This window comes from Myotis daubentonii, chromosome 18, assembly GCF_963259705.1.
Source record: "Myotis daubentonii chromosome 18, mMyoDau2.1, whole genome shotgun sequence".
In the NCBI taxonomy this organism is placed as follows: Eukaryota; Metazoa; Chordata; class Mammalia; order Chiroptera; family Vespertilionidae; genus Myotis; species Myotis daubentonii.
In genome coordinates this window covers 4,400,923-4,461,870 of record NC_081857.1, presented here as the reverse complement: position 1 = coordinate 4,461,870, position 60,948 = coordinate 4,400,923, and the positions used below count along the sequence as shown (strand labels likewise).

At 52.5% G+C, this 60,948-nt stretch overlaps 1 protein-coding gene across 1 annotated transcript; it reads right to left on the bottom strand.

Annotated features, from left to right (window-relative positions):
• Positions 1 to 22,284: 22,284 nt before the first annotated feature.
• XCL1 (X-C motif chemokine ligand 1) lies at positions 22,285 to 25,923 on the bottom strand. Its single transcript, XM_059673349.1, has 3 exons — positions 25,824 to 25,923; positions 23,439 to 23,553; positions 22,285 to 22,625 (listed from the first exon to the last, which is right to left on the bottom strand). Exons 1-3 carry the CDS (start codon positions 25,882 to 25,884, stop codon positions 22,463 to 22,465), a joined length of 339 nt encoding a protein of 112 aa, XP_059529332.1. The 5' UTR covers positions 25,885 to 25,923; the 3' UTR covers positions 22,285 to 22,462.
• Positions 25,924 to 60,948: the final 35,025 nt, after the last annotated feature.

Sequence of the window (60,948 nt, the reverse complement as noted above, 5' to 3'; positions counted from 1 at the left end):
CTGGGCAGCACAGCTGATGGGTTTCAAGCCTATGGGAAAGTTAACCAAATATTATACTCTATGGCACCATAGACTACCAATCAGGTTCAGATTTATTTATTTTTAAAAAATATTTTTATTTACTTCAGAGAGGAAGGGAGAGGGAGAGAGAGATAGAAACATCAATGATGAGAGAGAATCATTGATTGGCTGCCTCCTGCACGCCCCCTGCTGGGGATCAAGCCCACAACCCAGGCATGTGCCTTGACCTGGTCCATAGGTCTACACTTAACCACCGAGCTATGCTTGCCAGGCTGTTTTTATCTTCTTTATATATAAAAAGCTAATAAGCAAAGTGTCCCTTAGAGAGTTCGACCAGGAGAACGAGAGTTTGATCACCTGCTGTAACATGCACTGACTGACCATCAGGGAGCGGTGCAGAACATGGCGGGCGATCAGAGGCAGCGGTGGGGCACTGAGGGAGCCAGGGAAGGAGGAGGTGGAGAAGCGGGGGAGGTGGGGAGGCGGGGAGGCAGGGAACCTGATCGCCCTAATCACCAGCCAGGCCTAGGGACCCTACCCATGCACGAATTTCGTGCACCAGGCCTCTGGCATTTATTATGAATTTATGTCAGCTTTCCTGATTTTGTCTATGTGTGTGTTCTTCAAATTACCCTTTAAACAGATTTTGGCATCTTACTCATTCCCTAATTAATTCATGGGTTAAATAAAATGTTTGAAATTTATTCACGCTGCGTTTGTATGTGAGTCATGAGTTTTACCTTTTCAAAAATTGCACTTTAGCATAACTATTTTGTTTAATGTTGAGAGCTATTATATCATATTAATATTCATTCTCTGTATCAACTTTGGTTTCCATCTTCTTAAAAGGAAAGTAGCTAAAGAAGAATAATTAACTAGCACAGTAGACTTACAGGGTGTTAATACGGAAGGGCTGTCTGATGTTTCCTAACTCATTTTAGGTAAAGGAAGGGGATAGTCACGTGTATCCACACTTACTTTCCGGGTGCTTTCGCTAGGCTGTACAGTTTATAGCTCTCAGCACACGTGATGACATTGTTGTGGTGATGACACTTACTCTATGCTGGCCCCTGCTTTATGCTCTGCGCTCACCTTAGCACATTTAGGCCTCACAGCGAGCCGGGAGGTAAGTGCTGTTAATATGCCCATTTTCCAGATGAGGAAACGTAGGCACCAGAAGGTTCAGCACTCACCTGAGATCACACCGATAATCATGGTGGTTCTGTGTTCCGTCTAACTTCAGAGTTCCTAACTATTTGTTATTTAAGCCCATTTCACAGATGAGAAAACTGACGGCGAGTGACGTCATTCGCCTAGTAGCACAAAGCACGCAAAGGGCAGTGCCAGCGTCTGTGCCCAGGCTGCCTGGTGCCGAGGCCAGTTTTCTCCACCAGAGCGAGCAGGGAGGAGCTAGTGGCTTTGGGCCAGCGTTGGACAGAAGCGGGTATCACACCTGCGGAGGCCAACAACCCCACCCGGGCCTCTGCGGCAGAAAAGCAGCGGGACCGGCCCTCTGCGCTCCCTCCCTCCGCGGGTTCCGCGCCAGGTTCCCGCGTTTTGCGCATCTGGGCCCTTGTCCCCTTTCTCACCTTCATCCCGCTGGACCCAGAGGCTGCAGGATGCCCGAGGGCCCAGCCCCTCCCCGTGCAGAACAGGCACAGACAAATGTGAGGGGGCAGCCAGCTGACTGCCGCCTGGGGGCGCTGCTCAGGGAGCCCGGGGAGGGAGCAGAGCACAGGAAGGGAGACGCTGGCGGAGAGGCCACGGAGGACGCTGCCTCCCCGGCGGGCGGGGCTGAGGCTTTAGCTCCTCCGCGGCCAGGCGGCCCCCTGGCCTTTGCCTCTCCCAGGGTCTCCTCCCTCCCTCCAGGCTGCACACGCCCACCCATCGCCACAAACAGTCCCAACGGGGCCGCTTCCCCACCCCCTGACACCCCCAAATCGGGGCTCTGCGCCCTGCACACCGCACCGCAAAGCCCTTGTTCAGTCCCCGCGCACCGCCGCTCTGCCCCCCACAGGGCTCCACGCAGGGACCGCACTGCGGTGCTGCCACCGCTCTCCCCGCCCCGCCCCCCCCATGCCGCCTGCACAGCTGCGGCGCTTACATAAGCTGCGGCATGCGGTTTGGTCATCCTCTTAGCTATCGGAGCTCCTGGGGAGACAGCAAACCCCGAAATGCTACCAGACCGCCCCCCCAACCCCACCTCTCACCCCCCACCCCCGGAGCTGTCAGATAGTCACGCCTGAAACAACCACCAGCAGCAGTGCCTGGGGCGCGGCTAAGAGGCGCCCATCTAAGGGGGGGGGGCGGTGGAGGAAGAGCTCCCCTCCCTCAGGAAACAGAACTCCTCCTGGGAGAGTGGCTTTCCCAGCACCTGTACCCCTCAGCCCAGGGCCCCAGGAAATAGGCCAAAGTCACAGACCTTTTTCCCAGGACGAACCGGTTTGTGCTGAATGTTCTTGGTTACCCCCAGAGGCGGGAGGAATTGCCCTGGGCAAGGGGACAGTGCAGATTTCCTGCTGGGAGAGTGAGTGCCACCTCCCAGTCCCCCCTCAGCTCCCAAGGCCTCTGCCCTGCTCTCCTGTCCCCAGCCCCCAGTCCCACAGGGAGCCCAGCCCGGCTCACCCACCCATCTGCCTGGTTAGACTAGACAGCGGGGTCGGATTCACCCCCCAAGGAGGAAGAGGGGACCCCTTTGGAAACCACCGCTCCTGAGCCACCAAGCCCCCTCCCCTCTCCTCAGGCTACCTCATGGGGCTGCTACCTTCTTTTTTTTTTTAACTTTATTTTTTTTATTTATTTTTTATTTTATTTATTTTTTTGTTGCTTAAAGTATTACAAAGAGTATTACATATGTCTCCTTTTTTTCCCCCCGCCCTTGACAATCCCCTGGCCTCCCCTACCCCCCAGTGTCTTATGTCCATTGGTTATGCTTATATGCATGCATACAAGTCCTTCTAATCAGATGCCGCCTGTGGCAGCCGGTCAGCCTGGCAAAACTGAGTCCGAAACAGAGGGATGGAGGAGCAGGGTTCGAGCTGAAACAGCGTCGGGCCAGGGCCTGTCACCAACCTCCTCTTGTTCTGGATTAAAGGGAGGACACGGGACGCTCAGCTGGCAAAGCCCCGGGCAGGCTGTACGGTTTGGTCACCCAGGGCAGGGGAAGGGAAGGGCAAAGCAATTTTTTCTTGGCCACTTGAGCTGTGGACGGAAAGGAATTTTTTCCTTCCCAACGTGTAGGAGGGCATTCGCTCCTGGCGAGTGGTGAGGAAGAGGGCATCTCGGGAAGAACATTTTAGAAACTTGGCAAGTGGGCCTTGGTCCTGGGGATGGAGGCGGGACAGAATTCTGTGGGCAGGTGTCAAGAAATCGCAGGGGCTAATCCCGTTCTGAACATTTAATCTTCAGCTATGCCTCTTGGATGCCAGTTGGAATGGCATGAGCCTAAAAAAAAAAGATTCCGTATCCGGGGCGGCAGTGGCATCCACGCATCCACCCGGCTGGGACCTGGAATAGTCACTGCCACCTGCTGCGCGGCATTTCCTGGGCCTTGGTCGTGGTTTCTCGGGCAGCAGAGTGGAAAGAGCAGCAGAGTGGAAAGAGCACTGGCCTAGAGTCAGGGCACTGAGCTGTTTCCACCTCTATTTTCAGCTCGATTTACAGTTCCCTCCGACTGTACGACCTTGGGCAAGCCCTTAACCTTCCCTCAACTCTGAAATGGAGAAGACAGTTCCTGCTCTGTCCTCCATTGTGAGGGTTGAATGAGGTGACATGGGCTTCCAGAGATCTAACAGACTATACCCTCAAGACAGTCCCCAAAATGTCTTCAGTCCCCGTGGCCAGGCGAGCCCACTTTTTGCCCCAGCTTTGGGACTCATCAGATCCAGTCCACTTCGTTTTTTATGTGTTTTCTTGCACATCTATACATTCTTGGATGGAGGAGGTATAGGTTAAATCTCTATCCAGGTGTGCTGTGACTGAATTTACACCTTTAAGAATCTCGTAGTCAGATGGTGAGACACCCAACGAGAGGGGTGGGTGGAGACCAGTCATGACCAGAGGCTTAAAGGCTGTGGCAACAACTCAGGTTGGGGGCCCTTCAAGATCAACTGACCTCAGAAGAATTTCCGAGTTTGAATCCCTAAAAGGTCAGCGTTGGAAGCTGGAGCAGGAAGTCTGAGGGCTGGGTACCAGTGCTCTCTCTCTGCCACCTATTACGTCAACGCTCTGAAGTTCAAGTCCATCATCAATTCTCAGTAGAGTACACGCTGCATGTCTGTGAGGTCAGGACAGGGGTGAGAAAGCTGAGATGAGATATAAGGGTGGACACAACTTAAATAGAGCAGTTTGGGCCAACCAATCGGGGAGCGGGAAGACTATTTGCCAAGTGGTTATGGATGATAAGCAAAGACTCAGACTTCCAGGATCCATTGCTCAAGCCAGTGCTTATTCTTTGCTTAAGGACATGGATCCACAAACCTGTATTACAGGCCTTACTTATTTGGTCAGGAATTTATGAAATTATAATATCATAATTTCTGGCCCTGTGCATTTGATGAGTTGTACAAGATATACACAGTCCCACGATGAACTGTATAAGTTGCTCTGGGTCTACCGATGTGTATCTTTCCTTGAGAGCTCTGTGGCCTGTCCAAATGAGGTTTTTTGTTTTTTTGTTTGTTTGTTTGTTAATGCATCTTTATTGTTGAAAGTATGATAGATGTTCCCCTTTTTTCCCCATTGACCCCCTCCACCCCGCACCAACCCCTGCCAGGCCTTCACCACACTATTGTCTGTGTCCATGGGCTATGCATGTATGCATATAAGTTCCCCAGTTAATCTCTCCCTACCCCCCACCCCACCTTCTCTCTGAGATTTGACAGTCTGTTCCATGCTTCTATGTCTCTGGATCTATTTTATTCACAGTTTATTTTGTTCATTAGATTCCACATAGGAGTGAGATCATGTGATATTTGTCTTTCTCTGACTGGCTTATTTCACTTATCATGACACTCTCCAGGTCCCTCCATGCTGTCTCAAAGGGTAAGAAATCCTTCTCTTTTACTGCTGCATAGTGTTCCATGGTGTAGATGTACTCAAGCTTTTTATCCACTCATCTACTGATGGCTACTTGGGCTGTTTCCAGGTGGCTAACTGTGCTGCTATGAACATAGGGGTGCATACATTCTCTCTGATTGGTGTTCTGGGTTTCTTAGGATATATTCCTAGCTGTGGGATCACTGGGTCAAATCGCAGTTCCATTTTTAATTTTCTGAGGAAACTCCATACTGTTTTGATAGTGGCTGCACCAGTCTGCATTCCCACCAGCCCTGTATGACGGTCCCCTTTTCTCCACATCCTTGACAGCAATTGTTTGTCGATTTATTGATGATGGCCATTCTGACACGTGTGAGGTGATAGCTCATTGTAGTTTTAATTTGCATCTCTCTGATGATAGTGACTTTGAGTATTTCTTATATGTCTCTTAACCATCTGTATGTCCACTTTGGAGAAGTGTCTATTTAGGCCCTTTGCCTGTTTTTTTTATTAACTAGTTTGTCTTCCTTTGGTTAAGTTGTGTGAGTTCCTTATATATTTTGGATATTAAACCTTTATCAGATCTATCATTGCCAAACATATTCTCCCATACAGTGGGCTCTCTTGTTGTTTTGTTGATGGTTTCTTTTGCTGTGAGAAGCTTTTTATTGTGATGTAATCCCATTTGTTTATTTCCTCCTTAGTTTCCTTTGTCATAGGAAATGTATCCATAAACATATTGCTTTGTGAGATGTCTGAGGCTTTGCTGCCTATGTTTCTTCTAAGATTTTTATGAATTCATGACTTACATTTATTCTTGTGTATGGTGTAAGTTGGTGTTCTAGTCTTAGTGTTTTGCATGTATCTGTCCAATTTTCCCAACACCATTTATTGAAGAGACTTATTGACTCCATTGCATGCTTTGCCTCCTTTGTCAAATATTAATCGAGTGTAATGGCTTGGGTCGATTTCTGGGCTCTCTGTTCTGTTCCACTGATCTATGTGCCTATTCTTGTGCCAGTATCAGGCTGTTTTTATTACCGTGGTTTTGTAGTGTAACTTGATATTTGGCATTGTGACCCCTCCAATTTTGTTCTTATTGCTCAAGATTGCTGTGGCTATTCGGGGTCTTTTTCTATTCCATGTTAATTTTTGGAGAGTTTGTTCTAGGTCTGTGAAATATGCCATTGGTATTTTAATAAGGATTGCATTGAATTTATAGATTGCTTTGGGTAGTATGGACATTTTAATTATGTTGATTCTACCAATCCATGAATGCAGTATATTCTTCCACTCATTTATATCTTCTCTATCTCTTTTTTCAATGTCCTGTAGTTTTCTGAGTACAGGCTTTTTTAACTCCTTGGTTAAGTTTATTCCTAGGTATCTTCATTTTTTTATTGCAATGGTAAGTGGGATTATTTGTTTAGTTTCTCCTTCTGAGAGTTCATTATTGGTATATGAAATTCCATAAATTTCTGGGTGTTAATTTTGTATCCTGTTGTCAAATTCATTTATTAAATCTAGTAGTTTTTTGGTGGAGTCTTTAGGGTTTTCTATGTACAATATCATGTTGTCTGTGAATAATGAAGGTTTTATTTCCTCCTTTCCAATTTGGATGCCTTTTATTTTTTCTCCTTGTCTAATCACTGTGGCTAGGACTTCCAGTGCTATATTGAATAATAGTGGTGAAAGCAGACATCCCTGTCTTTTCTTGTTCTTAGGGGAAATGGTTTTAGTTTTTGCCCATTGAGTATGATGTTGGCCCTAGATTTGTCATATATGGCCTTTATCATGTTGCGGTATGCTCCCTCTATTCCCACTTTGCTGAGAGTTTTTATCAAAAAGGGGAATTGGGTCCAGCCGGTGTGGCTCAGTAACTGAGTGTCGACCCATGAACCAGGAGGTCATGGTTCAATTCCCAGTCAGAGCACATGCCCAGGTTTCAGGCTCAATCCCCAATAGGGGGCATGCAGGAGGCAGGCAATGAATGATTCTCTCTCATCCTTGATGTTTCTATCTCTCTCTTCCTCTCTCCTTTCTCTCTCTGAAATCCCATAAAGACCTATTTTTTTAAAATATATTTTTATTGATTTCAGAGAGGAAGGGAGAGAGAGAGAGAGAGAGAGAAACATCAATGATGAGAGAGAATCATTGATTGACTGCCTCCTGCACACCCCACACTGGGGATCAAGCCTGACACCGGGTATGTGCCCTGACCGGGAATAGAACCGGTGACCTCTTGGTTCCTGAGTTGAAGCTCAACCGATGAGCCACACCCAGCTGGGCAAGACCTATTTTTTAAAGGGTGTTGGATTTTGTCAAATGCTTTTTCTGCATCAATTGATACGATCATGTGATTTTTGTCTCCCGATCTGTGTATGTGATGGATCACATTTACTAGTTTGTGAATATCACACCAGCCTTGCAGCCAATGAGGCTTTTTAATTTGGGTGATGGAGGCTCTCTTCACTGAGAGACCTGCTGAATTTCTTTCCTCCCTCTTAGTTTCTTTCTTTGCTTCCTGATGTTTTAATACCCTTTCATTTCTCTTTTGTCAAGGGAAGGATATGAAGCAAATTTCCAGGCTCATCACTCGCCTGCTGCAGGTGACTGTTTATTCTCAGAGCAGCTAATGGCCAGCCAGACAGGCTGGACTGAGGAAGGAAGCAAAGCAGGAGAAGTGACAGCCATAAAAAGTCTGAAGTCCGAAATGAATCTGGAGTATCTCTGAAAATTATAATCTATGTCAAAGAGAAAAACAGACTGTAATTAAGAGAAGGGAAAACAATAGGCTTTTACCGAAAGTATTACGGTTTCTATGTAAAGGAGGAACGCGGGCATTCCAGGAAATGAGTAAATTGCAAGTCATTTAAGAACAGACATCACGTCTTACGTGACTGTGACAGGAACTTCTGTTTGTTGCTAAGTATCTGGTCTTTACTTAACGCCTGGTTTTTAGCTGGAAAATGATCACGTGGGAAGAAGACTGCATTGCCCGCCCCTTGCGGCTGAGTTGGGCTATCTGACCACCTTCTGGGCAATGAGCAACAGGAAGTGATGTGGGCAACTTCTGCAAAGTGTCATCTGGAGAAGACATGACTTCTGCCCCACTCCTTCCTGCTGCATGGAATGCTACACTGGGGAGCGGAGACGGAAAGACTGGGTCAGTGGATGCCACACCTGCCTGGCCTGCTCCACGCCCGGTTTGGTTGCAATGAGAAAGAGAAAAGGATCTCTCTACTTTAAACCACCGTATTTTGGTTTAATACTCCTTGGCGATGCACACCTACCACCTGAGGGAGAACCCTGCATTCACTCAACAGTCACAGCTGTCACCGTTACCGCCGGCTCCACTTGTATGCGGGGTGTTACTTTCCTGGCGTCTCCGAAAGGTTTGGTGTTTTGGAATCTCAAGGACATAGATGCAGAGAGAACTGGGCCATGATTTGCTTTAATATGATGAGCAAAGCAGCCCGAGGAAAGGGCAGATGGATGAACGGGTAGATGGATGAGTGGGTGGATGGGTGGATGGATACAGACATGCAGACAACATAGCCAGGCAGACAGACAGACAGACAGACAGACACAATTACCATCCAGCAGAAAGTGTGCTGAGCCGGGACTCAAGTGCAGGCAGCGTCACTGGCTGGTTGAAGCATAAATTGGAATTCCTTAGAAGCAATGTATATCACAAGTGTTCGTTCTCTTTTACACAATCATTCTGTATTTGTTGGAATGAGCTCTAAGGAAAGAGTGTGGACAGAGAGCGCTGTGCAGCATTCCCACCATCGCGCAGGGTGTGGCCGCTGAGTCTAAACCTATGGCTGCACCGGGGACACATACCACGAAGGGTCCGCAGTAACTGGTGTCGTTTGCATGAGTTGAATTTCACTGAGGAAAGAGCTTCTGCCAGAGACATCAGGCTGGGACACCGAGGGACAGAGATGGGGGATAGTGCACAGGTAGCGGGGTGTCTGCTCCAACCCCAGCCCATGGCTCAGTCCCCAGGGAGCGAGGGTCCCCCACGGAGGCTGGAGGAGTGAGCTGTCTCCAGGGATGAGACAGGCCAGGCGGCTCTGCCCAGTTCTCAGAGCCCTGCGCGCTGGGAGAGCCTCAGTTGGGCTCAGCACCGAGGGCCTGGAGGCTCACCCTGTCACCCTGCGGGCCTCGCCTGCCAGGATCAGAAGCCCCAGGTGGAGAGTGGCCCTGAAGGCCGGGGTGGCTGCCCCTGCAGTGGAGGCAGGGACGTGCTGCCCCCTTGTGGCAGTGTGGCTTGTCAGCACAGCAGGGGGCAGGAGCTGGGAGGGCTTTGTGAGCTCCTCTGAGCTCCTGGGAACTGAACGGGGCGGGGTTAAGAGGCACACAGGTGGGGACCAGAGCCACTGTCCCCTTTGTGGCCACAGGTCAGGAGATTAACTGAAATGCACAGCGGTGGGGGAAATTGATAAAGTGTGTTTGTCTCATAAGCCGTGCGCTTCACGATGTATGCAGCTCAGCCCCTTCCCTGTCCTGGAAGGCGCTGGAAGCTGGGGGCCTTCTCCCGCGGATTCTGTTGACAGCAGGTGTCTGCTCGGACATCCCCAGGGGCTGACCCTCTGCGAGGTCTGAGAAGCGAAGGGTGGCAGAAGCTCCGGGTGTGTGGACGGGCATCGCAGTGGCTGCCCTGGGTTTTGCCAGCAGCTCTGGGTGCTGCGGGCAGCGGAGCTCAGCCCAGGGCCACCCCCACACTATTTGTGCTTCTCGCTCTGGGACCTTCCTGCCCATGGCTGCCTTGGGGGGGGGGGGGGGCGTGTTCAGGCTGCATAAGCCACATGGCCCTTGTTAAACCCCTTCATACTGAAAAGAACTCAGAGCAGCTTCAGTTTTCATACCCAAATCCTGGCTGACACCGCCTATTGGTTAGCGCCTGGGTCCTGGGAGCACCCAGATTCCATCCCTGAGATCTGCACTTAATTCTGTGAAAACTTGAGGAAGTTCCCTAACCCTTCGTTCCTCAGTTTCTTCACCTGCAAATGGGATAATAGAATCACCTACCTCATCAGATTGTCACATGGGTAAAGTTATATGACATATATTAGCATCCATAAACATGACCTGTCATCATTATTAAATACTAGAGGCCCGGTGCACAAAAATTTGTGCACTCGGGGGTGAGGGGGGTCCCTCAGCCCGGCCTGTGCCCTCTCACAGTCTGGGACCCCTCGGGAGATAATGACCTGCTGGCTTAGGCCTGCTCCCGGGTGGCAGAGGGCAGGCCCAATCCCTAGGTGCAGCCACTGGTCGGGCTCAGAGCAGGGCCGATTGGGGAGTTGGGGCGCCGCCCCCTGTCATGCACAGAGCAGGGCGATCGGGAGGTGGTGATGCTACCCTCAGTCGCGCTCAGGGTAGGGCCGATTGGGGGGTTGGGGCACCGTACCCTGTCACACTCAAGGCAGGGTCGATGGGGAGGTTGTGGCGCCACCCCCTGTCACGCACAGAGCAGGGACAATCAGGGGGTTGGGGCACTGCCCCCTGTCACGCACAGAGCAGGGCCCATCAGGGGATTGGGGCGCCGCCCTCTATCACCCACAGAGCAGGGCCGATCAGGGGGTTGGGGCGCCGCCACTCTCACACTCAGAGCAGGGCCAATGGGGAGGTTATGGCTCTACCCCGTCATACACAGAGCAGAGCCCATGGGGGGGTGGGGGTTGGGGCGCTGCACCCTGTCACACACAGAGCAGGACCAATCAGGGGGTTGGGGCGCCACACCCTGTCACACACAGAGCCGCAGGGCGATCAGGGGGTTGGGGAGCTCCCCCCTATCAGGCACAGAGCAGGGCTGATCAGGGGGTTGGGGCGCCTTCCCCTGTCACGAACAGAGCAGGGCGGATAGGGAGGTTGGGGCGCCGCACCCTGTCACACACAGAGCCACAGGGTGATCATGGGGTTTGGGCGCTGCTCCCTGTCACGCTGCTCCAGGGGCCAGGAGGCCTCGCGGCTCTGCTGATCCCAGTGCTGGGAGGCATATTACCCTTTTACTATATAGCGTAGAGGCCTGGTGCACAGGTGGGTGCCTGCTGGTTTGCCCTGAAGGGTGTCCTGGATCAGGGTGGGGGTCCCCACTGGGGTGCCTGGCCAGCCTGGGTGAGGGGATGATGGCTGTTTGCAGCTGGTCACACACCCTTCAGGGTGGGGGTCCCCACTGGGGTGCCTGGCCAGTCTGGGTGAGGGGCTGAGGGCTGTTTTCAGGCTGGGGGTGACTGAAGCTCCCAACCGCTCCTTTTTTTCTTTTTCTTTTTTTTATTCTGGGCCAGCTTTAGCTTTGAGGCTTGGCTCCAGCTCTTAGGCCTCCTCTGCTGAAAGTAGGTTTCTGGCCTTTGCTTACAATGTTGCAATCCTGTTGCCTGAAGCCTGGCGGACTAAAGCAGGTTTCTGGGCTTTTGTTTAGCTTCTATATTTGTTACATAGTTGCTTAGAGTTGCAGCTCAGAAGCCTGCAGAGGCAGGCGGGGAATGTTGGAGTCGTCTGTCACTGAAGCAAGCACGCCTCATGTTAGTTTCAAGCTGCCTGGCTGCCGGCCGCCATCTTGGCTGGCAGTTAATTTGCATATCGCCTGATTAGCCAAAGGGAAGGGTAGCGGTAGTACGCCAATTACCATGTTTCTCTTTTATTAGATAGGATGGCAGAACCATTGAAGGGAAAGAAAATTGCTTATCCAGTATAATCTCAACCATCTGAAATACACAAGTAACAATACACAAAACATGTTTTCTCTCCAGTAATGGGTTTCCAGGTGATTGGATTTTCTCTTGTACTAGTATATCCTTCTTATATCTGTTAAGTTATCTACAATAAGTCTGTATGTACTGCTTTATAAAAATAATAACATGCAATAGTATTAAAATAGCCTATAGGGAAGTTACTTAGATATACGTTCAGTCTTCCACGTTGCTCACAAATTCAATGTCCCCTGAAAAGACAGCACCAAAGTGTACCGCCCTGTATTTCCCAAAGGTGAGTAAACATGTCCATCCCTCCAGATGGGAGCAGAGATGCCCGGTCCGGGCTGAGGGGGTGGCCGGAGTCTGTGGAATGTTCTGGCGAGACTGTCCCACTGACTGCGAGGGGAGAGAACTACCGCTGGACGCTGTGGTTTGATATTTTATTCAGAAGAAGTTTCAGGGTCTCAGGTGTCTGCTGATGTTTTAGTTCATCCTTAAGTCCCTCTCATTCACGTTGACCATCCGTTCTGTGAGACTAGGGTAGCCACACTGCCAGACTCATGCCTCCTGCTGCACGGCTTCATTATTAATCATTAGTTATTGATTATTAATTATTAATGATGCCCCCTTGCTTCCAAAAGTGTCTCTGTTCAGACAGTAATGCACGCGTGCCCTCTGTGCATGACCTGCCCAAAGAGCCGCGGCCTGGCTTTCGATGCGCCTCCCGGCTTGAGCGGCGTCTCACCTGAGTCCAGGCCACCGGAGCCCGCCACACCTGAGCGCCCTCCTTTCTCCTGGGAGTGAGCACCTCCCTGGGAAATGAGGAAGCCAGTGGCGACTTGCACATCTGTGCCCACATCTCTCTATAAACACACCCACCTGCTAAGAAACGCCACGCAGTGTCGTCACCTGTAACCCTAGGACCACGTCTTGTTTTCCCTTCTATCACCTGAGCGGATGCAGCAGCCACTTGTAGAAATGAGACAAACCGATTGAACGGAACTGGCCTGGGCTTGCTGTTGTTGCTGAGAGATGATGTGTGGGCTTACCTGTCAGTCACGTCTGCTAGTTCCCAGGCAACATCTTGAGAAGAAAGATTGTTTGGGCGGGAATTTGTATTTACTGTTAAAGTCCTTTTCATTTCTTCACTGCACCTGGGAGAGCGTCAGCATGGAGCAGGCGCGGCCGTCTGTCAGTCCCCGGTGCTGGGAGACAAAACAGCTAAGATAATGCGCACACAGCGTGTTTGCTGGTGCTCAGTCCTGACAACTTACAGCCTGGACCTGCCTCTTCTCCAGTCCCCAGGCCTCCTCTCTGCTTTCTCCGTGAGCGTGTGCACTTTCAGCTGCAAGACGCAGCACAAGTTCCTCCGAGGAAGCCCTACTAACGCAGTCTGAAGGTGAAGGTGATGGAAACACACCTGAAAGGTCTTGCAAACACTCGGGAAAAGCTAACAAGCCGGTCCCCGCGTGTGCAGTGCCAGAGGGGTGCCACGGGCTCCTACAGGGAGGGGTGAAACAGCCTTGCAGTCACAGGAGACGTCTCCTGCCGGCGGGAGGCGGCACCAAGGCCTTGAGGACCCATATGAGCAGGAGGATGGCTGGACTGGGCAGGACCACACCAGGCGGGCGGAGCTGTGGGCCTGGTGGAAACTCTGGGACAGTGGTCTGGTCGGCAAACTCATTAGTCAACAGAGCCAAATATCAACAGTACAACAATTGAAATTTCTTTTGAGAGCCAAATTTTTTAAACTTAAACTATATAAGTAGGTACATTATTATTAACTTAATTAGGGTAGTCCTAAGGCTTAGGAAGAGCCACACTCAAGGGTCCAAAGAGCCGCATGTTGCTCGCGAGCCTCAGTTTGCCGACCACGGCTCTGGGACCCCCAGTGGGGCACCGAGGCAGGAGCATAACCCCATAGCTCAGAAGGCAAGGAGAGAGTCACATGGCGTGACCCAGGGTGTCCCAACGCTGACTGGGACAGTGATGTCTGCGTGAACCACGGACTTCGGGGAGGCCTTAGAGGAGCCTCCAAACGGAGAACACGCTGCCTGGTCCTAGTGATGGAGCTTGAAGTGAAAGCGGAGCCGAGATTAGAAAACAGCCAGGCCTCCTTCACACCCACGTGTGGGCACTGAGAGGCAGTCCTGCTGTTGGGTCGCTGGGACAACCTCAAAATAGCAAACTCTGAGCTTGCTGTTGGCTCGGGAAGGGGCAGGGGTGGAACTTGTCTCCTGGCAGCCATCAGTCCTGTTGGGCACGTGACCCGCAGAGGTGGCCTTGCGAGGTGAGGCCTGCAGTCACCACAGCACTGGCCCAGACGCTTCCCTGTCGCCCAAGTACACCTGATGCAACCTTGCCTGTCGCCCAAGCACACCTGATGCAACCTTGCCAACCCAGTTTGAGCCGCAGAATAGGACTGTGCAGCTCAGCAGAGCAGCCAGCGCTGGGTCTGACGTCTGACTCCGCATCTACTCAACTCCTCTGCCCCAGCGGACAATGGCCCCTGCGGAGCTTAGTGGGACATTTCTGTCCCCAGCATAAGCTTAGAACAGGAGGTGCCACGCAGACCAAATGAAAAGGGGTGCTGGGACCACAGGTGTTCCAGAAACCACCACACGCTGCCTTGCTCCATATGGCCTATTAGCATTGGGCACCTAATCCTATATTTGCCGAAATAAATATATTTTCTTTGTTTTTAAGAGCAGTTTGCATTAATATATTCTCTGCTGCAGTGGATTGTGCGTCTGCCTGCCTTGCCAGAATCTAGCTGGTAGCTAGTTTCCTATACGCAGGGATTCTGCCTGTGGAAGGCGGGTGAGTGACACAGCAGAGCCCGTGGCTCTCAAGCACACGCTGTGAACAGCGACCTGGAGGACAGGTGGGCTGCGCCTCATAAGCCCTCTCTCGGTCCTCCTGCAATTGGAGTGGGCCCCCCTCGTTCAGGCCGCCCATGAATCATTCTGCAGACACCCCCTGGCTGGAGATAAAATTCTCACTAACGTTGGAATTATCGAGTGGCCTCTATGATTTGTCCCTTCTCCCAACATCTCGGGGTCATAATGGAACCTACCAATCGCAGACTGGTCACTTACTTGCTGGACAGGAAGCAAGGGCTCCTGTGACACGGAGGCAGAACAGAAATGGGAAACCCCAGCCAGTGCCCCTTTTGTTTTCTTTCTTGGGGCAGGGGCTATGGCAAGGGTTGTGGGCGGGGCTGGGGCAGGGGCTGGGGCCAGGGCTGTGGGCGGGGCCGGGGCCAGGGCTGTGGAGTAAGTCAGTCTAGGGAGGCCTCCAGGGTTGTCTCCCACAAAAGGTGACTAGCCAGTGGATGCTTTGTATGAGTTGAACCATCATCTCACTTTATTTCATCTGGTTTATTTCTTCAACCAAATTAACCAATAATAAGATGTTAAAGAAATGCCTGGTCATGACATTTACTATTTTTAAAGTATGGCACAAAATTATATATAGTCCAATTTATTTATTTAAATATGTTTCTATTGATTTTAGAGAGATAGGAAGGGAGAAGGAGAGAGAGAGTATTAATACTGCCAAAATGGGTAACCCTGGAGGGAAATGATGCTTCAGTTGCTTTGTGAGTATTCTTGAAGATCTGTGCTTGTGAATGTGTGAGCACCTATGAATGTGTGTGTGTGTTTGAATCCCACTGACCTAACTTTTCTTTATTTTGCTCTTCTTACATCAGAGTTAATGGTGTTCATCAACACTTTATTTTTTTAATATATTTTTGTTGATTTCAGAGAGGAAGGGAGAGGGAGATAGAAACATCAATGATGAGAGAGAATCATTGATCGGCTGCCTCCTGCACATCCCCTACTGGGGATCAAGCCTACAAGCCAGGCTTGTGCCCTGATTGGGAATCAAACCATGACCTCCTGGTTCATGGGTCAACGCTCAACCACTCCAGCTGGGCTCTTCATAACTGCTTTAAATTCCTTGAGTTTCTGCATGTCAGCAAGATCGGTGCAGCATAAAAAGAAGGTGTAGCTGCAACATCTTGGCGCCTACAGTTGCTCCAGCTTTAAAGAATGCAACCCCCTTACTCTATAAGCTGAACTAAACACATTTCAGAGAAGTTAAAAATTCTCAGCACTTACATGGATCCAATTTAACATCAAGATTAGAAGGACAGGGATATGTAAGATTGATGACCCCAATTCATCATAGACTCTTTCTTCCTCTAGAACACAATATATCACATCTTCATAGCAACCCAGGTGATTTATTAGTGTAATCCGAGGAGAGCTGTGCCTTTTTAAATTGTGTTTTTGCTCAAAAGGTGTACGTACACACAACATAATCAAGGGAAGAATAAAATACTTAATCTCAGCTCATCTCAGTGTCAAGAGACTGTTTGTACAATTTCCTTTCTTCTACCTCTTCCTCTCTATCTTAGAAACATTCCCCAAATGCAGGTGTCCTATGGACACGGTGATGAAACCGGGATGCTCTGAGCGTATGAGTCAGGGCCAAGGAGACAGAAAGGACCGAGGGAAAGGTGATGCCGTGGGTGATGAGCGCACGGCCCACCTCTCCTCCTAAAGCCCATTAGGAGACCATCCCCAGCCCCCACCGCATGTCTCTCCCTTTGTAAGTTCTGAACGTGGAGACGGTGCCAGATTGCACATGGCGCTTCTCCGAGAATCACACCCACTGCTCAGAGGGACGAGCAACAACATCCCCATCCTCCCTCCCGAGTCCGAGGTGGAGGAGAGGCTGTAGCCAGGAGGCCCAGGCTGAGAGCCATCGCCATGGTCACCGTGGAGGGGAGCGTAAGTCTCCTGCAGCCAAAGCATCTCCACTGCAGGTGGGGGCCCGACAGAAACCTAAAGGCTACTCTCACGCAACCATGGTCCAGAGGCCGGGAGCTGGTCCGGTGCCCCGCCCACTGCTATGCCTCCCCACGGGGGGTGGCGGGGGCAGCAGAAAGAGGAGCCCTCCTGTCCTAAGCTGCAGCTCTCATGACAAAACAGCTCTAAGTCCCAGGCAGTACATTCCTACAGCGTCTCCAGGATCCCCCTCCAGGACCTGCTGTTCATCCCGTGGGCCACTGTCAACAGGGGGACTGAGCACCAGCCCTGAAATCGCTCATGCATCTTTTCTAGAGGAGGAGAAAACACCTGTACATTTGTGCATACAGCCACATACCACGTTTAGCTGGTAGTCGCTGGAGTTAGGCGCCATGTGTCTTCACATGACCCTTGTGGACTGGCCCAGCTGCTGACAGCCCTTGATTTAGCTGTGCTAACTGAGGATGGTGGGCCATATGCAAGTCACCAGAGCCTCAAACACACAGTGTTGACCAGTGTGTCAACAGAGACGTCAATGCAAGAGTTCCCGCAGCTCTGCTGGTAGGTGAGTAACACCCACCCCTCCAATTCCTGAGAAAGCGAAGGGCCTGGCCTGAGGAGCCGATGTCGATCAAGTAGGAAGGACTTTGTGTCTCGAGGGCCCGGTGCACCACCGCTCTGCCTTCTAGGGGATAAACAGTCAACAAAGGGCTGTGGGTGTGTTTTGTAGAAAAACCCTTATTTACGTCTATTCCCATTACAAAAACAATACTCGGTGCAGAATCCTTGAGTGGGGGCTCTGGCTGAGCTCTCCCTGGAGGAGCTGCTCCCTCTGTCTTCACTGGCAAACACGACTCCAGTTCCCGCCTTCCCGCCCCACTCGCCTGCCTTCCATTCGAAGCTTCAGTGCATTAAGGCAAATAAAAAGGTCCCAGGAAGGACATTTGCTGAGAGAGGTATTTGGTTTCGTTTCTTATTTTCAAGGCCTCAACACAATGTGCTAAGTGTCCACCCGGGGGCACTGGGACCTGTTCACTTTCATGCAACTGGCCTCCGCTTGTTGATCTTGCCTTTGACAAGATCGATGGAGGAACACTTCATTGGTTAACAGGAAAAAGACTTCCAAGCCTTTCATCTTCCCTCTTTAGCTATGAGGCTATTCATTATTGGGATCACACAGGTGATTGTGATTAATAGTATATCAACCCCACGAAATTAATTTTTCAAGGTTGCTGTGAAAAATTATCTTCTTCCATTTCTAGCCACCCTAAATCTTCCACCTTTAAAACAATCTGCTACCTCTAAATTTTGTCAAATTTAACCCTCTTGTGTCTTAATAAAATCCAGCCTTGCCCTGGCTGGTTTTGCTCAGTGGATAGAGCTTCGACCTGTGGACTGAAAGGTCCTGGGTTCGATTCCAGTCAAGGTCACATGCCCCCGTTGCAGGCTCAATCCCCAGTAGGGGCGTGCAGGAGGCAGCTGATCAATGATTCTCTCATCATTGATGTTTCTATCTCTCTCTCCCTCTCCCTTCCTCTCTGAAATCAATAAAAAATATATTTTTTTAAATCCAGCCTTCAATATAAAAAAGAATGAATGAAGCAATGATCTCTTTTAATTGTCTACTGAAATATAATACACATATTTAAAAAAACACAACACAGTAGAGAATTTTCATGAACTGAACACACCAATATGATCAAGATTCAGAAATAACTTAAACTGCACTAAGCCACTCACGCTGGATCTCCAATGCACTCTTTACTAGATCTTATGAGTCTATCGCATGGAATGTGACCTTTTGGGTACAGTCACATTCAATTATGTGAATATACGTTTTCATCCAAACGTACAAAAAATCGTTTAACATATGTAATACCCTTTGTAATACTTTAAGCAATAAAAAAAAAAAAAAACAAATATCAAAGGATTGTTGGTCTCAATGAGGTGCAGCCAATGTAACCACTAGATTCCTCTGCTTGTTGTCAGTCAAAATATTTAAATAATTCTGATCCTTGGGACCCAAGACAACTTCCTTCAAACATGCCACAACATGTAAAAATGTAAGGAAGGCCCTGGCCTGTGTGCTAAATGGTTAGTGTCGGTCCGCTCAGCGAAGGGTTCAGGTTCGATTCCTGGTCTAGGGCGTGCATCTGGGTTGCAGGTTCTATTCCTGGCACCCCAGGGTGTGTGCGGAAGGCAACCAATCGATATGTCTCTCTCACATCGATGTTTCTCTCTCCCGCCCTCCCACTCTCTCTAAAACTCAATGGGAAAGTATCCTTGGGTCAGGATTGGCCAAAACAAACAATAGTCATAATTGGAGAATTCCAACTAGGGGAGAAAAACGGGACTAACGGGATTGAAGCAATCGTGGCAGCACTAACAGCCGCGTTGCCCATTCTGTTTGCAGTGGGAAGCAGGGGTCCGGGTGGAAAGCGATGGGCGTGGCTATGCACACCCCGCTTTTCTCACCCCATCATGATACGGACATGCCCCAGAGCCCCACAGCTCAGCTCTCTCCGGAGCCCGTCCTGCGGAAGGACATGAATCTTCTTCCCACACTGCGCGGCCCCGGAGGCGCCATGAGGACAGAGAAGCGGGTTCGTGCTGCAGGCTCCTGGGCTCCGGCTGGGTCCTGGGTCTGAGCCCCTCACAAATGCTCCGCCTGTCTGTGCGGGGGACACGCCACCCAGGAGACCTGAGGCCCCAGGTGCTCCCCGCTCCCCCCCCCTCTGCCCCCCAAGCAGCCCCAGGGATCTGTGTGGATGTCCGTGACTGTGAGGACCCCATTTCCTGCAGGTGCGGGTGCGGCTGTGCGATGCGTCTCTCACATCGATGTTCCTCTCCGTCTCTCGCCCTCCCTTCCATTCTCCCTAAAAATTAATGGGAAACATATCCCCTGGTGAGGATTTTCTCAAAAGCAACAAACTAACAAAACAAAAAACTCATAGATACAGAAAACAGAACGGCCATTACCAGAGGGGAAGAGGGTGCGCGAAGGGTGACAGGGGGGAGGAGTCAAACACCCGGGATGAAAGGGGACTAGACTCGGGTGGTGAGCGCACACAGCGCGCAGGCGCCATCGGACAGGAATGCGCCCCTGAAGTGTGTGCCTTATTAACCAGGTTACCCAGTGCATCTAGTGAAAAAGTGGGACCAAGAAAAAATAAAGTAACACGCACAGGCAGCTTCTAGCCTGACTGCAGGGGGCAGTGCGAGCACAGATGGGCAAAGGAGCAATTTCAGTACAAATTGTTAAATTTCAGGGTTAAGGTGAGTACAAGATGCCATAGGTGGACAAGAGGGTCACAGACATTTATAAAAAAAAAAAAAATAGGTGATTGATAGATTAGATAGATGGATAGATGACAGATAGATGATAGATGGTAGAGAGAGATAGAGATAGAGATAGAGACGGAGACAGACAAGGTAGAGATAGAGAGAAATATATCTGTTTCTTAAATTATTTCTTTGAATGGAATTGAAATCCACTAGCCCACAGGGGTACAGTGAGTAGACCCAGGTCCTACCTGAACGAATTAAAAACCTCCAGTCAATTCGTCCGGAGCCATGCACACTACCTGGTTGAAACCCCTCGGTGTCCCGTACACCATCCAGAGGATGTGATAGGTTCACCGGCCGTGCACAGCCGTATCCTCCCACGTCGGCTCATTGCCACCTCAAGACATCTCTGGGGTCTGGGGACAATGGGACACACAATGCAGGGTCCAGTCAGGAAACCGTTCTCGCCTCCTGTGACGTTGCTGCTCGCCCTCCGAGGCGCCTGTGTCGTTCTTGGTGTGTGAGGCCAGCTTTGACGGTGGTCATGGGCAAAGACAACGAGAAGGGAGAGACCCACCCTCCGCTAGGAGGCAGCTCCTCCGTGGTCTCCGCTCTGGCCCGCTGGTCGGGTCACGAAAGTGAGCTACCCTCTGCGACCCTCCAGCGGACCCGGAAATTGCCGAGGGCTAGACCACAGTTGGCACTTCTCCCCTTCAGGCCCGCCAGGCCTGTGGTCCTCACTGTGGGGCGACGGGCAGCAGCACACACACCGCCAGCCGCCCGGACAGCAGGGCCACGAGCATGAGCCAACCAGCAACTTAGTAACGACCCAGAGCCGGTCTGGGTCAGGGGCCAGATGGACGTCCGATGAAAACCTCACTGCGAATGGTGATCACATCGAGAAAGGTGCAGGTGGCAGAGCCAGGTGTGCAGAGCAGAACAGCATGACCTGGTGACGGCAGAGCCCTGGGTGATGGCAGAGCCCTGGGTGACAACAGAGCCCTGGGTGACGGCAGAGCCCTGGGTGACAGCAGAGCCCTGGTGATGGCAGAGCCCTGGGTGACAACAGAGCCCTGGGTGACAGCAGAGCCCTGGGTGACGACAGAGCCCTGGTGACGGCAGAGCCCTGGGTGACAGCAGAGCCCTGGTGATGGCAGAGCCCTGGTGACGGCAGAGCAGTGGCGACTGCAGGAAGCACAGAGGCCACCAGCGCATCGCCCACTGGGAAGAGCACTGATGGCTACTTGAATCCCGTATCTTCCCGCCCAGAGTCCAGCCTCTGCTACCCTGACAGAGAAAGGCACTAGCGAGCCGTCTTTATGTTTCCTTCCCGGGGAGAGCAAAGGGAACAGCGAGAAGGGAAACACCTGCGGAGCTCGGCGCGGGAGACGCCGCCCAGGGAGGGACCCTCGGTGGGAACCAGTGCGCGGGGTTTCCCCTGGCTCCATGGAGAGAACTCCGCGAGAAAGACGGGTTGGAAGGGATCTTGAATTGTTGCCACTGCCACAGGGCCAGGTGACCCCTGGGGAGGGAACCGTTTCAAGCTGAAGCCAAGGAGGAGGAATGCAGCTCCCCTCTGACAGGGGCTTAGAACCTGACAGACGAGCATCTGAAGTAACCTGCAAAGTGATCACATCATTCTCAGTCTCAGAACGCAGGTACTCATGTGAACAGGGAGTAAGTCTTTCTTAAGTTTCCTCTTCAAGGCCTGTGCCAAGCGATTAAGGAGGTGACACAGCTGTGAGTCCAGCGAGCAGAACCGACAAGCATGGTCAGGCCGACCCACCAGGAGTCAAAACATCATCCCATCAACATCATCTCCTCAGCATCATCTCATCGCGTGATGACTAAGGACCAATGGCTGACCTCCGTTCCCAGCCTCACCCTAGCCCAGTGGTCGGCAAACTGCGGCTCGAGAGCCACATGCAGCTCTTTGGCCCCTCGAGTGTGGCTCTTCCACAAAATACCGACTTCTGCGCACGGGCCACGAAGTTTCAATCACACTGTTCATGCGCGCACGCACATGGTATTTTGTGGAAGAGCCACACTCAAGGGGCCAAAGAGCCACATGTGGCTCGCGAGCCGCAGTTTGCCAACCACTGCCCTAGCCCTTTCCCCTTTACAGTCTGTCCCCTGCGCCTGCTGTAGGGCAGGATTTGATGCTTGTAAGCGTCCTGTCTTCTTGTTGGCTGGCCTTCTCAATCCACGCCTTATGGGCTTCGACCCCGCCTTCGTTATTGGACACAGCGACAGGCAGCCCGAGCCACCCAGAGGTTTCCCAGCAACCCATCTCCGATAAACACCGCCCAAATCTCCCACCATGATACCATCAAAGGGAGATCCCGTGGGACCGAAATAGATCAGGAGTGACCTGTCACCCGCCCCCTTACGCAATGAATGACGTTGGGACGGTTCCTAGTAATAAATATTTATTCATTAAAGCAGCTGAATGACCAGGAAAACACGAAAAGTAAAAACACAAGAAAACAACTAGATGCAGGCTGTACTTTCAGAAAAGGTGCATATAATTTAATCGGTCCTTGTAAGGAGAGGGCTTGCAAGGAGACATCGGCCGCTGGCTCGGACGGGACGAGGCCACTACCTCGCCTGGGTCGCGCCTGTGCTGGTGGGCTGCTGGGCTCCCGTGGGCTTGGTCTGGTTTGTGTTTATTCTCTTGGACTTGTCCATGGTTTCCACCGCCTTCTTCACCCAGTCGATTTGCGGATCGGCACAGACTTTAAGGCCACGTTTGGTAATGAATCTGCGATGTAAGGAAAAGGCAGACAAAGTGAGCCACGTCCCAAGTCTGAGCCAGGAGTTCAGATCAGACCAACGGTAAGCGCTCTGCAGACATTCCCGGACGGAACGGGCTTTCGGACCCGAGCCCCTTAGTGCAAAGCTCTCTTCTACAACCTGTTTAACACAAAGGAGACTGTCTCCAGGTGACACCCTAACCCCAGGCTCCTTTCTCAGCAGAGCCACCAAATGTTGTGGCTACGCTGGGCCTGCGAGGTCATCTGGTCCAATGACCACATACCAGCACCTTCCTTTTCAAATCTAAATGCACTCATCCCGTTTTCTGAACGAAAGGTGCTTTCCTTATCTTAATTTCTGTGAGCAAAGTTGTAGTTACTATGTGCTGGGAAGAGCTGCTATTCTGAAAACGAGATCCTGGGACAACGTAGGCCAGTTTTTGACTCATTATCTGGAGGTACGGCAACTGGTCAACACGGCACCCACATACCCACACTCCACACGAAGGGGAGGGGCCCGGAGGGTTTCAGCTGAGGGCAGCTATGTGGTCAAACTCCCTAAACTTGACCCTCAGGACTGAGCACAGCCTTGCTCCGGGTCTGCTCAGTCTCCTGCTGACACTAACTCGGAAAGGAGGAGGCTAATCGTCACCTGGTTGCCACCTTTGGGTGACAGTCACGCTGTGGGCTGCGAAGGGCAGGGTGAGCGTGGGGAAACCCAGGGGCTGCTGGCTCAGGGGGGGCTCCGCCAGGGGGACCTGCTTCCCTGAGGCGGATTTCCACGGCCCGGCCCGCCCAGCCCAGCTCAGGGAGACACTCACATGACTGCTTTCATGGGCCCCTCCCTGATGGTGTAGGTCTTGATTCTGCTCACGGGCAGCCGCTTGGTGGTCAGGCTCACACAGATTCGCTGTTCCAGGACCTCACTCCCCACACCTGGTGAAGAAAGACAAGGATACAATGTAACTTCCACACGTTACCGTGTCACCAAGAAAACAACGGAGAGAGGTGTGTGAGGAGACAGTGGAGGAGGGCGCCATTGAATAGCGGCGACAGCTTGGTTTTGTTCTCGTTTCCATGGCGAGATGTGAGCCACAGAAAGGAAGTGGTTCATCAGGTATCGTCCTCAGCAGACATGGCCCCGGGGAGCTGAACGTTTCAGGTTAAGAACCACCTCACCTGGCAGAGGGGAGGGGCCCGGGAGGGTTAATAACACTCAGGTTCGGGGAACTCCCATCAGGGCTTCTAGGTGCTGGTTTTCTCCTCAGCTGAAGAGCCCGGTGCGTGCTGCCCAGAGAGCTATTCAGCTACAAAGCACCTTAAGTAGCAGCGGAGGCTTTTATTTTTAAATATATTTGTGTTGATTTCAGAGAGGAAGGGAGAGGGAAAGAGAGAGAAACATCAATGATGAGAGAAGATCATTGATTGACTGCCTCCTGCATGTTCCCTGCTGAGGATTGAGATCACAACCCAGGCATGTGTCCTTGACCAGAATCAAATCTGGAGCCTTCAGTCCCCAGGCCGACGCTCTATGCACTGAGCCAAACCAGCTGGGGCCAGCCAAACCTTTCCTTTTAATATGAACTACCCGAAAGGTGTTTGCTAACCTTGCCCTCTTCATCTCTCCTCTCCATCACTTCCTATCTGGTCTCGGAACCAGTGGCGGGGAGTCTGCATTTGCTCCCTGTTTCTCTCACAACTGAAGGAACAACATTTCCCTGGGAAATATCCAACATGGGCCCCCCAGGCCCAGCGAGTCCACTGGCCTCTAAGTCCCCAAAGCTCCTCCTCCCTCCCGGCCGTGCCTGCGTGTCTGTGGGGTCGGGTGAGACGGCACCTTCGGCAGAGCTGCGTCAGGATGCAGGCTGCCTCCCCTGGTTGTGCAGCAGCAGCTCAGGCCAGGGCGCAAGGAGGAAACGGGAATCTGGCCAGTGTACGAAGCCCCCTCCGCTCTCCCAGCGTCTTCCCCACCCACACCTGGGTCCCCACAAATGGCACAGCCGTTGTGTAACAAAATGCCAGCATATATGCATATATATACATATATATATATATATATATATATTTCAGAGAGGAAGGGAGAGGGAGAGAGAGATAGAAACATCAATGATGAGAGAGAATCATTGATCGACTGCCTCCTGCCACCCACCAGTGGAGATGAGCCTGCAACCTGGGCATGTGCCCTGACCGGTCATCGAACCTCGACTTCCTGGTTCATAGGTCGAAGCTCAACCACTGAGCCACACCGGCCAGGCCTTAATCTCCTCAATCGTTTTTATTCTGCTTAAAATTTCAGGGAGGTTCAGGCTTTGCCACCTCTGTCCATGGACACCCTTGGGGATCCACCATCGGGCTCCGATATTCTAGTCTAAGTAGTAAGTCTACAGACTAGGGGGTCGAGAGGAGAGTTACACCCTAGGGGTAGTCTCTCTTGCTCCAGAGCCACAGGAAAACTAAACTCCAAGCAGCTGGAAAAAATAACCCTTAAGGAAATATGGCAGGACACCCGGGCCAGGCTCAGCATCTCTGAGCCTCGTCCGCTGTCTCTTGCGGGTTGTTTGATTGTGTAGAAGGCATTGATCTATTTGCTAGCACTTATCAAATGGCCTCTCATAAGCTCAAGAATTTATCATAACTGGGAGCAACATCAGTCATCCTAAATTCTCCCACCTTCTCAAGGACAACACTGATTTCTCATAGGAAGGTGTAAGCTTCCAGTCTAGTTTTTAAGCAGAAAACACTGCCTGGTTTCAGAACACACACCCGCTAGCTCATCCCCACATTGTGACTGTACTCTCAAAACTTTTGAGAATTTATCACGCTCGGTATCACCTGGGCAAAGCTACAAAGGCATATACTGTTGTCACCACCGTCCGACCACTACATCCACCCAAGAGAAAATCCAGGAAGCGGTCCTAAGATTTAGCTCATTGCGATCCCAGGTGAGATCTGTTACTGTCGTCAACCTATAGATGACGGCATGTGGGCCCAGAGAGAGGAAGAGATTTACCCCAAACCCCCCACGAGAAGCCTGGCCCAGAGTCTCACCAGGCTCTGTCTTTGGAATCCACGAGGCCCCCTCCACTCACAATTCTCATTCCCACTTTGCTCCGGGGTAGCGGGGCACTCCAGGCCACACCGAGTCCAAACTAAAACCTGGGCCCCGCCCGCACCTGCCCCTGCTCCGCGGACAGCCCTGGACTCACCTTCCACAACGTGGGCCACGAGGCAGCAGACCCCGAGCAGGGCGAGGAGCAGAAGCTTCATGCTGAGTGCACTGAGCTGAGCGAGCAGAGCCGGAGGATGAGCCGGAGGATGAGCAGGGCTGCTCAGGGGTCTCTTTTATCCCCGATGGTCAGCGCTTCCTGTGGTGGGAGGGGCTTCCAGGTGGGTGTGCAATCACGGAAAGTATTGGCTGTGCTGAGGCTTTTCTGAAAGTTCCCCTGCTCTCACCCCCACCCTGTGGCCTTTCCTTTTCACCTGTGGTTAACGTGTCAATGAAAGCAAATGCGCGCTTAAAACAAAGGCGGCTGCCGCACCTCCCGCCACCAGCCTCGACTCAGACCTTCCGCTGCTCAGCGCGGCCTGCCCGGCGTGTCACTGTCCCCAGCGTGCGGACAGCGTAAAGGAAAGGTGGTCGCCGTGGTCCGGCTTTCCCACCTGCCTCGCGGGACCCGCTGTGACATGGGCTTCCGCCATCCACTGGGACCCCCTCCGCAGGGGGGGACACGGCTGCCCCTTGGAGCTCCTCAGTCCTCTGCCTTCTCTTTCTCCTCACTCCCCCCGGCCCCTGTTCCCGGGGCCCCACTTCTTCACCCCAGCCTCCCAGGCGCTCAGGGACATTTCAGCGATGCACCTCCCTTTATGGCAACTTAGTATCCACCTTTTTAGAAGTTTCTGAAAAGTTGTCCTGACATGAACATTATTTTGGAAAAAGAACGAAGTTGACTTTGCCATCCTGACAGTTTTCATTCTTCATGTTTCCCGCGGAGTCTCTATGGGTGTCCATATGCTTGCATAGTTGCAACAATTATAAATACTAGTTTGTCACCAATGTCACAGACACATTGAAACACTCCCTTTTAGCTTGTTGCTGTCGATCCCATCTCCACGGTAGATTTTCACTCAGGACACGGAGTCATTTCCTGTTAACAACCAGGACTAGGATACTGAGCACACCCACGGGCTCCTCTCCACAGCCACGTAGTCTCCCAGACGGTGCGGCGGTTTCAACACGCAATGCCTCCAGCCGGGCTGGAGAATTGGCACTCGATTCATCCTTGTTTTTGTCTTGTCTTGTTTTACATCGGTGTCTATAAGCTGTACTACTTAATTACGCGTGTAGCTAAAAGAGTGTCCGATTACTATTAGGGATATGAAAATAAATTCCAATATTTCCCTAAAAGGACAGGTGAATGGCTGAGACATTGCTCATTAATGGAATTTCATTCCAGCCAGACTTCCTTCTGCACCCACAGTGGCTTGTCAGTTCTCTCTCCCAGACACAGCTCCCCTTGACATGGGTAATGTCTCTCTTCCCTCCAAGTTCCAAGTACAGAGTCACCTTAGCCGCGCTGCTCATGCACCCGCACGCTGTTCCCAGCCCTGCGCTGAGTATACCTGCTAATCGCTCTTCAATGCGTCTCCTCCTCTCTCTCCACACTGCTCCAGGCAGGCCCTCATCACCCCTTGCTGGGACCAGTGCAGGAGACCAACTGGCTTCCCGTTCCCAGGTCACCTCCCTTTCCGATCTATTCTCCAAACATCGCCAAGGAGTCACTCCACAGCCTTAATTGAGGAATGTGTTTCCCTGCTGGGAGCCTCTTTGTTAGTTCCCCTTGTCCACGGTTTCATTTCCAGTCTCTCACTGTCAGACACCAGGCTGTTCAGGAGCTGACACTGCCTGGCCTTTCAGACTCACTACTTGCCAACACTTGTCTCTTGCCTGCTTGGTAACAGCCTTTCTAACAGCTGTGAGGTGTTACCTCCCTGTGGTTTGATTTTCATTTTGCTCCTGATTAATGATGCTGAATGCCTTTCATTACCGTTGGCCACTGTGGAAATGCCTATTCAGGTCCTCTATTTTTACTCAATTGTTGTTGTTGTTTTGCTATTAATGTTATCTACTAAAATTATATAAATAGCCCTAGCCAGTTTGGCTCAGTGGGTAGAGCATCGGCCCGGGTTCGATTCCAGTCAAGGTCATTTGCCCAGATTGTGGGCTCAATCCCCAGTAGGAGGTGTGCAGGAGGCAGCTGATCAATGATTCGCTCTCATCATTGATGTTTCTCTCTCTCCCTCTCCTTTCCTCTCTGAAATCAATAATAATAAAAATAGTTAAAATAAATAAATATAATCATTTTTAAAATAAAAATATATAAATAAGTACATATATATTTATTTATTTATCCTCACCTGAGGATATGTTTAGAGAGAGGAAGAAAGGGGAGAGAGACAGAGACAGAGAGAGAAACATTGATTGGCTGCCTTCCGTACACACCCTGACCATGGATCAAACCAGCAACACTGTGGGTATACAGGACGATGCTCCAACCAACGGAGCCACCGGCCAGGGCCCTTGTATATTTTTTATGTTAACCCCTCATCAGAGAGATGGCTTATACATATCTCCTCCCAACCTGTGGGTTGTCTGCTCATTCTGTTGATTGCTTCCTTTATTGGGCAGAAGCTTTTGAGTTTGATGAAGTCCCACTTATTTATTTTTTTCCTTTGATGCCTGTGCTTTTGGTGTCATATCTAACATATCCTCTCCAGGACCAATATCAAGGAGCTTTTTCCCTGTTTTCCTCTAGGAGGGTCATGGTACCAGGTCTTACATTTAAGTCTTTAGTCCATTTTGTGCGAATTGTTGTGGGTGGTTTAAGATAGGGGTGAACACAGCGGTGTCCGAACTAGACTGCCTTGGACAAGAGAGGTGGGACATTTTGGTGGGGAATCAAGCAGTGGAGCCAGAGAGCTGGACGCTACATGGAATCCTGTCGGGTTGTACATTTTTCAGTTGAATCCCCAGCCTGGGGCAAATCTGGGCTCTGTGGTACTTTTCTCCACGATTACTACTGTGCGTCTACTTGCCTTCCAATAAGATGTGTAACTTTACATCCTGTCAGTTTCACAGTTTAAAAAAAAAAAAATCTAGTTTGATGCTGTTTAGTTCCAGAAACAGCTCAGAATGAATGGCTTAACTTTTACATGATAGTTGTTTGTTTTCTTCCTTTCACATCAGATACAGGGCAAAGAGAATTATTTTTTTCTCCAAAAAAACAAGAATTATATATGGGGTGGGGTTGCGGGGGAGGGGAAGCTATTTCACTGACATGGACTTTGAGTAATAATGGTCAAACTTACAAAATTATATTTAGTCATTTGAACCACTGGTTTTTTAAATTAGCGAATTCCTATGACCTATGCTAGTAGCTATTATCTATAACTGACAGGTATTATTAATAATAAGTGGATGTTACTGGTGCAGCCTAGGAATCAGCACAACACCCCTGTCGCCTTTTCTAAATAAAGTTTTATTGGAACACATCCATGTCCGTTTGCTTACATGTCAGTGAGGGCTCCTTGCACGTGCAGCAGCAGGGCTGATGGGTTGCACTGTCTTCAAAGCCTAAACTACTTGGCACGTGGCCCCTGACAGGCAGTTTGCCGATCCCGGGGTCCATCCTGGTTAGTGTACAAAATTGAAACCAGTAACGTTCAACAGGATATCAACTATGTGAAACAGGCAGGGAGAGAGGAGGAAGGCTGAAGTGCAGCAAAACGTCTACAGGAATTCCCCCAGGGAGCGATCAAGTTCATGGTCGGACCAGAGGAGCGAGAAGGAAGTCCAGCGAGCACTGGCTTCTGACCTTCTGGGCTCCTGTAGCTGCACTTGGAGCCGTTTTATTCGTTCTTTGCTAGTGAAAGTGCGTGGTATTAGCAGGCCCTTTCTCATGAGGTGGGTTTGTACTCACCTTTGTTCCTTGATAAAGGTACACAGCCACCAAAAAAAGAATTCAAAGAAATGTCTAAAATGGTTTGTGGTTTTCAAAAGGTTAAAACCACTGCTCTGTACTGCATAGCGAGTATCTATCGCTCAGGGCCAGGGAGCCTGGGGCCAGGCACAGAGGAAATGGTGCAGGGCGACCACTCGCAGCTGCTTAAAAATGGCCTTAACCAAAGCTGCCTCGCTCACCCTGCACAGATCCATGGGGACTCAGAGCAGGACCGGAACCGGCCGTAGAGTTGGTGTAACCAGCTCTCCAGGGAAGTTTGGGTGCGAAGAAGAAAGATGCCTGGTCTCTATGGGGCCAAGGTGACCACTTGGCCAAAAAATTACAATCAGTGAGTAGAGGAGCATTTTGGGGGGTTGGTTTTTCAGGAATTGACTTTTGGGGGCGCATCGTCTGCCACAAACGAAATCCTCTGGGTTTCAAAACTCAAGGCACTCCTGGATTTCCTAAACCGGACATGGCTGGTCAGACCCTGGCTGCCTGGGAGGAGGCGGGCGCTGGCCAGGACCCCAGCCTGACCTCAGTGGCCTGCAGCCCCCCGGAGCCCTTTCTGGAGGAGCCACATGCTGTCACGGGAACCCCGCGCTGTGCCGTCACCCACGGATCTTCCTCATCCCTCCTCACCCTGCAGCTGCCACATGAGGGAGGCTGGAGATCGCCCACCTCCCTGACCTCAGGACGAGAACAGGACCTGCACGCATCCAGATCCATGTATGGCGGTGTTGTCATCCAAAGACAGACACCAAAGCGTCACAAAGGCCTGCCACTGGGGCCCCGTCTGCCGGGGACGCTAGTGCGCAGCAGCAACATGTGGTTTCATCCGAAGTTATGGTTTTATTTTTATGAATAATTCGGATGGATCTTTTTGGAGTCAGCCAAACCACGAGTCTCTGCTTTCCCACACCTGGGCTCCTCCCGCACACCCGAAATCCAGGAGGAAGACGCACGCACGTCACGAGACACCTTTGACCTAAAGCTGGAAGACATGACCTTCCCAATGAAAGGTCAATCACAAACACAAGACCTCTTCAGGGGGACAGTCAGTGCAGAGTGTTACAGACTACCTGGGCCCCTGATGGGCCAAAACAATTTTTTTATTTTATTCCCTATTGAAAATTTACCCCAATATGTTTTTTTCCTGAATCTTTGATGACACTCTCAGTCTACGCATTTAGCATGGGTGCCACCGCCATTACGCAGAACCTGGGAGGATTCTGAGTGCGTGCCTCACCCTGAAGGGCGGGCGGTGCTAGACGGAGCCTGAACGGTCCCAAAGGTGCCCGTGGAGATAATCCGATGAAACGCTGTCTCGTCAGAGGCCTGTCCTGGCCACTCCTCCCCCCTGGGCACTGCTTTGTGTGAACTCCCAGCTCTTATCATCATCACCCCGATATACTGTCTGTAATCTGCACACTGTTCTCTCTCCATGAGAACAGAACACCCAGAAGAGCTGAGACCATTTCACGACTGAATCCTCAGCATCACGTATAGTGTAGGGACTCAATAAATATTGATTGATCAAATAAATGAAAATGAACTCATTTTCTTCTTTCTTCTAGGATCTAAAAACAGAAGAGCTGCTCAGTTTAACTTGGAGCTAACTTCTTTACACAGAGATTGTCCTAGTAAAACAAACAATATAAAGGGAGGAAAATTAAAAGATGTGGGAACTAGAATAGACCTTAAAAATGATCTAGCCCAGGGGTGGGCAACCTTTTTGTGAGTGCGTGCCAAAACCAGCAAAATCTCTGACTCAACATTCTTCTGTGTGCCAACCCTCATTTTTTGAGAACATGTTACGCCTACTTGATATCTCTCAAGGTGTACGTATGTGAAGAACCTTGAAGAAATAATAAAATTCATTCGAGCGACAAAAACACAGTATATGATGATGAAAAAGACATTTATTTTTTAATGTATACATGTACACTGATAGTCCGACAGAAAACATTATGACTCCGTTTGATATTATCAGTGGGACTTTTGCTGCTGCATCACTGATGACAGAGATTTTACATCAGGTTTATATTTCGTGACCTTCAGAGATATGCACGAGCTACTACTTCCATCCGTCAGGCTACTCCTATTGTGAGACTTAACAAAATTCATCACTGAGAACAAGGATTCACAAGCGTATGTGGATGAAACCAAAACACTGGTCAGATGTAGGAAGGCAGGGAGAGTTAAGGCAGAGGCATAGAAATTGCTCTTCCCCTCTCTCATCAATCCATGATGTCTATGGTCTTTAAGATAACTTGTTATGTAAAATTATTTCTTTATCTAAGATGCACCTACACTGAATTTATCTGAAAAATAAAAAAGTCGATATTAAGAAAAAAATTGTAAATGGAAGATTATAAGAGAAGGTTTCGTGTGCCAGCAAAAGTTACTGGGGTGCCATGTTTGGCACGCGTGCCAGGAGTTGCCCACCCCTGATCTAGCCAATCCACCATAGTTTCAATAGCACGAGGAGACCTAGGCCTATTCTGTCAGTTGCCTCTGCAGGGCTCTGAGGTCAGAAGAAAGACCACCCCCCACAAAAAGACAGAGCTATGCACATGGGGGAGAGACTAATGCATTTGCTGGTTTGCTCTTCCAATTGCAGGAACCAGAGCTCACGTGAGGAAAGGGGAGGTGACAGGCTCGGTGGTGGTCACCCGTCTGCACCCTAATCCCCACCCGTCGCCTGCAGGGCTCCTTTCCTGCCGATTCTATTAGTAGCTCAGTGCCTCCGGCGAGAGAGGCCTCAAAGTAAAACTAATTACTAACTGCAGTGTGACCTGGGACACCCACAGGACTCTACTCATCTACTTCCTGCCATTCTGTACATGACATTATTGGAGTAACTTTTAAAAAATTCAAAGGGTTCGTCAGCCTCTTCCTTTTAAGACAAGCATTGAATGCCCGCAGTTTCATCTTGCATTTCCTTGCTGCCTCGCTGGGTTTACGACTTACCCTCCCGGTCTTTACTACCACGATTCTTTCCCGTTGGGTCTCAGCCCGTCTACAGTGATGCGAGTCGCCACACCTGCCAACCTCCCTCCCAGAGCCAGCCCTGCTCTCTGTGCTGCTCCCTCTCCGTTTCCTCTTTCACATGATTCCTGCTGCGGGAATCCCTCTCAGTCCTGAATTCTCATTTCCTGTTGGAATAGCCAAGTCCATTCATTTCTGAACTGACCATCCAAACCTCCCCCTGCTCCGGTCCATGAATGATTGTCACATCTGAAAAGATATCTCCGGATATTTCTCAGCACCTGGAGCCTGCCCAGGAAGCCAGAATGAACCTACTCGGCAATGACACTGGCATGACGGACGTGAGAGGCGTGTCACAGACGTGCTCGTGGTGCGTCACAGGTGAGTGCGAGCAAATGCTGGCCTGTTGGTGAACAGTGCGGAGAAGTGAATGTTTTTAAAGCAGTTTGAAGAGACAGAGGCACTTTCGGCATTTCGGGCAGGAACTTCCTCCACAAAGAAAGAAAGAAAGACGTGCACACAGAGAAACTGCAGGAGGCAGCTGCCAACGGAGAGGACACCCTCCTGCCCCTGGGAGGCGAGTGTGGATCCATCAGGCGGGCGTGAAGGAAGGTGGGGGAAGCCATTGAAACCCCGATGCGGGTTTTATCCCAGTCCGATGCGGGTTTTATCTCTGTCCACGTTAGAGCCCACAGCGGTCCTTTGCCACGTGGGCGGCAGCTGGCAGCCCTCTCCCCGGGGCGGGGACACAGCCGTCGCCAACTGGTGGTCCATGAGGTCGGAAAGGCTGGCAATCGCTGCTCTAAAATGTATTGACAAAATGGAGTGAACAGCCTCCTTCCCGTGGCCATTGGGATCCTGTTAATGGGGGAGCAGGGGGTGACCAAGGCCGCAGGGAGCGCCTTTGTGTGGTTTCCCTACAGCCATGTCTTTAGGCACAGCCCCGGGAGCGGGCTGCTGGGCTCATTAAATCAGTGACACCCACTGGTGTCTCAGTGCCACCGTCTGTGGGGAGAGCCAGGCGCCCCCCGGAAGCCACCGTGTGTTGTCCGGATGAGGCAGCACGCACTCAGGGTCAGGGTGCCCACCAGCAGCGCTGGGGGGCGGGTTCCCACGCTGAGGGGGCGTCCATGCAGGCGGTCACGCCAGGCTGCTTCCTGACCAGCCCTGGCCCAGCGCAGGCGCTCTCCCCGCCGCACAGCCTAACCCCTGTGGGTCCCTGTGGTTTATAGAAAGTAACCGAACGGCAGTGAACCTGCGTCACCAGCTGCGATGAGCACTTTCAAAGCCACGAGCCCTGAGACACAGACCCCCCTGGGCCTGCACTTGCCCAGAGGCGCACTTCTCTCTCCACCCGCCCGCCCGCCTGCCCTCTCCAACGTCAGGGCTTCCGACCACTTTTCTCCCATTACCCCCTCCCTCCAGGCATCTGCAGCCCCAACTCCAGACACAGCGGGGCTATGCAAGTGGAGGTTAAGCTACCTGTTCCATGCAAAGATTTGCTTTTGAGAAGGGGATCCTGAAAAGACAAAGGGGGCAGGCTGAGAATGAGCCCTCAGTAGGCATGGGAGTGGGTATGTGTCATGGGAGTGGGTACATGGCATGGGAGGTGTATGTGTCATGGGAGTGGGGACAAGGCATGGGAGGGGGTACATGACATGGGAGTGGTATGTGTCATGGGAGGGGGTACATGACATGGGAGTGGGTTCATGACATGGGAGGGTACGTGTCATGGGAGAGGGAACAGGACATGGGAGTGGTATGCCAGGATCTAACCATTTGCTTTCACTTGAAACTCCTATACTTACATTCTCAGAAATGGAGCCGACCTAGACAGGAAAGGAGCGTTTCCCTCATCCTTACTCTTCACTGCCAAGTAGGGGCAGCCAGGGCACACGGGGTCCCAGGGAAGTCACAAGGGCAAGGCGTCCCTTCCCAACTCCCATGGGAGCACGTTGTCTCGGGGGCACCTGTCAAGACCGTATGTATTTCCATTGGAACATATACTAGAGGCTTATGATGAGAACATCTCTACTGAGGGTTTGTGCCCAAGGAGGTGACACCTTGCCGACCACAGAGCCCGAGTGCGAGTGAATTGTTCCTCGTGCGCCAAAGGCAGGTTCAAATACTGGGTGTGTCTGGACCAGAGCAGAAGAGCCGGGGTGGGGGGGCGAGGGTCTCCCCCAACCGGCCAGGGTCCCCGTTTTTTCTGGCTCTGCCTGACCAGGGCAGGGCGAGGGGAAGGAACGTCAAGGAAATCGACCTGCCCATGTTAGGAGTTCCTCGCCCTAGAGGTGTTGGGGGAGCTGGCAGGGCTTACAGGAGGTGGGGGCATTTAACCCTGTAGCCAGTGAAGATCGGGATGTCTACTCAAGTTGCAGAACCAAATGTATAGCTTCCGACCCCAGAACACCCAGGTTACACTGTTTTAAATGTAATTTGATTTTGTTTATTCGTGGAATATCTACCTCCAAGAAGTAACACAGGGTGTCCCCCCCCAAAAAATGTGTATGTACTTTGAATGATTATAAAGTCCGTGTTTATTAACATACAGTTCATTTTCAAAATCTACACAAATCTAGAGAAATGAATAATTTTGTTGTCAAAGCCTGTTTTCAAACTGATGACCGTTCTGGTCCAGACACTGCTGATAACACGAAGCAATGGAATCGCAAACATCAAGCATCATTTCGTTCAGTATTTGTGGGCCCTCAATTCGTCAACTGTTGCCAGTTTTGTACTGTAAACTTTATCTTTTATGTATCCCCATAAAAAAAAATCTAGTGCAGTTTAGGATAAATTTTCTTTGTTCAAAACTTAGTCTGGCTTCACCCATTAATTCAAAACAGTTAAACCTGAGAAGGAGTGAACATTAAGTGAGCTATCAGCTGTTAACGTGTGTACACATTTGGGGGGAGGCACCCTATATCAGGGTGGCTAAGGGCCAGCCAGACCGCTGCGGTTTACAGCCAGCTGATCACTTAGTATCTGTGTGACCTTCAGCAAGTCACTTAATGCCCTCACCTCTCTGTGCTTCAGTCTCCCTAGTTACATAAAATGCAAGTAATAATACTCGTTGCCTCATGGGCTGTGGCAAGAATGAAATGTTAGTGCATGTGAGGTACTTAGGATTGCTCCTGGCATCAATTAAGCACTAAATATCTTTCCTAATAATAGACAAGTATGTAAATTGACTGTCCCTCCACTACACTCACCAGCCAATCAGGAGAGTATGCAAATTAACCCAACAAGGATGGCAGTTAATTTGCATATGTAGGCACAGAGAGAAGACTGACGGCTCCAGCCAGAGCAGCAAAGACTGAAGGCTGAAGAAGCTTTGCTTCTCCGCTGCGGCCGGAGCAAAGGCCTGGGTCCCAGGCGCCAGAGGAAAACCAGTGCTGGCAGCCAGGGGAAGGAAGGCCTATTGCACGAATCTCTTCATGCAACAGGCCTCTAGTGCATAATAAGTGGCGTTATTAACATAGTGTTAATATTGTGCAAAATCTCATGGACTGGGGAGTGAACATTCTTAAAGGAGTATTTTCAAGTCATGTTACATGAGGGGAATTGCCTACTGGAGGCAGCTATGGGAGAAGAAGAAAACACTGGCTTTTGCTTAAATGACCAGTCGACTGAGTGAGAGTTTTCCCTGATTTACCTGGATATTTCCTCTTCCTTTTTGTTTTTCACTTTTTCGGATTTTGCATTTGAACCTGTAACACTGGGCAGGAAGACTGTGGCTACAGGCTTTGCTGCTTTTTGAATGGGGTCTTGAGTGTGTCTGGGGCAGGGACTGGCCCGCTGCTCTGTGGAGAACAGTCCTGGATCACGTGGGCATGAATTTCCTGGAGGTCTCCTCCACTCGGGCCGCCAGGTAAAGCACAGGGTGCCCAGTGACACCTGAATCCTGAATCAACAGCAAATAATTGTCCGTGTACGTGGCCCCGAGACATTGCTGAAACCCACGTATGCCAAAAACCACGTGCCGTTTATCTGGAGCTGAAATGCAACTGAGCATCCTGTTTTCTTTCCTAGATCGGGCAGCCCTGCTCCCCACGCGGAGCCGTGGAGCGGGCGCGCCTTGGGCGTGGTTCTCAGCTGCTAGTGACCAAGGGGAGATCGGTTTCCTGGAGTTTGCCCCCCACCCGCCATCCCACCAGCTGCCTTTCAGTGAGCGTGGAAGTGGGAGACAGGTGGCAAACAGCGAGAGGGAAGCTGGACCTTTTAGTAGGTCAAGTCCCTGGACCAAGCTGACCGATGTCAGCCTCTTCCAATGGCCCGGGCTCTCCCCTGCCCGGTCCCCACGGCGGGCTGTTCTGTCCCCTTTGTAGGCACAGCCCCACCTGGGTCACTAACTCACCTGGGCCTGGAGCCCGGCCGTCCAGCACTACACACCGTGCAGCTGGGCCCATGTCCCAGAACAATGGGGGGAAGCGCTGCCCCCACCAGAGAAAACAGAGGGAGACACCTTTGTCTCCCAATCACCTGGATGCGTCAAACTTAAATCAAGAGGATCCTTCTCCCTCGAAGGGTGAATCTAGAGACAAATCGAGTGGTTCAGGGACAGACGTTACTCGTGGCACCGTGACAGGACCGGGGCTGAGCAGTGAGGCAGCCGCTGTTGGGGGGCAGTGGCTCTCGGCTCCGGTTGGCGGGTCTCAGCGGTGCGCCACCAGCGGCATCCAAGGAAGCAGCCCCCGGGCGCCATCCCCTTACCCCTCACCCGCCCGCTGTGTCCAGGTTCTGACAATGCAGTGAGCTGCCTTCCTGTTCTCTTCTTACATTTCTGGAGTGAGTTTCTGCATCCTAGAATCCTGACCGGAACGGCCACCCAGCCCCTGCCCTCCCACCCCACATGCCTGAGGTTCCCAAACTCGGAAATCTCCCCAGTGAATGTGCAGGTCGTCAGCACCGCTTCCCCTGCCGGATCAGGCCCCAGAGGAATGAGTGTGTCTTTCCCAGAGCTTTCCGTCAGCTCCGTTCCCTCTTCCTGCCATAGCCACACAGCAGACTTTGTTTGGGTCAGGCCTGGGCTGGCTCCGCTGTGGGGTGCCCTCCGGCATGCAGGGTTGTGGTGGGCCTCCTGGGAGCCAGCGGGGCGGGGGGGGGGGGAATGGGAACAGGGGGGGCAGCGGGAGGAAACAGCCTCAGTGTGAAAGTGTCGGTGGAGGGGAGTAAAAGGCAGAGAGGAAACCCCAACCTGCCCTCTCCCCCGATGTTCTCAGCCTCTGCTGCTCAGCCTGGATTCTTACTCATGAGACTTTCCATGGGAGAGGCTCCCCCCCTGTGTGGACCACCAGGGTATCCCCCAGCAGCCGGGGTGGGGGGGTGGGTGTGTGGAGAGAAGGCGGTGGTCTGCGCGAGCTGCTGGCGGCTGGAAAAGCTGACTGTGGTTCCACTTGTCACCACCTGCTGCGTGTGACACTGTGATTCTCCTTCATGCGGCTTCCCCTGTGCCTCTGGTTCCAGCGTCTGACTGCATGAGCTCTGTGCGCCCTGTGTCCTGTGGGTCCTCGTGGCCTGGACACCCACATGCCCCGGATCCCGTCACTCTCCGTGGCCTTCGCCTGGTACCTCTGGAGGCACCCATTCCAGCGGGAGGACCTCGGCTCCTTCTCGGCGCCAGGCTGGGCGGGTGCTCCGTGAACCCCTGCTCTGCACATAGAACTTTAGTTCTCCTGAAATAAAAAGGGAGGTAGGAGCTAGAGGTCTTGTTGACAGTAATGTGGCCAACTTCACAGCCACCTGGCCGCCCTCAGCTCCTCACAGAGCCCGGCCCTGCCTGGCCGAGGGTCCAAAACCACGCAGCCCCTCCCCTCAGAGCATCTCAGCATCTCAGCCTCAGGGAGGGACCAGAAGCCAGGACAGGTTCACAGCTCACACTTCCTTAGGGAAAAAGTATCTCAGATTTAACTGTTTGGAAACCTAACTCAGCAGGTTTAAGTGACCCTGTTCCCCACCAAGGGCTGGGCAGCCACGGCCGAGGAGAGGCTCCCAGAAACTGCTGTCCTGTGCCACCCAGCAGCCGGCCTCGTGATCCCCAGTGCCCTGGCTCTGCTCGCGCCCCTGCTCGGGTGCTCACGGTGCCCAGCTCCATGGGCGCACCACTTCCTGCCGCAACAATGGGCCCGACTGACAGGTCTGCCCAGGGCTCAGGAGAAGCTGGGAGCTGACTTCTCAGGGCGAGGTCCTGACTTCACACAGTGCGTGAGGCCAGAGGAGGAGCCTCTGCTCGCCAGTGGCCTTCGTCCAGGCCAAGGGGATGGGACAGAGGGGACCCTCCCATGGCTGGATCCCAGAGAGTCCACCCTCGTGGGGAGCCGTGTGCACTGGGCAGGCCTGGGGAGCTATGTGTGCTGGGCAGGCCTGGGGAGGAGCCGTGTGCACTGGGCAGGCCTGGGGAGGAGCCATGTGCACTGGGCAGGCCTGGGGAGGAGCCGTGTGCACTGGGCAGGCCTGGGGAGGAGCCGTGTGTGCTGGGCAGGCCTGGGGAGCCGTGTGTGCTGGGCAGGCCTGGGGAGGAGCCGTGTGCACTGGGCAGGCCTGGGGAGCCGTGTGCACTGGGCAGACCTGGGGAGCCGTGTGCGCTGGGCAGGCCTGGGGAGCCGTGTGTGCTGGGCAGGCCTGGGGAGGAGCCGTGTGCACTGGGCAGGCCTGGGGAGCCGTGTGTGCTGGGCAGGCCTGAGGAGCCGTGTGTGCTGGGCAGGCCTGGGGAGGAGCCGTGTGCACTGGGCAGGCCTGGGGAGCCGTGTGCACAGGGCAGACCTGGGGAGCCGTGTGCGCTGGGCAGGCCTGGGGAGGAGCCGTGTGTGCTGGGCAGGCCTGGGGAGGAGCCGTGTGCACTGGGCAGACCTGGGGAGCCGTGTGCGCTGGGCAGGCCTGGGGAGGAGCCGTGTGCGCTGGGCAGGCCTGGGGAGGAGCCGTGTGTGCTGGGCAGGCCTGGGGAGGAGCCATGTGCACTGGGCAGGCCTGGGGAGGAGCCATGTGCACTGGGCAGGCCTGGGGAGGAGCCGTGTGCGCTGGGCAGGCCTGGGGAGGAGCCGTGTGCACTGGGCAGGCCTGGGGAGCCGTGTGCACTGGGCAGGCCTGGGGAGGTGTGCACTGGGCAGGCCTGGGGAGGAGCCGTGTGCACTGGGCAGGCCTGGGGAGCTGTGTGTGCTGGGCAGGCCTGGGGAGCCGTGTGTGCTGGGCAGGCCTGGGGAGGAGCCGTGTGCGCTGGGCAGGCCTGGGGAGGAGCCGTGTGCGCTGGGCAGGCCTGGGGAGGAGCCGTGTGCGCTGGGCAGGCCTGGGGAGGAGCCGTGTGCGCTGGGCAGGCCTGGGGAGGAGCCGTGTGCACTGGGCAGGCCTGGGGAGGAGCCGTGTGCACTGGGCAGGCCTGGGGAGGAGCCGTGTGCGCTGGGCAGGCCTGGGGAGGAGCCGTGTGCGCTGGGCAGGCCTGGGGAGGAGCCGTGTGCGCTGGGCAGGCCTGGGGAGGAGCCGTGTGCGCTGGGCAGGCCTGGGGAGGAGCCGTGTGCACTGGGCAGGCCTGGGGAGCCGTGTGCACTGGGCAGGCCTGGGGAGCCGTGTGTGCTGGGCAGGCCTGGGGAGGAGCCGTGTGCACTGGGCAGGCCTGGGGAGCCGTGTGCACTGGGCAGGCCTGGGGAGCCGTGTGTGCTGGGCAGGCCTGGGGAGGAGCCGTGTGCACTGGGCAGGCCTGGGGAGCCGTGTGCGCTGGGCAGGCCTGGGGAGGAGCCGTGTGCACTGGGCAGGCCTGGGGAGGAGCCGTGTGCACTGGGCAGGCCTGGGGAGGAGCCGTGTGCACTGGGCAGGCCTGGGGAGGTGTGCACTGGGCAGGCCTGGGGAGGAGCCGTGTGTGCTGGGCAGGCCTGGGGAGGTGTGCACTGGGCAGGCCTGGGGAGGAGCCATGTCCGTGGGGATGGAACGGACAGTGAGGAGACGCTGGGATTCCTGGGGCAACACGCAGGCCTCAGTGTCTGCAGCCTGGCCCACCACCCAGAGCCTCTGAAATTATGAAGAACGGACGACACCAGGGCGGATGCCGTTCCCTGCAGAGCAGCCTCCCCGAGACGTGTCCCCTTCGCACAGGCCAGGGCCACTGTTGCCACCTGGAAAAACGACACCGGACTTGCAGGGAGAGGAAGGCAGAGATTCCATGCATCGCGCTGCCCCCCCCCCACCCCCAGATCAAGGACTAGGGGTGACATCAGAAGAGAAAGTGATTTCTCTCAACTTCTGGGTTGGATTACAAGTGAAAGTTCGATCACACCAACCACAGTTCCTGTGGCAAACAGAAGTGGGTCAGGACACAGAGAAATCAGAGAGAGAGAGAGACACTGCTCGCTTGTCGCCCTGTAGAGGCGCTGCCCATGGACTCAGATGTGCTCAACTGTCTGTCCCGGGAGGGCTTCCCACGGAGAGAACGGGACCAGGACTCAGGCTGCAGTGGCACCGCCTGGCCCTCCTGCACTGAAACGGAGAATGGGTGGTGGCCCTGGGCCGTATCCATGGCTCCCTCTGCCCCGGTTTGGCCACCTGCGTGGCAGTGAGAACAACACTGGAACCACGCCGGGTCAGAGGTCAGAAGTCCTGAGACCGTGTTCCTTGCTCGCCTCGGCCCTCTGGACACTCACTTCATAATCACTCCCAACTTCCCCGAAGTTCAAAGATCGACGTCCTTTTCTCGCACAGAAAATTAGATGGTTTAAACATCATGTTTTCTAAAACCCTTCCTCGAGCTAACATTTAAAAAGTTCATAAATGCAGGTTTTGAGTCATTTCTCTCTTAAGATACACATAGGGTCCCAGAGCTCCAAGGGCACCGCTGCCGCAAGTGTGTGGGTTGCACTGAATGAGGGAGCTGCATGGTCGCCAGGGCCCCTGCCAGCCTATGGCCACCTCCACGCCATTATAGCCAGGCCTTCCCTGGACACACGGGAAAGGCTGCCCTCTGTGCAGAGGCAACCCCATCGCTGACGGGAGCGTGGCGCGATTTCAGCCTCCCCGGCCGCCCCAGCGGGACACGCTTGCTCAGCACACAGACTGCGCAACAACACGGCAGCCCTGCGGTGCTCGGAAATCGGAAGGTAATTGTTTCAAATCAGACTCATTCTGTCCAGGAAAATTCTGGAAGGTGGCAGCTGGTGGCATGTACCCCAGGCTCTCTGAGCAGAGCACAGGTTAGATGAAGGATTAAAAGGCGTCATGGTTGCCATGCTGATGTAACTATGGACGCTCTGAAGGATAAATGCAGCACCTCCATTGCAGGAATCAAAACACAATCTCGCCCTGGATGGTGTGCTCAGCGGTTAGAGCGTCGGCCCGTGGGCTGAAGGGTCTCAGGTTTGATTCTGGTCAAGGGCACATGGTGGCAGGCTCCATGCTCGCTGGTCCTGGTTGGGGTGCATGTAGGAGGCAACCAATCGATGTGTCTCTCTCACATTGATGCTTCTCTCTCTCTGTCTCTCCCCCTCCCTTCCACTCTCTCTAAAAATCAATGAAAAAAAATATACCCTGGTGAAGATTAACACAAAAACACACAATCTCAACTGGTCCATGATTGAAACATTAACCTGATTACCTGACCTACGGAGGCAATGCGCCCCCTACACTCTAAGCTTCTCTTTCCATTAGACTGTGAGTTCCGCAGGACAATCGAGTTTCTTGCTCATTTTTATTCCTCCAGAATTGACTACAGTGTCAGGCACAAAATAGTTGCTCAATAAACAGTTACCAACTGAACTCACTCTCTGAAGTTGAGTTGATTCAAATACCCCCAGACAGGATATTATGGACATAAGTGAAATGTGATTAAATCAACATAGAATCGGGGAAAGTCTGCCTACAGCAGGGGTTCTCAGCCGCAGGTGCAATTTTTAAATGCCTGGTGATTCTGACACACCCCTCCCCGCTCTGTCCCTGCCCCTCTGAGAGCCCCAAAGGGTTGAGACTTTCTAGACCTCACCACCAAAGGTCCCTCCAGCTCACACAGCCCCAGCCAGGACCGGAGCCATGAGCCTCCGCCCCGGCCGGCCAGGGTGCTGGTCGGGGGACCCTGCTGATGCCTGGGACAGAACAAGGGCCCTGGGGGTGCATGGTGGCCAACGACTCTGTCCTGGCTCACGCCTTCCATTGAAGAAAACATTCCGTAATCATGTCTTTCTTTACATCTTTTTTCTTTTTTTAATAGAAAAGATTTTCAATTGAAGGAAAAGTACAGAGAATAGAACTTTGGGTTTCTCGTAGCAGGTTCTGCTCCAGCACCTTCCTCACGTATGTATTCCGTTTCCGTGTCAGCTCTGCACCGTGTTGACAAGAACGCTCGCTCCCAGACCTCAGCATTCCATGCACACAGCACTGGGGAGGTGAGGGCCCCGCTGGTTTCAGGTGGTGGAGGAGGGTCACACAGGCTCCCAGTAGGTCCTTCTTGCTCCCGCCTCCTCTCTTTCCACCCCTCCCGCTCAACACAAAACCCACTCCTCTCCGAGAGCAAGTCCTGTGCTTCCACATGCCCCCAAGCCCCGCTCTGCAACCCTGGCCATTTGTCAGACGGCTTCCTTCAGAGACATAGAGCACTTTCCCAAATGATGGTGGGGAAGGCATGTAATGGGAATGGAGCCACAGGTGCCTAGTAATTACTCACCTCACTAACCACTGATGAGAAGTTTTCCTACAGACCCCGGACACTGGAGGATGCAGCAAGGCTGTAGAAAGATAAGATGCCTCAATCTTACTGAGAAAGGAACTACATTTTGAGAACAGACCAAGGACAGGCCACGCTTTGATCTGGTTGCTGTGTTGGGCCCTGACCCCCTCCGGGAGTTCTCTCAGGAGCACTGACCGTTCTCCGGTGCCAGGAACGGGCTGCGCCTTTTGTAACATCATAGATTAGCCGCCTTGTCATCGGGCATTGACCTCCTGAAGGCCGGACTGCAGACCCTCCCCTCCCCCTTCCCGGCTATGCTTGCGGCTCGCAGCTGCACGGAGCGGTCTTCTCCCTCCTGTGTGTGTATATGACCAGCCCACTGGCGAGGGGGCAGAGCAGGTTTTTGTGGGTGACCAACTGCTCTCCATGCTGCGGGCAGTATTGGAATGAACACTCATATAGGAGTCAACCCTGTCTCAGCCTAATTGGCTCCATTGACAGGCAGCCCGGACCCCTCGGCTGTCTGGTTTCACTAACAGAAACCTTGGTGAGTCAAGCATTTCTCCTCTCGTCGCCCTGGAGTCCCGGGTGCAGGGTGACAAGCACAACCTGTGACCCAGCTCCCTGCAGATGTCCTTTTCCCGCCATCTCCTTCCCCTTCCCAGGGAGGAGCAGAAGAGAGAGAACAAAAGCAGGGCTTTCACAATATTTGGTGAGGAAACGTGTTCCTTTTAGGCAAATGCGCTGGACGTTCGCAGCCTGGCCTTTGGTCGCCCCGAGTGAGGTGGGGGTGGGAGCCCTGCGTCATTCATCCAGCCCTTACATGAAAGCCCCCCCATCCGAGGCCCTAAAAGGTCACAGAGGAGAATGAGGGGGAGGCCGCAGGGAGCATGGTGATATTTGCAAGGGGCCCGAGGGCGAGGCCACGTGGACTAAAATAGAAGAGGTTGGGTGGGGTGAGAGGGAACCCACCACAGTGAGTGCTGAGCCTGTTCTTCCTCCCTCCCCTGAGGTGACAAGTGCTCACACACAGTCCCATCCACTCCGTCTACCCAAAGCTGCAGCTGGTCTCAGGCAGCTCTGCTCCCGGCCTGCTGAGGGGGCCCAGCCCAGGAAGCGGGGGGGGGGGGGGGGGGGGAGCTGCGGCCCGGGCCCTGCCCCGCAGCAGCTTGGAAACCTCTGCCCCAGGAGCTGGCAGAGTGGGGCCACTCGAAGCCTCAGGAAGTGAGTTCACTTCTCTGCTCTCAGGGCTCATCTGTCCCGTCCCTTGCGTTCCTCCAGTCCCCGAGTGTCATCCCCACACCTGCCTGGTCCAAGCAGCAGGAAGGAAGCTGGGCAGCCACGGGAAGTCACGCCTTTACAGTGTGCCCCCACGGGAAGTCACGCCTTTACAGTGTGTCCCCACCATCCTTTCAGCCCGAGGGAGGGTTTGAGGCCATTTCACAGACCAGCTCCAGTAGGACCTGCAGTGAGTAATGAAGAGATGAGAACGGAGCCTGAGGAGTAAGCAGAATGATCACAAAGAGAGAGAAAAGGCCCGAATCCTAGAAATCACTGAAAGACCGTTTTCTTTCCTCTAGCACTGTTTCTATTGACTGTGTGGTTTTCAAAATAACTGGACAAAACAAAAAGTTACTGGAAAGGAAGAGAGAAGTGGTGCATTCATTTCTGGCTGCGAGGCCAAGGAGATACAAGGCAACACCCCACCAATCAGAGAGGAAGTGCTGAATTAGATAGAGAAACGTGAGGAGAAGGGAGGGGAGGGGGGCATACCCTAGACTCCAGGGCCTGGAGGATGTAGCTTTGCCCTTGGTTGAAAGGTAGGTAATGAAGATAGAGGGTTCTTGGGGGAGGAACAGACAAAGTAACCCACGGAGCAGAACAAGACACCTAGAAACCAGCCCACTGCATCTGTGGCTGACAGGGCCTTGCTGAGGAGTGGGGAAGATGGGCAGTTAATAGATGATTCTGGAACTACTGCTCAGCCATGTCGGGGAAATGAGTAAGATCTTCATTTCATAACAATAAAGATTCTGGGGGGACTAAAGCAGGGGTGGGCAAACTTTTTGACTCGAGGGCCACAATGGGTTCTTAAACTGGACTCAGAAGAAGGAGCTGTGGCCGTGTTTCCCGACGTTGCCATGTTAACACTGCTGCTGGTGAAGGAGCGGAGGGGAGAGCAAGAGAACCCTCCGCTCTTTTGGCTCCGCGGGCCGGATAGAACAGCCGAACGGGCCGGATCCGGCCCGCGGGCCGTAGTTTGCCCACGGCTGGACTAAAGTCTTAAGTGTGGGGATGGGGGGAAGGAAACATTTAAAAAATATGTTTAGAAGAATATAATGCTAAGCAAATAAGTCAGGCATAAAAAGCTAAGAACCACAGGACTTCACTCAGATGTGGGATATAAAAGTGAAACTCACGGACAGACAGCAGTGTGGTGGTTGCCGAGGGAAGGGTGTTGGGGGTAAAGAGGATCAAGCATATGGTACCGAAGGTGGTTTGCCTTTGGGTGGTGGACACACAGTGCAGTACACAGATCCTGTGTCATAGAAATGTGAACTTGAAACCTATATGAGCCTATTGACCAATGTCGCCCCAATACAGTTAATACATTAGAAAAGAAAGTATAGAAAGTCTTTATGACTAAAACCAAAACAAAAGCTAAAACTCCAAAGAAAACCACTGACAGGTGCAGAATCAGACAAATAACACTGAAATACAGTCCACTTGGCCCAAAGGCCTGTTGTATGAACTGTCATTATGTTAACTGACCCACCCATTATACAAAGACAAACCAGGTGTTATCAACTAGTAGCCCCATCAAACTTGCTTCAATGAGCAAAGATCACACCACTCCCAAGACCTTTGAAAGAGACAAAGAAGCATCGAACAGACTGTCAAACTACAGGGGGGATGTAGGGGAGGGGGGGGGGGAAGAGATCAACCTAAGGACTTGTATGCATGCATATAAGGACAACCAATAGACACAAGACACTTGGGGTGGGGGGTGAGAGCAAGTGCCGGGGGGTAGGGGAGGTCGGGGGGGAGGTCAATGGGGAAAAAAAAAGGAGACATATGTACTACTATTTGTAATATCTTAAACAATAAATTAATTTTTTTTAAAGTGTGTTCTCTCTGGCCATGTGTTACCAGGCTCAGTCGGTTGACTTCCCAATGTGCACTGTTAGTTTTAATAGCCTCGGAGAGCACGTGTGGACCAAGCAAAATCAACCCTTTATCACACTTGCAAAAACTCAATGGGGATGTCTTGCTTCAGCGGGTTTGGAATGCTATCATTTGGGGAATATTTAAGAGTTATTTTTCTGATAGTAAAACAATACATACTCATGATGAAAATTTTGGAAATGGTATAAAATGTAAAGATGACTCAAACTACCCATAATTCTACCCCAAAAGTCACCACTCTGTGTATTTTGGGGCATTTCCTTTCAGTGTTTTCTCCCCAAGGACACAGATGTGTGTTCACACATTTGAGACCCTGAAGTTGGGTGTCTCTTTCTTTTCCCGATAGCGTTAAACTGTAAGCACTTTCCAGCCATTAGAACACCTTTGACAATCCTTTCTTTAGTTGTATAATATTCCCCATATGGGGGCAATGTAATTCAAAGAAAATTTTCTCTCTTTGGGGGACTTTTTGGTGGTATTGTCATATGTTATATCAAGGAGAGCTGGTCTTTTTTTCTTTTTTAATATCTTATGTTTATCTCTCATGATTGACAATAGATACTAACTCTTGGACAAGAGGGAAAAAAATGTTTCTTAATCCTCACCCGAGGATATGTTCCCATTGATTTTTAGAGAGAGAGGGAGAGAGAGAGAGAGAGAGAGAGAGAGAGAGAGAGAGAGAGAGAGAGAGAGAGAACACTGATGTGAGAGAAAACATTGATTGGTTGCGTTCCTTACATGCCCTGACCGGGGTCGGATGGAACCTGAAACCTGGGTATGTGCCCTGACTGGAAAATGAACCCACGACCTTTCGGTGTACGGGACCATGCTCCAAACAACTGAGCCACACTGGCCAGGGCCAGGAGGGCCTTTTATCCAGGACAGTTCTTGAGTGCACTGTGCCAGGCCCTGGAAACTAGGTGAGAGTTCCAGCCCGGCCTCCAGGAGGCCACCACCTAATGCAGGAGATGGAAAGGAAGGAAAGAAGAAAGAAAGAAAGAAAGAAAGAAAGAAAGAAAGAAAGAAAGAAAGAAAGAAAGAAAGAAAGAAAGAAAGAAAGAAAGAAAGAAAGAAAGAAAGAAAGAAAGAAAGAAAGAAAGAAAGAAAGAAAAGAAAGAGAGAGAGAGAGAGAGAGAGAGAGAGAGAGAGAGAAAGGAAAGAAAGAAAGACAGAAAGAAAGAAAGAAAGAAAGAAAGAAAGAAAGAAAGAAAGAAAGAAAGAAAGAAAGAAAGAAAGAAAGAAAGAAGAGAGAGAGAGAGAGAGAGAGGGAGGGAGGGAGGGAGGGAGGGAGGGAGGGAGGGAGGGAGGGAGGGAGGGAGAAGGAAGTGGGTAGGTCACTTGCTTGGGATGTTTTTATTTTTGGCTTTTGTTGGATGAGATACTAAGAGAAGGACTTCACAAGCAAAGGCAGAGCCTTGGGCAAAGGTCAGGATCCAGGGCAGGCGAGGCCGCCCCCAGGGCCCTGTGGTTGGGGGGCTCTGCGCCCCCTCGGCTCCCCTTGCAGGGCTGACTTCCCATCACCTCCACACGGAGCATGCGGCCAGCACCTCAGAACGCTCCGCGCGAGCCAGGAAGTGGCAGCTTCCCACACGTGGCTCCGCGCTGTGGGCTTTGAAGCGCTGGTGCTGACAGCGGCTGTTCGCCGTCACAGATGCCGCAAAACCCTCTCGTCCTTGGCAGAGCCAGACCCACCGCCACCTGCCTGAGACACAGCCTGGCCTCGGGCTGACCGGACTGGCGACAGCAGAGGTCACGGGCCACAGGGTGCCACGCCCCCAGCAGCAGGCAGACCTTTGAGGTCACCAGGGGCCCTTACCCAAGTGCTTCAACCCCAGCGGGGAGGGTGTCCTTCAGGAGGCCCTGCCTCTCAGACAACTTTCTCCCTCCCTCCCTCCCTCCCGCCCTCCCTCCCCTCTTTCCTTCCTCCAGATGATGAAATGCCTCACAACTTTCAGCTAAATGGTGCTGAAGCACGGATGGGCATGTGCTCACATTAGGAAAGTCCTCATTCCTCAAGGGCATCAAGCACCTGCTCCCTGGCCCTCAGGTTTACCTCGGGACTCGAACCCCAGACCCGTGAGTGCCCGCGGAGAGTGTGACAGGAGGCAGCGTTTCTCTGAAAGAGACGACCGAGGACAAGTAAAGCTGAGGGCAGTGGAATGAGGCCTTGCAGTGCCTGCAACAAAGCGACAGGCTCTCTCACACCCTGAGCCTCCCAGACTGGACCGGAAAGGCCCATAATCCACCACGCCACCCCTCCACCTCGGCTCTCACACCCGGAGCCTCCCAGACTGGACCGGAAAGGCCTATAATCCACCACGCCACCCCTCCACCTCGGCTCTCACACCCTGAGCCTCCCAGACTGGACCGGAAAGGCCCATAATCCACGACGCCACCCCTCCACCGCGGCTCTCACACCCTGAGCCTCCCAGACTGGACCGGAAAGGCCCATAATCCACCACGCCACCCCTCCACCTCGGCTCTCACACCCTGAGCCTCCCAGACTGGACCGGAAAGGCCCATAATCCACCACGCCACCCCTCCGCCTCGGCTCTCACACCCTGAGCCTCCCAGACTGGACCGGAAAGGCCCATAATCCACCATGCCACCCCTCCACCGCGGCTCTCACACCCTGAGCCTCCCACACTGGACCGGAAAGGCCCATAATCCACAGCGCCACCCCTCCACCTCGGCTCTCACACCCTGAGCCTCCCAGACTGAACCGGAAAGGCCCATAATCCACGACGCCACCCCTCCACCGCGGCTCTCACACCCTGAGCCTCCCAGACTGGACCGGAAAGGCCCATAATCCACCACGCCACCCCTCCGCCTCGGCTCTCACACCTCCCTGAGCCTCCCACACTGGACCGGAAAGGCCCATAATCCACCATGCCACCCCTCCGCCTCGGCTCTCACACCCTGAGCCTCCCAGACTGGACCGGAAAGGCCCATAATCCACCATGCCACCCCTCCACCGCGGCTCTCACACCCTGAGCCTCCCACACTGGACCGGAAAGGCCCATAATCCACGACGCCACCCCTCCACCGCGGCTCTCACACCCTGAGCCTCCCAGACTGGACCGGAAAGGCCCATAATCCACCATGCCACCCCTCCACCTCGGCTCTCACACCCTGAGCCTCCCAGACTGGACCGGAAAGGCCCATAATCCACCATGCCACCCCTCCGCCTCGGCTCTCACACCCTGAGCCTCCCAGACTGGACCGGAAAGGCCCATAATCCACCATGCCACCCCTCCACCTCGGCTCTCACACCCTGAGCCTCCCAGACTGGACCGGAAAGGCCCATAATCCACCATGCCACCCCTCCACCTCGGCTCTCACACCCTGAGCCTCCCAGACTGGACCGGAAAGGCCCATAATCCACGAGGCCACCGCCTCCACCGCGGGGCAGAAGCAGAGTCATACCAAGAGCACGCTGACCGGTGGGCTGTTCCACTGCTGAGCACTGGCTCTGGTATCGGCCACAGGAGAACTTCCCACAGCCCACCCTGAGCGCTGGGCCCCCCAGCAGGGTAAGGGCTGGGTTAGGGTTAGGGTTAGGGTTTGTGTTGGGGTTAGGGTTAGGGTTAGGGTTAGGGTTAGGGTTAGTGTTAAGGTTAGGATAAGGGTTATTTTTAGGGTTAGGGTTAGGGTTAAGGTTAGGGTTAGGGTTAGGGATGGGGTTAGGATTAGGGTTAGAGTTTTGGGTGAGATTAGGTTTAGGGTTAGATTTAGGGTTGGGATGGGGTTAGGTTTAGGGTTAGGGTTAGGGTTAGGGTTAGGTTTAGGGTTTGGGTTAGTGTTAGGGTTAAAGTTGGAGGTCGGATTAGTGTTAGGGTTAGCATTAGGGTTTGGGGTAGTGTTAGGATTAGGCTTAGGGTTAGGTTTACTCTTAGGATTAGGGTTAGGGTTGGAGTAAGGGTTAGGGTTAGGGTTAGGGTTAGGATTAGGGTTAGGGTTAGATTTGGGTTTAGGGTTAGGCTTAGGGTTACGGTTAGGGTTAGAGTTTGGGGTGTGGTTAGGGTTCGGGGTAGGGTTGGGGTTATGGTTAGGGTTAATATTAGATTTAGTGTTAAGGTTAGTGTTAGGGTTGGGGTTAGGGTTAGGGTTATGGCTAGGGTTTGGGTTGGGGTTAGGGTTAGTGTTAGGGTCAGACTTGCCTCGGTTCAAGCTTGGATTGAAAGCCAAGCAGACCCCAGAGGGCTGGACGCGTCACGCAGGTGGCCTGGGGGTTGGCTGGTCCGCTGGAGGTCATTGAACACATGCCCTCCAGTGTTATCATTGCTGCCTGCTTTGCACTCATTCTGATTCTCCACCTGAAACTCAACATGCTCCATCCAGCTCTGGCCATGATGGGAGCTGACGGTCACAAGTTAGTGAGCTTCCTCGTTCAGAACGAGGCATGAGCGGTCACGTGTGAATTATAAACCTTTTGTGCAAGTCAGCAGGTTGCCAACCCGGGTGACAGAGCTCTGGCCGTTCCTCATTCGGAGGGAGCCTCCTCTCCGTCCTCATTGACTGCTGCCCTTCAGTGTGAGAGGAGCCGCGTCACCTTCATCTCCAGTCACGCTGCCCCCTCCAGCCCGCTCCGCCGTGGCTTCCCTGATCCAGCGCTTTCCCTCCGTCCCAGCAGCAGCTTCTCACCCAGATTTAAAGACCCGGGAAGACCTGGCTGGTTACAGCGTCGTCCCTGTATGCCAGGCTGCAGGTTCCATCTCCTGTGAGGGCACATGCAAGACGCAACCAGTGAATGCGTCAATAAGTGGAACAACAAATCAATGTTCCTCTCTCTCTCTCTCTTTCTCTCCCCCCCCACTTCAAAAACACCAATACATAAATAAATAATTTTTTTAAAAAGAAAGACCCAGATGAAATCGCAGCTGTGCGTCAGTAGAATATGAACCAGGTGTGTTGCTGACCCTCCCAAGGCCCAATCCCCCCACTAGAGACAGCGAGGGAACCTCTTCAGGGGTTCTCCCCGGGGAGGGGGGTACGATGTTCCAAAGAGCCAAAGGCCGGCTGCTCCAGCTGCTCCCTCTCACAGGAAGCAGCTCTGTGCCCGTGGAAGGAGCCACTTCATCGCTCTAGGCCTCGCTTTCTGCATCTATAGAATAAACAGCCTGGTCCAGACGACCTCCGTTCCCTTCTAGAATGTTCCCTAGGCCCGTGGTGCTGTGATTCCCACTTCCTGGAAGTCGAACAGCTGCGATGTTACTAATGTCCCCTCCTCCTTGGACGGTGCTCTTTCCATTCCTCCCGCCGACTTCTGGCTGTGAACAGTCTCTCGTCCCTCAAGCTCTGCCCCAAAAGGAATGAGAGTGGGCACCTGGGGGAATGCTGACACCCCCACTCTGAGCAAATCTCAGACCATCTCGGATTATTGGTTTCCCCACTATGGGAAGGAAGTAATGATGTGCCCCATGCAGCCCTCACAGCCTCGTGTGCAGATGGGCGAACTAGTTTATTCACGATCTTGGTCACTGAGGGCAGCAAATAGGCCTCGCTCATGGCACCCTCCCGGCCCCTGCCTCCCCCCACACAGGAGCCCCCCGCACCGTGGGAAGGAGTCAGCTCCCTCCCAGGCACCGTCTCCCACCCCACATGACCCCCCTTCCATCTCCAGCCTGTTTCCTCCCAGTTCCTCGGCGACCAGCCCGGCACTTGGCTCGTCACCCACCAGCGGAGTGAATTTTCACCTTTGCTCTCTGCTCCTTGTCAGCTCGCCCACCACCCGAGCGCAGTTCTCAGTGCAGGTGAGTGAACTCCGTGCCACTGCAGTGGTTTCCTGGGGCTGCTGGAGGCCATGGGTATTTCCTGCACACCCCACCCCAGTCGCACCTCATCACAGATCTCGGGGTCTGTCCTCAGCAGGGGGATGGAAGGCAGGCCTGGGACCTAGGACGGCAGCCACGTGAGCCACACGGCCCCCGCTGCACGCCCAGCCCTGCTGCGAGCTCTGCTCAGCGAAGCCTGAGCTGGGCGCTGCTCCCCCGTGTCAAGCTGTGGCATTCCGCCCTCTCTGACCATAACAACACTTGCGATGCGAACTTTCCCTGCAGTGACTCAACTCGACTCTGCATTGTCTGGGGGTGGACACTGTGCTATTTTAAGGGTTTAAGTCAGCTTATTGCAGATTCTGAGCAATGTAGAAACTAACAAGACTGTCCTCCAGGCCCAACCAACATAAGAGCTTGTGGCCAAATTTCCAGAAACTCTAAATAAGCACCAAGTAGAGGAAAGGAACATTTAGATAACATCACCCCAGCCAGGGCAGCGTGGCTCAGTGGTTGAGTGTCAACCTATGAACCAGGAGGTCACAGTTTGATTCCCAGTCACATGCCCGGGTTGCGGGCTCGATCCCCAGTGTGGGGCATGTAGGAGGCAGCCAATCAGTGATTCTCTCTCATCATTGATGCTATTTCTCTCTCCCTCTCCCTTCCTTGCCAAAATCAAGGAAAAATATATTAAAAAGTTATTTTTAAAAAATAAATTAATAGCCCTAACTGGTTTGGCTCAGTGGATAGAGAGTCGGCCTGTGGACTGAAGGGTCCCAGGTTCGATTCAAGTCAAGGGCATGTACCTTGGTTGTGGGCACATCCCCAGTAGGGCATGTGCAGGAGGCAGCTGATCGATGTTTCTCTCTCATCGATGTTTCAAACTCTCTATCCCTCTCCCTTCCTCTCTGTAAAAAATCAATAAAATATATTTTTAAAATTTAAATAAATAAATAAATTACATTCACCCCAAACAGTATGTCCCTGATTAGATCAGAAGTCAAGTAGGAACAGAACGTTCTGGAACAATACTGACCTGTGAAAAGACACAAAATCAGGGCGGGAGTACAGCCATTCAATTCAACAGCCATGTGTAGGCCTCGGCCAAGTACCAAGCCAGGACCTATCCCAGACCCTCAGCCAGGAAAGGGGCAGAGCCATGCCGCTGCCCCACCAGCTCACCCCCAACACGCAGGGCCCGTCCGTGACAGAGGGAAGCAAAACCGAACACGCGAGCTCCTCAGGGCCCAGCGACCGTCCTCGTGTCCCTGGGACCAGCCACCCTCGGAGTCAGGCTTCGGGGTAAGAAGGGCTCTGTGCGCGGGTCCCGAGGCCACTGCTGAGCTGCGGGGAGGCCCGGCTGGAGAGGCCACGGCCGGCTCAGCCTCCGGGGGGCTTTCCGGAAGGAAGCCACGCCACGGCTCCTGCCCACACTCTCTCCGCTGCGGAGGCCAAGGGGTCACGGGCCAGGACAGAAAAGAGGCTCCAGGGAGTGAAACGCACTCCTGTGGGCGCCGGGCCCTCCCCGCTGCCAGGCTCCTCCGCTCACCTGTCTCCTCCCAGGGGACTTGGCAGCGGCCGTGGCGTGACAGGGACCAGCCCAGCCCCTGGCCGGGCCAAGTTTCCCACGGTCGTGTTCATGCTTGTCTGGCAGGTGGCAGCCCCCGGCACCCCCAACGCCAAGTGTGGGTGTCACGGAGGGGACGGTGCGGCTTCCTTTCCTGGGGAAGGTCCTGGATGTGAGGGCTCGCTGCCCACACGGGGGCTCCCTGCCCTCCTCCTGCCTTTGCGCCCGTATCGCGGGCCTGGTGCCCGTTCAGAAGGCACAGGGGTCCGCGAATGCCAAGGGAACACGTCTGTGATCTCCCGGGGGCAAAGGGAAACTGTGAGAGACTTGGTACCATTAGAGCCAGCGGCTGCATCTACGTGATTTTATTTTTTCCCATGAAAGAATTCTGTTGAAAAGATTAAGTAAGGGCCTGACAACCCCCTTGTTTTGGAGATGAGCAAGGGCATGGGATCTGCCTGACTTCACTCGGACAACGTGCACCCCAGGGAGAGGCAGGGTGACGGATGCCCCAAACACATGACGGCTCATCGAAAGCCACGGTTTCCAACTCGGATCAACAAAAACGTATTGGCCCGCCCTTGCAGGGCTGAGGGACATCCCTAGCGCCTCTTCCGGAGACATTCACTCCAACTCGTCCCCTGGGAGCACCAGCCCTAAACGCATGGCGACCCCGAGCCGCCGGAGGGTCGCGCCCCCAGGGAAGCCCAGTCTTCCTGCAAAGCCCAGTCTCAGGACGGAGGCCCAGGCGGCCTCGCTGGCACAGCTGCAGGGTGACATGGCGCCTGCGGACAGGCAGGGCCTGCACAGCCTCACCAGGAACAGCAGGGGGTCCGAACCACGGAAAACAGCGGTGATACAGTCAGGAAACACACGGACTATGGGACCGGGGACATCAGGCACCGCGTCCCTCTGTGGCCGGAGAAGCAGCCCGGGGCCTGCCCTCCTCCTGCAGGGCGCCTCCTCGGGAGCCCCGCTTTGCCTCCGCCTGTGGAGAACATTCTGAGGTTCTGAGACCCTGAGGTCACCGACCCCTGCTTTGCCCACAGAAGACACCCAGGCCGAAGGGGGTAGTCTGGTCTGGTTTCGGTGAGGCTGATAGAATGGTTTCTGGGTTTTACTAACTGTCAAAATTGCATGTGTTATTTTTTTTTTTAAGTTCCGGGAATAAAAGTGAATTTAGTGTTTATCTGTAACTGCATGGAATAAAGGACAGGACCCAGGCTGGAGCCCTCTCTGACCTGCAGGGATGGGGCCTGGGCATGTCACGAGCTGCAGCCTTGTCCCAGGAAGACCTCGGTGCTGGCCCGCGGCCGGGGCCCCCTGCTGGGCTGGCCTCACCCCTGCTCTCAGCTGACGCGGGCCCTCCAGCCTCCCTCCCAACCTCTCCCTGCACTTCAGTTTTCTTCCTCAGCTGCCCCCCCAAACCCGTCTGGACAGACCAACAGTGTGTTTGCTGAGGTCATGGGGGCACCAGCTGGCCCATCTCAAACCCGGCCTAGAGAGCAAGTGAGAAACATTCCTCACCCCCGTGTGGCCACTGCCCAGAATTTTCACCCAGCCTTGGAAGGGTGGACAAGTACCCATCATAATTTGTTTTCTCAAAGCTTCCTTGTCAGAAGTGTCAATTGTTTTGGTTTTTTTTACTTCCGCTAATGAAAAGCTAGCTGTTACCTGGACATATGCACCAGTCCCCCTCAGCCGCAGTTTCACTTTCTGTGGTTTGTTACCCATAGTCAACTGTGGTCCAAAAATATGAAATGGAAAATTCCAGAAATAAACGATTCATATGTTTAAATTGCTGTCATGCTGAGTAGCGGGGTGAAATCTCACTACCTCCCTCCCGTCCAAAGGTGACTCCTCCCTCCACGGGCATCTCCAAGCCACAGACAGATGCTCCCTGCTGTCAGTCACGTGGCAGCCTCTTGGTTATCAGAGACACCATGTTCTCATAACTTACTGGTATCACAGCTGATTGTTATAAATGTTCTTTTGTTATTAGTTACTAGAGGCCCAGTGCACAAAATTTGTGCACTGATAGGATCCCTAGTGGCTGCCGGCTGCTGGCCAGGGCCTCCCTCCCTTCCCCCAGCTGGCCCCGCCCCCCAGTTTACCTCCCAGTCATGGGGACAATTTGCACACTACACTTTTATTATATAGGACTAGAGGCCCGGTGCACAAAAATTTGGGCACTCGGGGGAGGGGGGTCCCCTCACCTGACCTGTGCCCTCTCCCAGTCTGGAACCCCTCTGGGGATGTCCACCTGCTGGCTTAGGCCTGATCCCTGGGAGATTGGGCCTAAGCTGGCAGTCAGACATCCCTCTGGCAGCCCGGGAACCCTCGGGGGATGTCCACTTACCAGCAGGGAGCAGGCCTAAGCTGCAGTTGGACATCCTTAGTGCTGCTGAGGAGGCGGGAGAGGCTCCCACCTCCACCGCTGTACTGGCAGCCGTCAGCCTGGCTTGTGGCTGAGCAGAGCTCCCCCTGTGGGAGTGTACTGACCACCAGGGGGCAGCTCCTGCATTGAGCGTCTGCCCCCTGGTGGTCAGTATGTGTCATAGTGACCAGTCACTCCCACTGGTTCTGCTGTTAGGGTCAGTTTGCATATTACCCTTTTATTATATAGGATAGAGGCCTGGTGCATGGGTGGGGGCTGTCTGGTTTGCCCTGAAGGGTGTCCCAGGTCAGGGTGGGGGTCCCGCTGGAGTGCCTGGCCAGCCTGGGTGAGGGGCTGAGGGCCGTTTTCAGATTGGCCACACCCCCTTCAGGGTGGGGGTCCCCACTGGAATGCCTGGCCAGCCTGGGTGAGGGGCTAATAGCTATTTGCAGGCTGGCCAAGCCCCCCAGCAGGGACTCTCACCCCAAGAGGGTGTGGCAAGTCTTGGTGAGGGGTTGATAGCTGTTTGCAGGCTGGCCACAGCCCCTTCAGGGTGGGGGTCCCCGCTGGGGTTCCTGGCCAGCATGGGTGAGGGGCTGAGGGCTGTTTGCAGGCTTGTCACAGCTCCTTCAGGGTGGGGGTCCTGCTGGGGTGCCTGGCCAGTCTGGGTGAGGGGCTGATGGCTGTTTTCAGGCTGGCCACAGCCCCCAGCCACCCAAGCTCCCAGTGGAGGCTGGCTGGAAGCAGGTATCTGGGATTTATTTGTCTTCTATAATTGAAACTTTGTTGCCTTTAGCAGAGGCTACAGCTGGCTCAGGGCTGGTGGGAAGCTTGGCTTCCTCCATCGCCGGGGCAACCAAGCCTCCTGCTTGCTCCAGCTCCATAGTTGCCGGCCGCCATCTTGGTTGGGTTAATTTGCATATAGTTGCTCTGATTGGCTTGTGGGCATGGTTTGTGGGCATGGCTTTTGAGCATAGTGGAGGTATGGTCAATTTGCATGTTTCTCTTTTATTAGATAAGATGTTGTAAATCTCTTCTTGTGCCTACTTTATAAATTGAACTTTATCATAGGCACAGATTTAGGAAAAAATGGTGTAGCTAGGGTTTGGTACTATCCGTGGTGTCAGGCATCCCCCATAGATAATGGAGGATGATCATAGCGATACACATTCATTTCTTTGTTCAACACATTTAATGTGTCTGTGACTGCTTTAGGGATTAGGGCCTAACAATTAGCAGACAAAGTCCTTAGCCTCATAGAACTCAAATCTGATGGCAGAGAAAAGCAACAAGTGAATAACAACACAAACACACATATAAACTGTCACCTGGGGGTAAGTTCTATGTAGGAAGAGATAAAGGTGCAGGGACAGAGTCTGTGCAGGCATTACTCGATTAGAGTGGATAATGGCAGCCCAAGGGTGACATTGGAGCTGTATCAGATAGAGTGCGGGAGCAGCCCTCGGTGGCCGGCGTATTTCTCTCTACGTGACTGTGTCTCCCGGTAGATTATGTATTTTTCAGTGGGACCAAAACCTGGTATTTGAATGTAAGGACCCTGGCACAGGCCCCGGATGAACGTCTGGCTGCCTGCATGTTGAAAGTACTCAATCGATACTTACATGTTTGAAAATCACACTAGAGGAGCTAATTCAACCTCTTAACGTTGGGCCACCCCCCTGTGATAACGTAGATCTTCAACACTGGTTCGCTCCAGCAGAGGAGGAACAGAGAGGCGTGATGATGGCGAAATGCCAAGATGCTCTCACCTAATTACTGGCTGCACACCGAAGCCAGGGTGGAGAAGACCATGTGGACGCAGACTCGCCGACGACCAGCGGATGTGAGGAAGGAAGGGACCACACCGGGTGCCATGACTTCAGTCTGTCAGAATTGATCCCAAATTGATTAGGTTAACAAACGGAGACATACTAGGTACAGAAGCAGCTGTGCAGCTAGTGAGGGAAGAGAGGGGTTCTGTGTCTCACCCCATCTAGATGCAGCGAAGGCTGTCCTTTCTGGGAGGATGGCGGCCTGAAAAAGGAAGGGACTAGAAGAAGGGTTCTCCAGCTCTAGTTACAACACCACAAGATCACGCAGCTGGGTATAAAAGGTCAGGCTGTTGGTAATATGGTCTCCAGCAGCCGTTCCTCCAGAAGAAACCCTGTCCTTGGGGTCGTGGTGAATGGCCCTCCAGTCCCCGCCTGGCGTCTCCAGGAGGGGCTCAGTTTTCCCAGGGCCTCGGTCTCATTCCTCTCAGTGGAGACAGCCCTATTGGTTAACCATAGAAGTGAGCCTAAGCAATTTTCTTAATTGAATACAAAGGCATACACCGTGGTGAAATCAGATTCTTTTATAATAAAGATTTTAATAGAAAGAGTATTTATAGTCAATGTACAGCCAAAAAAAGAATTGTAATTGAAACTGTATCTGCTGGGAATGATAAGGACGTGATCCATCTGGATTTGTTGTTTCCCTGCTGCCTCTGAAACGACCTCTCTCAGAAACATAAAGAACTGAAAGTTGGATTTCAACAACTGTGCCATGACACTAAACATGGGTCCTCTCTGCAAAAAGACATGCCGTAAAGAATAAGAATAAATGGATCTTCAAAGGCAAGTTGTGTGCTATTCTCCATGCTGTTCAAGTAAATCAGTAAAAGATGGGAGTTTGGAGTTGTCAGTGCAATGAGTGAAGAAGACTGTCACCAAACATGTGGCATTTGGTATAAAATTAAACAGAAGCTACAGAGGGAGATAAATTATGTTTCTTTTCCGCACGCAAATGAAATGCCTCAAGTACACTGGCACCATTGAGGATGTTGACTTTTCCCTGTAAATGTTTAATTTTTCCTCGAAATCATAGAAAATAAACTGATTTAAAAGTGTGGCTTTCATGAAAAAGGTATTTATTAAAATGCACAAAACCAGGTTAGTAAAAAGTTTGAACGACAAATATTTTTAAAGAAATACAATTTCATTATTTTCACATACCTGTACATATAAAAGATAGAGTATAATCTTCTAATAGTCCTTAGAAAGTTTGCTTTAATGAATAAATAAAGATGAACTGCCATTAGGAAGTTACTACTGACATACAGAGCTTGAGAATACATTTTTCTCTTAAAGTCATCATTGTCCCAAATCTTGTTTTCTCTACTAATTTACTTAAACTATGTAATAAGTAATAAATAAATAAATAAAACTATGATTCTTGCTCCAAAGATCTCAAATTTATAATCACCACCTTTTAAAACCTCATCTTCCTGATCTTCACATATACACGGAGGGGGTAAAACACAGGCTATCCAATGTAACTGACTTCATTCCATCAAGACAGGTGGTCAAATGGAGAACTTTCTAGCCCATTAAATTAGGGCAAGGAAAGAAAATAATGTGCAAGTGAACTATCTGAAATCACCCACTCCAATATTGCAATAAAACTAGGTAATCCCCTGGCCTGTGTGGTTCAGGTGGTTGAGCATCATCCTGTGCACTGAAAGGTTGCTGGTTCGAATCCCGATCAGGTGCATACCCAGATTGCCGGCTCAGTCCCCGGTAGGGGGCATGTAGGAGGCAGCCAATTGATGTTTCGCTCTCACATCAATGTTTCTCTCAAAAAAAAAAAAAAAAAATCACTAAAAAACAACTAGGTAAGAGTCAGTTTCCCCCAATTCTGTAGAGCAGTGGTTCTCAACCTTCTGGCCCTTTAAATACAGTTCCTCATGTTGTGACCCAACCATAAAATTATTTTTGTTGCTACTCCATAACTGTAATGTTGCTACTGTTATGAATCGTAATGTAAATATCTGATATGCAGGATGGTCTTAGGCGACCCCTGTGAAAAGGGTTGTTCGACCGCCAAAGGGGTCGCGACCCACAGGTTGAGAACCGCTGCTTTAGCACATTCTTGACCTCATTGGAGTAATTTAACCATCCATTTTTAAGGATATGCTTGACCTCATTTGAATTACTGGAAATTCAACATTCATGGCCCAAACCTAAATTTTCCGCAATTATTAGCCAAAGGGTCTCTGTGACTTTTCAACACTAAATATAGAAATGAAATTGGTTGCCACGTAGCTTGTATTTCCATTTGTCATTTGTACCAAACTTTAAAACCACTTTAAATTCCTCTGAATGTTTTATGAGCAGCATCTGGTGTCTGAGTGTTGCTTTAGGTGCCTCCGGAGTGAGCTGGCCCAGCCTCGCTGCTCTTCCAAATTGCCATCCTGCGTGTGCTTCCGGCTTTCCTACCGCGATGGGTGATGACGAGAGTTAATGTTTCCTTGTTATCAACGGAGTGGAGGGATATTAAGGAGAATAAAGCTTCATCTCTTTGAAGTCACTTTGTCCTTCATTTTTACAGAATTCTTTATTGGCCAACACACAGTAGAGATCATTGGGAGTCTGAGAGATGAATGAGGGTAATGGTAAAACGTGTGTTTGGGGGTGAACCTGGGAGTCACACCCTCAAGACTAGAAGTCCTGGCCATTATCAGGCAGCTCTGGAAACACGATAAGACAAAGCCGTGTCGTGTTGCCCAGTCCTGGAGGACCAGGGAGGAGCAAATGTAACCAAGACAGATCTGATCCCGGAACCCAACTTAGCTCCCCTAGCTCCACATAAGGGACACTGCACGGGAATAAGAACTGACAACTTAGTGTGTGATGCTCCCTCTCTTGATCTGTTTGCAGTGCTTTGCAGTGGATGAGAGAATCCCTTTGAGGGATATGCTCTGATGCTGGAACTGGACAATCTAGGGGTCCAGGCTGCCTGTCACCGCCTGGGCCAAT

Coding starts and splice junctions, on each gene's coding strand:
- XCL1 (XM_059673349.1), bottom strand. CDS start 25,884: ATGAAGCTTCTGCTCCTCGCCCTGCTCGGGGTCTGCTGCCTCGTGGCC. Junction 23,554..25,823: donor CGTGGCCCACGTTGTGGAAG/GTGAGTCCAGGG, acceptor TTTCTTCACCAG/GTGTGGGGAGTGAGGTCCTG. Junction 22,626..23,438: donor GGGCCCATGAAAGCAGTCAT/GTGAGTGTCTCC, acceptor CTTACATCGCAG/ATTCATTACCAAACGTGGCC.